Source organism: Lolium perenne, chromosome 4, assembly GCF_019359855.2.
Source record: "Lolium perenne isolate Kyuss_39 chromosome 4, Kyuss_2.0, whole genome shotgun sequence".
Taxonomy (NCBI): Eukaryota; Viridiplantae; Streptophyta; class Magnoliopsida; order Poales; family Poaceae; genus Lolium; species Lolium perenne.
In genome coordinates, this window is record NC_067247.2 from 323,869,515 (window position 1) to 323,941,603 (window position 72,089).

Here is a 72,089-nt window from a genome sequence, read left to right on the forward strand (position 1 = left end):
TCTTGGATAAAGAAGCTTCCTCCAGGTTCTATCGGCAGTTGGGATAGCTTTGAGGACGTGTTCGTCAAGAATTTTCGATCCACCTGCAAAAAACCTGCGTCGTTGGAAGAGTTGAGAGCATGTCGACAAAAGCAGGATGAATCAATGAGAAAATATATCCAAAGGTGGAATATCATTAAAAACTCGGCAGAGAATATATCTGACGAGAGGGTGATAGATGCGTTTGTCGCTGGAATCCGACGAGGAGATTTTGTCGAGGACTTGGGGAGAACCAACCCAAAAACAGTATCAACACTAATGGAGATAGCAAACAGATGGGCAGATGGAGAAGATGATGTCCACAACAAACGGCATAGGTCACCAGAGGATGACCGTGGTCGAAATTATCAAAACAGACGTCGATTTTCTCGGCAATTCTCGAATTACGATGCTCCTGGCCAAATCTCGGCTGGATTTCGAGCAAGTGCTGGAGGAAGCAATAGAGATGACTATCAAAGGAGTAACGAACAGCGAGGCGACAATAGAGATGACTCCCGAAACAACAGGCCAAACAATGGGCCAAGGTTCCAGAGACCTTCCGTGTCTCCCGAGGATATGATGAACGGGCCGTGTCAGATGCATTTTTATCTCGACAACAACGGAAAGAGACAGTCAGGACACCTGCAAAAGGATTGCCGAAATTTTCAGGCAATGCTAAGGTGGGCAGGGCACGCCAATGCCCAGGCGACAAATAGAAACCCTCAAGGGCCTAGGAGTGAGATCCACTTGTCACCTCCTCCCGCAATTACGGACGAAAATCGACATCAGCTTAGAATAGCGGCAGCACCAGCGCCACCACCTTACGTTGATCCCAATTCCAACGGAGCGGTCTCGATGATTCAGAAAGGCAGGCCATCCAATAGAGCTCAGAAAGTAATCTCGCGACAGGTGTTCATGGCAGAGAAGATGCCTCCACCAACGATTGAGTACCTCAATTGGTCGGGGCAAGACATTGGCTTCACAATAGCAGATCATCTGCGGCAAGTTCCTCGACCAGGGCAGTCAGCACTTATCTTACCAGCAGTAATTGCAGGATTCGACGTATCTCGAGTATTCATAGATGGAGGCAGCAGTCTAAACCTTATGTATGCAGATACACTAAGGAAGATGAACATATCTCTAGCAAATCTGAAACCAACTGATACACGGTTCCATGGCATTACGCCAGAGAAACCGAGTTATCCATTGGGGAAGATCAATCTCGATGTTCAGTTTGGGACCCGAGAAAACTACAGGATAGAGAGGCTGGAGTTTGAAGTTGTAGATTTCCCATCGCAGTATCACGCCTTGTTGGGACGGCCAGCATATGCTAGGTTTATGGCGGTACCACATTATACATATTTGTTATGGAGAATGCCTGGACCTAAGGGACCAATCACAGTCAAAGGAAGCTTCGCGTTAGCCGATAAATGTGACAAGGATTTTCATCGACTGTCAGAAACCTTCGGGATGCAAGCAGAGTACATGGCGTCAAGGCTCACGACTGATTACGATGTGTTGCCAGATGTAGGAAGGCCTAACAAGGAATCAACTTTCAATACTGCGAAAAATGCTAAGGAGGTGCAGATTCACCCAACAGATCCAAAGAAGACGACTTCCATCGCAACAGACATGGACCTCGCATAGGAAAGCGCGCTCGTCGAGTTCCTCTGTGAGCACTGGAAAATCTTCGCATGGTGTTCAGCTGACATGCCAGGAGTACCCAGGGAACTTGCCGAGCACCACCTAAACTTGGATCCACTAGCGAGACCAATCAAACAACCTTTGCGGCGTTTTTCGGAGCCAAACCGCAAATCTATGCTGTCAGAAATTGATCGACTGAGAGAAGCTGGTTTCATCAAGGAGCTACATACAGAGGCCACGTGGGTAGCAAACTCAGTATTGGTGCCGAAGAAAAACACTAAAGTCCTTCGCATGTGTGTCGACTTTACGTGTCTCAATAAACATTGTCCAAAGGATCACTTTCCCCTCCCGAGGATCGATCAAATTATCGACTCCACGGCAGGATGTGAACGTCTTTCCTTCCTGGATGCATATTCTGGTTATAACCAGATTAGATTGAAAGAAGAAGATGAGGTCAAAACAGCGTTCATCACACCTTACGGCGTGTTTTGCTATAGAACAATGCCCTTTGGTCTGAAAAACGCGGGAGCAACATATCAGAGGATGATGCAGAAGTGCTTAGCAACATAGATTGGAAAAAAATGTACAAGTGTACATCGATGATGTCATCATAACGTCAAAAGGGGGGCAACGCTAATCGAGGACTTGAAGAAAACTTTCGACAACCTCGACAAATTCTGCCTCAAGCTGAATCCGACGAAGTGTTCTTTCGGCGTCCCTACAGGAGAACTTCTCGGGTTCCTAGTCTCAGCAAGAGGGATTGAAGCTAATCCTGAAAAAATCCAAGCTATCGTAACAATGAGGAAGCCAACAAAGTTGAAAGAAATACAGCAGTTAACTGGGCGAGTCGCAACTTTAAGAAGATTTGTCGCCAGGCTGGGAGAAAAGGCGTTGCCATTCTACGCTTTAATCAAACAAGGAGAGAAGTTACAGTGGAACGAAGAGGCAGATAGAGCCTTCGAAGATCTTAAACGCACAATTTCGACACCACCAATTTTGGTCGCGCCAAAAGAGAAGGAACCTCTCCTGTTATACATTGCAGCCACACCTAAGGTGGTCAGCACGGCGTTAGTTGTCGAAAGAGAGGAAGAAGGAAAACTCCATGGAGTGCAGAGGCCGGTATATTTCATCAGTGAAGTTTTATCGCCTTCAAAACAGCGGTACCCGCAGTACCAGAAGCTAGCATATGGAGTGTTCACAACCGCAAGGAAATTGCGGCACTATTTTTTGGCACACCCGATAATAGTGGTCAATGAAGCGCCTCTATCAAATATACTAAACAATCCAGAAGCCACAGGTCATGTCTCCCTTTGGGGAATAGAACTTTCTCCTCGGGACATCACGTATGGAAAAAGAAAAGCAATAAAGTCGCAAATTTTGCCAGATTTCATCGCAGAGTGGATGGAGCTGCAAAATACAGGACCCCCAGATTTATCGAGAACTTGGACTATGAACTTTGACGGGTCCAAGAGAGTAGAAAGAGCTGGTGCAGGCGTGATACTTGTGTCACCTGAAGGCGACAAACTGAAGTATGTCCTACGGATGACGTTCCCAAACGCATCTAACAATGAAGCAGAATATGAAGCTCTTATACACGGGATGAAGATGGCGAAAGCTTGTGGTGCAACTCGATTAAAAATATTTGGCGACTCACAATTGGTGGCTCAGCAAGTCATGAACCAATGTGATGCAGTCAATGATAGCATGGTAGCATACAAGGAAGTGTACAATGAGCTCGAGAAGTTATTTGATGGATGCGAAGTAAATCACATCAGTAGGCTGAGTAATGATGAAGCCGATGTTCTTGCAAATATCGGGTCGCAGTGCCTCGCAATTCCACCAGGTGTGTTTTGGGAAGAGATAACCGAGAGATCCACAAAGCCAAAGAAGGCACAGAAGAAGCAGAAGGAAGAGAAAACATCGACGACTCCTAAGGAAGCACCAGAAGAAGAAGACGACCAGGAGCTAGTGATGATGGTGCAGGTCCCATGGATGCAAACATATATATCATACATCTTAAGGAAAGAAATACCCGACGACCCAGTTGAAGCAAGGCGAGTTATTCGATGATTCAAAGCCTTTACAATGGTCAAAGGGGAGTTGTACAAACGCAGTATTTCGGGTGTGTTACAAAGGTGCGTCACACCTGAAGAAGGAAGGATAATCTTGAAGGATGTACACGAGGGAATATGTGGTCACCACGCGATCAGTCGAGCTATTGCGGCCAAGGTTTTTCGGGCTGGATTTTACTGGTTGACAGCAATCGAGGACGCGAAGGAGATAGTACGAACTTGTGACGCGTGCCAGAGATTTGCCGCAAAACATCACTCTCCGGTAGCGGAACAGATGCCAATACCGTTGTCTTGGCCCTTTGCTCAATGGGGTCTCGATATGGTGGGAAAGTTACATAAGGCCTCGCCAGGAGGATACGAGTATATGCTCGTCGCTGTCGACAAATTCACTAAGTGGATAGAAGCAAAGCCGATAAATTCACCAGATGCCGCGTCAGCAATAAAGTTCGTGAAAAGCATTGTTTTTCGGTTTGGAGTACCTCATAGCATCGTCACGGACAATGGAAGTAACTTCACATCCAAGGAATTCAAGGCATATTGCGCAGAAGTAGGCATCAAATTGCACTTCGCGTCAGTTGGGCACCCGCAAACCAATGGTCAAGTCGAGAAAGCCAATGGTATCATCTGCAACGACATCAAGAAGCGTTTATTGGGACCACTGGAAAAAGCTCGACATACATGGCCAGAAGAATTGCCAAGTGTATTGTGGAGTATTCGAACAACGCCAAATACAGCGACACAGGAAACTCCGTTTTTTCTGGTCCATGGAGCTGAGGCAGTACTACCAATAGAAATAGAGCATGACTCTCCAAGAGTCGCGGAGTATGACGAAGAAACTTCCAGAAGAGCATTAGAGGACGATGTCGATGCACTTGACGAAGCTCGAGATGAAGTACTATCAAGGGTCACCAAGTACCAGCAAGACTTGAAGAACTACCACAGTCGATGATTGCGGCCAAGGTCTTTTCAGGTCAGAGATTTAGTTCTACGGCTCAATCAAAATAGTACTGAAAAACTCGAATCACCATGGCTTGGTCCTAACATCGTCACAGAAGTAATCGAAGGAGGAGCGTACAGGATCAAGGACAAGAAGATGGGGGTTCCCGAGAAAAAACCCTGGAACGTGGCGAACTCAGGCGGTTTTACGCTTAGAGTCGAAATATAGTCCTCCTTTGTAAAAATACAATGTACTGAAACGCCCGCGAGTTTTCAGACGCACTCTTTTCCTTTTCAGGGCACCGAGTGGGGCTGGAAAGGTTTTTAATGAGGCGGGCTCGTGGTGCTACAATATAGTAAAAGATATTGGTGATATACATCTTTTTTCGTCGACAGGCTCGGGGGCTCATAGCCCACAACAGCAAAATATATATACTCTCGCAAAATAGTAAATTCATCGAGACGCAAAAAATAGTTCGAGCTCCGGCCAAAGGCTCGAGGGCTTCGCAATATAGATTACACTTCACAATATAGACAACTTCATTATCATGAAAAATTCGACAATACAAACATGATTTCTCGCAATATAGTACAACTCAGTTAATGCCTAATATACTATCTATGGATAGACCTTTGTTATTTGCAGCAGTTGTCGTATGTTCAGCATAGCTCCCTTTGACAAAGAATTCAGAGTCCATCCGAAGAAGTTCATCCATCATTTCTTCGGCTACAGGAGTTACAATATCATTGATTTTGTCGATATTCCTTTTTTGTTTCGACTGCTTGGCCAGGCACTTGGAGACAATCTTTGTCAGATCTAATTTTCGGTAGCAGATCTGTATCATAATCATGGCGAATCTTGCTCCAGCAGACAATTGAGCTTGCACAAAGTTATGGATACGAGGGGCATCCCGAAAATTTTCAATCAGATCAAGAAGAGTGTCGGGTGTCTCGTTCCGAGGAAACATTGTCTTGTAAACAAGGGACAGGGTTCTGGTGCAGAAGTCAAGGAATTCACGAACCAGACAGGCGCGGTCTTGAAACCTGACAATATGTCGGGTACGTTCTGGAGTGGCCCAGAACAAAGAACCATGGTCAGGGGAGAGGTTAACCAGGAGATTTGTCCTTGCATCTACCCTTTGGTCTTCAGCAGCAGCAGCGTCGAGAAAGGAACCTATTTGGCGACAGTACAAGAATTTCAAAAAAAGGAAACAGTGGGAAAACAGAAGTTTTGGTTTGCAAAAGCATACCTGACATGTCTAAACTGGCTTCATTCATTAACTCGAGCATAAAATTTTCTCGAGTGGTCGCTTTTGCAGCTTCAGAAACGGCGGCTTCCTTGGCAGTTATGGCTTCTTGAGCTTGCTGTAGTGCAACTTTCTCTTTCTCGAATGCCTTTCGAGATTGCTCCATCATCACAAGTGTTTGCTTCTTCGCATACTGAAGGTGCTGACGAAGTTCTTCCAAGTCTTGCGCTGAACCCTTACTCGAGGAGTCTTCACCAAACTCATTATTAATAGGCGATTTCTTCGAGCGGGAGGAAGTAGGAAAAACATCGGAAGGATGAGGAGTTGGAGTATAGTTGTCAAATATCAACTGAAACAAAAGGTTCGACATCAATCATCAAGCAAAATAGAATTTCATTGATTTTCAGAATATTTACAAGATATTACAACGGAGGTCGCCCTAACAAACTAGTGGGGTAAGTGTCGCCAAGGCTACTTCGGCGATAGCATCAAAAGGAAAAAGAAAAAGAAAGACGGGGTGGTCTACTTGACCTCCGGCTTGGATGTGCTTGGAGCAGGAGTTGGCTTGACACCAAGGTAGGCGAGGATCGGTTTTGAGGGGGGCTTGGCAGCTCTAATTAGAGATTGCCACTTCTTCGTCTCCATCTGACCTATGTCGCCAACTTTAGTCTAGTCGATGTTTTGCTGGCTATCGGCAATTAGAGCGATGGTGCCTTCAACACCAATCTTCAGGCCTTCTTGGCGAAGTTTGAGCCCAAGATCTTCTGGCACATTGAAGCTTTTGGCGAGAGCAGTAAAAGTGTTGGGCTCCTCTTTCTTCGGGAAGAAATAGGGGAAGAGTTTCGACATACCTGCTTCAGTGTCAGCAAGGCCTTCGCGTGCTTCATCCCCATGGATTTCAAGAAGAGAAAGCGCGTCGAGAAGCTCATCGCCTTCAGGACCATCCACTTCGTATTCCTGATGAGTTCTCCCTGAAAAAAAAGCAAAGGATAGCTCGTCAATAAGAACGCTTGAAAAACGTGAAGTAACCTGAAGAAATGCACAAAGATTCGAGCACTTACTAACAAACCGTCGACTCTGCGACTGCAAGCGACTGAGGATCTTTTCTTCTCGAGCAGCTTGCTCAATCACTTTGTCGCTTAAAGCAGTTTCTGCGTCATGAAGTCTCTTCCGAAGATCTTCGACAGCAGCAGCATCTGCCTTAGCCTTCTTAGCATCTGCTTCAGCCTTCTTACGAGCCTTTTCACTTTGCTCCAGTTTTTGAGCAAGTGCATCAGCACGCTTTTTGGCTTCCGCAAGATTCTCTGCCAAAATAGTCAAAACTAGTCAAAATCACGACAAGAAAGGAGCGAGAAGTCATTTGCCAGAAGAAGCAGCAAAATAGTACCTTCAACTTTGTTAGCATGATCACGGTACCCGACGAACTGGGTACCGAAGCGGATGAATTCCTTAATCAAAGGCTACAAAGAAAGATGGGGAAAGAAAGTGTCAATATGGTAAAAAGCTCGACAGCAGCAAGCAACAAAGAACCAAACAACAAAGAGTCGATATCATCGGAAAGTACTTTGCACAAAAAAGGAGGAGGGACTTACATCATCCAGAAGAGGAGTCATGGAGCCACCCAGTTGTAAGGCAGGCTCCGTGATTGATTCAACCCTTGCCCTTTTTGGCGAAGGGGCACGGGGGCTTGCAGGAGGAGTTGGCTCCTCGGTGTTTTGCTGAGTAGGCGAAGATTCATCTTCATCAGCCTGCACTTCGGAAACAACCAAAGTACGCGACGTGCTCGTTCGAGCAGTCGCGACAATAGGTTGCGCTTCTTCCTCGTCACCACTGCAGTAAATTAGCGACAATGTAGGAAGCAAGATAGACAAAAACATCGAGAGCAAAACAACGAGAAGCAATAGAGAGCTTACGAGCTGATGAGGGCATCATCATATGGATTGAAAGCCGCCTTCCTATCTGAAGGACCAGCTTCTTCGGCTTTGGAGGTGCCGGAATCTTCAACTTCATCCCTTTTCCTCTTGTTCCTTGGAGAAACAGCAGAAGGAAGGGAGTGTGTCGAGGCAGTGGCCTCAGACTCAGCTTCTTTTTCAGAGGAAGCCGTGGATTTGTGAGAACCCGCGACTTCACTCTCAGGGCGTGAGGTACCTTGGTTGTCATCATCGACAATGGTACGATCTTAAACTTATCCACCCTCAGGAAGAGGAGGAAGAGAAGCAAGAACAGGGTGGTTCTGAAACAAAGAAAGAGTGTCGATAAAAAAGGAAGTTATGCCAAAAGCTAGCAAAATAGTAGTCGACAAATAATAAAACTCGACAAGACAGTATAGCTACCAAAAGGAAAAATTACCTCGGGAAGGGGGTTGGCGCCACTATATGGCATAATGTGGCAAGAAGATGGAATAGTATCCTTCTTGCTGAGCGATGAGATTCTTCGGATATGCTTCTCAAAATCCTTCAAAGGAAGGTCTTTTGAGAGCATATCGACGTCTTCTTCACCAGCATACCTCCAGAGGGGATTTTTGCGAGCCTGGAGAGGCTGCACTCTAATCCTAAGGAAATACGCGGTGATCTCAATACCCGACAGTTCCTTGCCGCGGGTATTTTGTAGCTCGTGGATGCGAGTCATTAGCGCTTCTGTCGCCAACTTCTCAGCCTCGGTAGCTTCAGCATCCCAGGAACGGCGGCGAAGGATTTTGGCTCCTCTGTCAAAAGGGGCGATGTTGTCCTCCACTGAATCGGAGCTTTCTTCATGAACGTATAGCCATCTCTTCCGCCAACCTTGGACGGAGTCGGGGAATTTGACGTCGAAGTATTCGACATCAGAACGAACACAGATAACAATGCTGCCAATGTTGTAGGCGGCGTTGTGGGAGCCATTACGGCGGAGGCAGAAGATACGCTTCCACAGAGCCCAATTAGGTTGGACTCCGAGGAAGCACTCACACAGTGTGACAAAAATCGACACGTGGAGGATAGAGTTGGGCGTCAGCTGGTGTAGCTGAAGCCCATAGACAAAAAGAAGACCCCGAAGAAATTCGTGGATGGGGGGAGAAAGACCTCGGATGATATGGTCAACAAAACTGACCCGATACTCGATTGGAGGTGTTGGATAGCTCTCCTCCTTGGGGAAGCGGAGCGCCTTCTCCTTCTTGGTGAACCCCAGCTTCTTCAGCAGGTTCATGTCATGGTTCGAGATCTTGGATCTCTCCCACTCTAGATCTTCGGCGGCCATCTTGGACTCCGGAGTGCTATGCCTGGTCAGACGCGCGCGAGGTGGCATCAATGAGCGCGAAGGAGAAAAGTGTGAGCGTGGTTGAGCGCTTGAAGCAATAGGAGCAATTGAGGATTTAGCAGAGGAGAGGCAGAGGTGCGGCGCAAGCGAAAGTGCTCAAGGAGGAAGACGATGACTTTATATAGAGGTGCGGTGAATCGACGCGCCGTTGGATGAAGAGATTGCGGGGAAGATGGTGTACACGTGGACAAGGGGTAAAAAGTAATTTCATTCAGACGAGAAAGAACAGGAGCTACAGTACGTGCGCCAGAAAAAGCGGAGGACGTGTGTCCCCCACTTGCGCGACGTGTCAGCTTGATGGGCAATTTGGGCCCGCAAGGCAGCGAGAGAGTAGTTCTCGCGTTTTCACGATATAGCGGTCGTGGCTATCGTCAGCAGTGATGTCACTTTGACAAGAGAAAAATTCGTCTAAGCAGCTTCTTAAGAATGGCGACAGCTGAAGATTGTGGATTCTTTTGAGAGCCTTTGATCAAATACAAGTTTTTGATCAAATGCTCGGGGGCTACTTTGGAAAAAATGAAAAATTCGAAGAATGACAAAATAGAAATGGCGAGAGCCTATGATCAAATACAAGTATTTGCTCATAGCCTCGGGGGCTACTCCCATCGGGAACGCTGTTCGCGCACCCGAAAGATTTGAAAACTTCGAGAGAGAAGAAAAATATAGCAACATAAGGCGTGGAGCCTACACCCAAATACAAGTCCTGGCTGTAGCCTCGGGGGCTACTCCCATCGGGAATGCTGTTCGCGTGCCCGATGAAATTATAAAAAAAAGAGAAAGAGAAAATAGAAGGAAGAAGGAAAAGTGAGCATATTTCGAGTTATATAAATAACTCTACATATACTCCCATCAGGAAAGCAATATAAGTCATCCGTTGACTCGATAAAATGGGCTATTCCAACAACCGAAAAAGCACTCGACAATATATTCTCAGAACGCCAAAGTTGCGAACAATTTCTGAATGCCGCAAAACTTTGCGAAGGTAAGACCCCAGATCCATTCTGTGTGGCGTGGCGCCGTCTCTGACGTCGGTTTGCTACTTTTTTCCGTATCAACAGATACAAAGAAAAATCCTAACGGACGTGTTAGGTACCCGATAAATATGACTGGGACTCGACAGAATGGTAAGACCTTAAGCGGCACCTGTCGAAGTTTACACCAGTATCCCGAGATCATGTCCAGGGACGTGATCTTGAAGTAGGTTTTTGCGGATTGCCACTAGAGCAGTTAACTAGTACCTGATCTGTCAGATGAACTAGCCCCAACTACCATTATCCCTGTACAATATATAAATTCGTATGCAAAGATATGTGGTAAAGTTCAGAGTTATCGAATAAATATAAAGGTGGACTGCGATTCAAGTAAAATCTCGGGGGCTACTGACATAGGCATCCCCAATGGGCCTGCCGGAGATGGTACCCGGGGTTTACTGAAGGCCCACGACCCGAAGGATAAGAAGAATCGGAAGCCCAAGTTGCTAGTTAAGGAAAGCTAGAGTTGTATTTGGAGAGAACACTTGTAATATTGCCGGATGAGTTGGAAACCCTCCTGGACTCTGTAACTTGTGTATCACGAATCCCTCGGCTCCACCTCCTATATAAGGGGGAGCCGAGGGACAAAGAAAGCATCGATTTATTGTCTCACAAACCCTAGTTTTCATATCGTCGAGTACTTTTCGGCTGAAACCTTCGAGATCTACTTGCCCTTTATTTCTAGCTAAAACCCTAGTCTACAACCCGTAGGCATTGACAAGTTAATCCCTTGTCACCGCCTGTCATACCGAAGATCCGGCAAGACGAACGACCCTAGGGCGACGTACGCCGACGGTCGTGGCGTACACCGACGGCCAAATGTCGGGGCCGTCGGCGTATGGCCCGGCACAGCCAGCCAGCCGTCTGACCCTCGGCGTATCGTTGCCGTCGGCGTAGCGAAGTCTACGCCGAGGGCAGCCCTCGGCATATATTTGGCCCTAGGCGTAGACAGGACTACGCCGACGGCCACCCTCGGCGTAGACTATTTTTCTAATTTGTCTAATTTTGTAAAAATCATAACTAATTCATATGATGTCAGAAAAATGCGTATAAGGTATCAAAATGTTCAGAAAAACATCCTCTATTCGTTTATGTCAAAATCATGCATATTTGAACCATGTACAGTACCATATTAACATAGTAACAATTTAAACACTTTCTTATATGTCCTCGGGTTCCCGTTTTGGCCAGATGACAATTTAAACGAAGTCAAAAAATCCCGCGGAGCCGCATGGCGTCATTTTATGTGTCCTACTAACCACTCCAAAAGACGGAATTAGGATACGGCAGTTATTTTGGAAAACCCATCACAAACAGGGCTATCAAGTCCGGAGTTCTATGGCTTTTAGGGGAAATGAGTAGAAAACGGCCCGTGACACCGCATAGTTTGTCGGAACGATGCCATATCTGGCACGTGCATGCTCCCTGGGATGGGAAGCAAGGCCCTGGAAGCGGATTTCCAATCCGACCCATGGGCGATGGTTTTTTCATTTTCGGGGTACAAAAACGGTTTTTTTTGTGAAGCAACTACATGGGACGTATTTTTGTATTGCGCGAGACCTCCGCGTAGTAGTAGGACACCGCCTCCGCACCACATATCATATGCCATATGTGCGCGCTAGCTATCTGGGAATCCCTACGGCTTCCTGCGGTGTCCCGCTGAATCCGTTGGAAACTGACCGGATTTGAACTAGGGTTACACTTTCCGTCGCTCAATAAATTCCGCGAATTTTTTTATGTCTACGACACATCAATTTATGTGCTATTTTTTTCCATTTAGCATGATGGTGAACGGGTGCACCAGCGCGCCCGGTACGGCCATACCGCATCTTCGTGGGGCCATTTTGGCCGGATGGCAATTTAAACTAAGTTAGAAAATCCCTTGGAGCCACATGGCGTCATTTCATGTGTCCTAGTAACCACTCCAAAAATTAGAATTAGGATACATCAATTATTTTGGAAAACCCATCACAAACAGAGCTATCACGTCCGGAATTCTATGACTTTTAGGGCAAATAAGTAGGAAACAGCCTGTGACACCGCATAGTTTGTTGGATCGATGCCATATTTGGCACGTGTGTGGTACCTAGGATGGAAAGCAAGGCCCCGGGAGCGGATTTCCAATCTGACCCATGTGAGATAGTTTTTTCATTTTCGGGGTACCAAAACGGTTTTTTTTGAAGCAGCTACATGGGGCGCATTTTAGTATTGCGCGAGACCTCCGCGTAGTGGTAGGACACCTCCTTCGCACCACATATCACATGCCATATGTGCGCGCTAGCTATCTGGGAATCCATGCGGCTTCCTGCGGTGTCCCGCCGAATCCGCTGGAAACTGACCGGATTTGAACTAAGGGTACACTTTTCGTCGCTCAATAAATTCCGCGAAATTTTTTTTATGTCTATGATACATCATTTTATGTGCTAAATGTTTTCCGTTTAGCGTGATGGTGAACAGGTGCACCAGCGCGCCTGGTACAGCCATACCGCATCTCCGTGGGGGCCGTTTTGGCCAAATAACAATTTAAACGAAGTCAGAAAATCCGTTGGAGCCGCATGGCATCATTTTATGTGTCATGGTAACCACTCCAAAAGTCGGAATTAGAATACGGCAATTATTTTCGAAATCCCTTCACAAACAGGGCTATCACCTCCGAAGTTCTATGGATTTTAGGTCAAATGAGTAGGAAACGGCCTGTGACACCGCATAGTTTGTCGGAACGATGCCATATTTGGCACGTGTGTGGTCCCTGGGAAGTAAGACATGGCCCCGGGAGCGGATTTCCAATCCGACCCATGGGTGATGGTTTTTTCATTTTCAGGGTGCCAAAACGAGTTTTTTTGTGAAGCAGCTACATGGGGCGTCTTTTAGTATTGCGCGAGACCTCCGCGTAGTGGTAGGACACCGCCTCCGCACCACATATCACATGCCATATGTGCGCGCTAGCTATCTGGAAATCACTGCGGCTTCCTGCGGTGTCCCGCTGAATCCGCTGGATACTGACCGGATTTGAAATAGGGGTACACTTTCCGTCGCTCAGTAAATTCCGCGAAAAATGTTTTTAGGTCTATAGCACATCACTTTATGTGCTAATTTTTTTCCGTTTAGCGTGTTGGCGAACAGTACAACAACGCGCTCGGTACGGCCATTTCTATCTCCCGAGGGGGCCGTTTTGGCCAAATGGCAAACTGGACGTCATATTTGGATTCCTCTAATTTTTAGGTTCAAATGATGATATGAATGTTATATTTAGATTCCTCTCATTTTTCTGATCGATTTAGACATATTATTTGTGGAATTTCGATTTTTCAATTTAAAGATATTAATTATTCCATATTAAATAGAAAAAACCAAAAATAAAATCATTTTATTGTTATTTGAATTCAATATTATTAATCATTGTTACTTATATATTCATTATTGTTTACTTAAGTAATTGTTTGGAATTCAAAAATAATGAGTTGTGACATCACGGTCCAAGGGTTAATAGGGTTGATGGGCTATTATTATCAGCAAGGTGTCAATTCTTTAAGGGAAGCTCATCCGAATGGAACCAAGAAGTTAATCGTGCTGAAGTTGAAGTATTGTGAGGATGGGTGACCGACTAGGAAATTTAACCACGATTGTAATTTGAACTAAGATTAAGTGTACTTAGAGTTAAAAGTGTATGGGTGAAAGATAAACAAGAAAAGAAAAGAAAAAATGGTGTAAAAAAATTAAAATTTTAAATTTTTTATAAATCTATGCCGACGGCAAAGCCCTCGGCATTTTATTGTAGCACGCTACGCCGAGGGCCGATCTACGCCGACGATAATATTGTCTATGCCGAGGAACCTAAACGCCGACGCCATACGCCGAGGGCTGCCGTCGGCGTAGCCTACAACGAGGGCCAGACATGGCTACGCCGAGGGCAGCTAGCCGTCGGACGTATGCGTCCATTCCTGTAGTGTGTACAAAAGCATGAAATGGGTAGCTCGTTACAGGCTGCACACGTGAGCATCTCAAGTTCTCAACACTTGTCCGGAGGTTTTCCATTGACCCGAAAGACCGTGGCGAGAGCCCTCCATGGTATTTTTGAGAATAACAAAAAGAAAAATACTAAAAATGTATTGGTTTCGCCCGGACTTGAACCGGGGATCTTCAGCGTGTTAAACTGACGTGCTAACCCCTACACCACGAAACCTGTTTATTCGTAATCAGTAAAAAAACAAATTTAGCAAAATTAAAGAAAGAAATAACGAACAATAAAAAAATACGAAAATACCAGGGAAAAAATATTGGCATCGTCCGGACTTGAACCGGAGATCTTCAGAGTGTAAAACTGACGTGCTAACCCCTACACCACGACACCTGTATATTTTATTAGCATCGTAATAGTAATAATATTATCATGACCAAACAGTTTAGTCGGCTAATTATGACGTTAGCCTGGACCTTTCTTCCCTATCTTGCCGCGAGGCACGCACACGCGACGGCGAGAGCAAGACTAGTCTAGAGAACGCGCTGCTAGCGCGGTGGTAGCGAAAGGCAGTGGCCTAGCTACCCGTCCTGGGTTCGATCCCTGCTGGGACGAATTTTGGGATGTCTCACCAGGAACACTGTTCCACTGAGCACTGTTCCTTTAATAAATCTTCGGCGCCTCCCACACGTGTTCGTGCCACAACTGTCAGAACTCAAAACACGTGTGCTCTGTGTGTGTAGTTGTAGGTCTAGCTTGTGTGCTAGGGGTGTGCGTGCGTGTGGTGTGTGTGTGGTGTGAGTTTAGCACATGAGTTCAGATACTACAACTGTACCACCGATCGAGAGGCATCAAAAAAAAAAAAAAAAAAAAGAAAGAGCAAGACTAGTCTATTCGTAGGCTAATTTCCGAGCTACCACGACCTGGTTATGTCGAAAGACTTGGTTCTTTTTCGATAAAGGAAATATATTAATATCGAGAGATACCAATTACACCCAGTCTCTGCAACAACGCACCACCTTAATGGCACTACGGATGCACACAACAACAACAAAATGGAAAAAAAAACTAAGAAACAAAAGCCGCTACAGTGTCTCGGGCCTAACAACAGCAATACATCCACCACCATGACAACACCTGAATTGCAGACTCTCCAAAAAATGACGCCTCCAAGAAGGGAACAGTGCTCCAACACCGTCGTCGCCCGATCAAAGATCTTAGGTTTTCACCCTGAAGATAGTCCCCACTCTCAAAACAATGCCTCCACCAAGGTCACTGCCAGGCACAACCAGTTAAGGTCAGACCTTGGGTTTTCACCCTGAAAGGTAGGACTTTGCGCTTCACATGTGTTGTCGCCCCCACTTTCATACCGCTGATGTGAAGCCCAGACACCAAGCAAGCCCCTCAACAGCGCGGAGACTTGAACCTCCCTTAGCTAGTCCTCCCCTCCGGCCTTCATGAAATTCTCTTCTTCCGACTTTCATCATGGATCCATAGTCACTTGATGTCAACACGGAAAAAGAGCTTCATGCCGCTCCCTCCAGAACCAAACGGTCGGAATAAAAGTATGGGTGCGCGCGACCGAATACCACCCGATCCAGCGAACTCCATACATAAGATGCACTGTTCCATTCGCCGGCGGAGCCTTCCGAAACTCATCACTCTGGCTCGAAGAAGAAGATCAACCTCTAGAAGGTCTTCGTCTTGGCGCGTGAGGAACCCTAGGACCACCGCCATTACACAGGCCGAGCCCCCACGCAAACGGCCATCCTCGCCGCCTGTCACACCGAAGATCCGGCAAGACGAACGACCCTGGGGTGCAGGAACCAGCAGGCTACACAGCCGCGATCAGCCCTGGTCTTACCGCCACCGGCTGCACTGAGGCCACCGCCGGCAGCAACCACCGAGGACCGCCGCCGCCGTAGCGCCTTCTCCGCAACCCTCCGCCGATCGATCCACCGCCCTACTCCCCTCCGCGCCGCCATAGGAAGACGGGCCTAGGTGGGGGACCTAGACCCGCAGCGAAGCCACCGCCATCAGCGAGTAGCGCCGCCGCCGCCAGGCTGGGGACGCCGCCCCAACCTTTGCCAACGCCGAGATCCGCCGATGCCGCCCCAGCCGCACCGAAGAGCCGCCGCCGCTTCTCCACCCCAGCACCTTCGGCGCCAGGGGCCGCCGCCACCACGGCAGATGCCGGCGGTAGCGGTGGGAGGGAGCCTGCTCGAGGGGAGGGGGTGTGGTGGTTGGGCTTGGCCCCCCGGCGGCGCCCTGGGGAGCGCCACGGGAGGGAGGTTAGGGTTCCGTGATAAAAAAAAATACTTGGTTCTACTCGGGATGATTACTGAGTCCCTTATATTTTTTTAAGAAACACAATACATACGCATATACTCACAAATATGTACATGTACTCACCCCTATAAACGTACGCACACACACTCTACCTCTATGAATGTCGTCTTCCACTGAAAAATATTCCGTCTTAATGAGACACCAAAGTATCAAATCTAGGATTTAAACTCTGTGGGCTGGGGTCCCACTACCCTCATAACCACCCCTTCTCCTTTTTCGGAAATTTAGAGATCTTTATTTAAACAAACACATTAACTAAACAATCGGCTAAAATGCCACTGAACAGGAAGCTAGGAGTTCCGTTCATTCAACTGTCGGTCGCACTCAAAGTGTTTGCTCGCTTTGCACAAAGGTGCACCCGGTAGTTAGCTGACCGTATTACATGCTAAATATCAAAATGATTAAAAGAAAATGCTAGCTTTCCAATCTCTAGTAGTAAAGGAGCCACAGTAGAACGAGAATTGTGGCGAGTGTTCTAGAGGTTCACCACCTCCAGGCAACTTGTTTCCATTATCACATGTGTGAGCCCTCGGATTTTGGCGAAGAGGACGCCATCAGTTACTGCCATGCACTCTGCAATGAGAGGATCAGTAATCCCAGGTAGAGGCTTGAACCATGCTCTAACAAGACAATTCGCCGATCTGGCAACACCACCTGCACCACCATTACCATCAGCAAAATTAATGGCTCCATCTGTATTAATCTTCACGTGATTTAGATCAGGAGGATGCCATCCATAACCTAGCAACATAATATGCTGCCGGGGAATATAAAGAAGGAAGAGACTCTGCCTTGTAGCTTTCACTGAAAACACGGGATCAATGTGTACCTCATCATGTTTCCATTTATTCCATGAGTGCCATATGGACCACATCGAAGTGATGATCTTGGCACGTTCATGGTCAGTGAAACGCTGGTCACAAAAGATGTCCTTTGCCCAAGTATTAGGATGCAACGGAGGAAGGCTAATATCAAGCCATGTGAGAGCTTCATCCCAAAAACTTCTAGCATGGGAACACTTGATCAGAGCATGCATCGGGTCCATAGCTAGACAAAAAATTGCATCTACTCATCTCCTTTATATGTCGCCGCTTCAAAGTGCATTCATCTGACATGATTCCACGAATCACCTGCCACCGGAAGACACGAATTTTTGGCACAACTTTTAGTTTCCATAGAGCGAACCACATATGTTGTTCGTTTGATGAAGTTTCTGCAACCTCCCCTTCATCTAGAGCTGCACGCTCTTTTTGATTCAGTAGAGCATGCTACGCCGATAAACAGAGTAGACTCCCAATCTTTCATGATTCCAAGCATAAAAATCATCGCCACCACCATTCTGCAAGGGGATATTCAGTATAGCTTCTACATCAGGCTGTGCAAACACATTGCGGATCAGATCCCTCCGCCACATCTAGGTTCCAGGATCGATCAGCTCACTCACTTTCTCAAGTTCCGTTCTAGCAGGTTTGAATATAGGTGTCATAGAGGTAGTTTCCGGGATCCATTTATCACTCCAGATAGAAATATAAGACCCCCCCCCCCCCCCCCCACTCGCGTAATTAACCCAGCCTGTAAGGCCTCATGGCCTGCGACAATAGCCCTCCATGTCGCGGATGCTGATTTTGGTATAGTAGCTTGCAAAAAATCACAGTCTGAAAAATACGCCCTTTCAATACCCTAGCATAAAGGGAATCTGAATTAGTCATAAACCTCCATCCGTGCTTCCCTAGAAGTGCTAGATTGAACAAGTGCCGATCGCGGAAACCCATTCCGCCTTTAATCTTTGGAGATGCCAAGCAGTTCCAGGAGACCCAGTGCATCGACCTCCTGTCTAATGAGATGCTCCACCAATATTTCGACATCGCTGACATCAGGCTTTTGCAAACCTTTTTTGTCAATAGGAACACAAACATACTATATGTGGGAATGGACGGAATAACTGATTTCAATAATACTTCCCGTGCAACACATGCCACATGCCAGATTATTTTCTAACCAACCCATCTTGGTTCTTGATATCTCACCAATATGATCAAAGGTGCCGCTCGTAACTCTCCCTATAGCAGTCAGAAGACCCAAGTAGCATTCACTAAAAGCCTCAACAGAAATACCGAGTAAATTTTTGATGCACTGGCTGAGGTCTGACGGGGAATTTGGATTGAAGAAAATTGCACTTTTATCCCTATTGACACGCTGTCCAGAATAGTCACCATATATCCTTACGATTTCATTTAGTCTAGCCGCCCTATGAATATTTCCACTGATAGAAATGAGACTATCATCAGCGAACAAAAGATGGTTAACCCAGGGGCTTTATAGCTGACTCTAATACCTATGCCACATAGTTACCGCCAAAAAAATCAATAAAGAGGTGAAACCTTCCGCGCACAAAAAAGACATATGGGGAAATTGGATCTCCCTAACGGAGACCTCTAGACGGAGTAAAAAAAAGGAAGAAACTCCCCCATTAACTCTCACTGCAAACCTCACCGAACAAACACATTTCATGATTAGTCTGACAAAGTTAATGCTAAAGCCGTTTTACCAAGATTGCTTCCAAACAATGCCACTCAACACGGTTGTAGGCTTTCATCATGTCCAATTTAACAACGCAAGAAAAATTCTTTCCCTTTTTTCTCCTCTTCATGGAATGCACACTCTTGTATGCAACCAAAACATTGTCTGTTATAAACCGCACAGGGACAAATGCACTCTCTTCTTCACTGATAATCTCATCTAAGCAGCCTCTTATACGATTTGTAATAGCCTTTGCAACAATTTTATACAGAACATGGCATAAAGAGATAGGCCGATATTGCGAGATCATTTGCGGATTACGTACATTTGAAATCAAGGTAATAGATGTGTCACTCGGACCAACCGGCAACTCACCACCATTCAAAAAGTCTAGAATAGTCGGAACGACTGAATGTTGCAGCAAATTCCAATGCCCTTGAAAAAAAACCCAGCCGTGAATCCATCAACTCCAGGAGCCTTTGAGGGCGCCATCTGGAACCACTCGCACCTCATCAGAATCAAAGGGTTTATCAAGCAAACCATTCATCACCGGTTTTACATGTTCTGGAACAAAAGTAAGAAGCTCGTCCTTATCATTAAAATCTTGAGAAGTATATAGATCTTGATAAAACGCATGCACCTCTGATTTATCTTCCATCTCATTGCCACAAGTTGACCCCCTTCTCTTCTCTACATTGCACAATGCTGTGCACAGTTGGATACATGTTACAATTCATATAGTACGTATAGATAAAAGAAACTACTTCTAACATCTCTCTTAATCACAACTTGATCAAGTTGAGTTTATGCTTAAAATGTTCAAATCTATGAAATAAGTTGTTTTGTGAATTTATCGGCAATTTGATTCTTTAAAGGGACAAATCAAATCTCCAACTGTTTATTGAGAATTGTTTCTCTAACAAAGTAAAAAAAAAAATATCTAAATGTACTTGTGTTGTGCATGGAACACCAGATTTACTAATAGATAAGTTGCTCCAAGGTTGTCACACCACAAACATGGTGACTTTACTGACTCCAAGCTCCTCATGTAATAATTGTATCCATACTACCTCTGATGTAGCATTTGCTACGAACTTATACTCTGCTTCTATGCTTGATCTCGAGATTGTGACTTGTTTAGCACTCCATGAGATAAAATTTGGACTAAAGAAAACACCATAAACCCTCTAGTTGATTGGCGATCTCTGCACAATTGCACCAACAAGAGTGGAGTTTGATCTCATAAATGTCAGTCCAATGCTTCACATATCTCATCACAAGTTTTGTTCCTATCCAATACTAACATATTTTGTTAATTGCATAGGCAATATCATGTCTTGTGAGAGTAAGATGATGCAAGGCACCTACCATACTTATGTATTCAGTGTTATCTTCTAGAACCAACATATCTCTTTCACACGTTGTGATCTTTATTGGGGGAAGATAGAGGTGTAGGTTAACCGTTGCAGTTTTCCATGCCAACTCAAGCAAGTACATATTGAGAATATTTTGCTTGACTAAGGACTAGTCCATCATTGACTTTATGATTTCAATTCCCATAAAGTAGTGAAGATCACCAAGATCTTTAAGAGCACACTCCTTCCTCAAATCCTTCCATAGTGCATTTGCTCTAGCTCTTGTTGAGCTAGCAACTATAATGGCATCCACACAAATGAGCATGAGGATGTTAACATTGGACTTGTGATAGATAAGCAAGGATGTATCTGACTTGGGGGCAACAAAACCAAGATGTATAAACTGAGAGCTTAAGCGAGCATACAATTCACAAAGTGATTATTTCAGTCCACAAAAGCGCATTGTCAAGTTGTAAACATAATTTGGTATTATTTTATCTTATGTTTAAATCATGGGGTTTGTTTCAAGTAGACCTCGTCTTTCAGAAAACCATGTAAAAACACGCTTTTACATCTAGCCGCAGCAGACTCCATCCCCTGGAAAAAACAATTGCCAAGACAAGACGAATTGTGGCAATTTTAACAACATGATTGAATGTGTCCTCATAGTCTACCCATACCTTTTTTGAAACCTCTGGCAACTAATCTAACCTTGTATCTGCCAACGGACCCATCATAGCATTTTGCTCGATTCTATGAATCCATCAACAATCGTTAACATTTGTACCCTGCATGTGTGGTACCAGTTCCAAGTTTTATTTTTCATGAGAGGGTCATACTATTCATTCATAGCTCCTATCCATCTTGTAGCTACTAGGGTTTTTTGGAAGCCAACAGGCTCATCTTGTGAGGCTGAGAGATGCCAACATATTGATCCATCACAGAATTTCTTACGCTACTTAATGCATTTGATGGCTCTTGTAATGTAGGACACGACGAGGATGCCACATGCTGGCTTGCACGATGTCGATGCCGTTGTCTTGTCGACAAGTAAACCATGAAAGGTACCTCACGGCATGGAAATAGAGAGAGAGAGGGGTGGGCAAAAGGCAGGGAGCTACCTTGATGGTGAGACATGAGTTACCTAGCTTCAGACCTTACAACGGCTGCGAGACTCCACCTGCTATAATTCACTATAATGGCAACAAGTGCGCAATTATAATGAGAGGATTGGTTTTGCCTCAAGGGCTCTCGGGATCCGGCTTACAAAGGCGCTATGCTCTAGGGTTTGGGTTTACAAGGAGTTGTTTAGGTTGGACTCTACTAGCACTATACTAACTAGGTACAACTTTTCGTAGACATAAGGATCCGGCTAACCTATATCGGTACGGATCCGTCCAACTACGTCGGTGCGAATCCGTCTAGAGCTTCTGATCCTGGACTCTCCATCTTGGTCAATCAGCTGGGCCGCCCGGTCAAGAAATAGTCCCAATCACCATCTGTGAGCCACCCACGCTTGCCAGTATTGGACTATGTTGTTGGTATACCCATGAAGCATATCCACAATAGCTGAGATGCACAGGATCCCCGCCCTGTTGCTTGTAGTTGTTGCTATCGCACGGTCCTCGAAAACCTCTCACAGCGATGCAGCACATCATGAGGCCTCCAGGGTTGGCGATTCTACGACCTGAGAAGTATCATCGAAAGAAACTGGAGCAAAGAATCCAGGTGAGCGGGGCGGGCACTGCAAGGACAACGACCGTGAGCCGCACGGATCAGCTCCGGCAACAGGGATGGCCGGCGAGTGATCTTGTGGTCCCATCGGTGTGGCAGGCGTGCCAAGTAACCGATTCGAGGTGGATCATGCCAAAGATCCCGGAAGTTACCACGTCGGAAAATCCATCCCGTGCTACGAACTTCTATCATATTCTTCTTCTGTAATTTCATGTGAGTGGTTCGGGCTGATTTCAACATCATTTTGTCTCAAATTTTCACATCTATGCTCCATGTGACGCACTGGTTCCTGTAAGACATCAGAGACATGTATGGGAGCAGGGCCAGTATAGCATGAGTATTAGCCATGTGAGAGTCTTAAATAAATTCATTGCCATGTTCAGAGTTTCAAAGAGATGGATCAAGCAAAAGTATTTTTCTGTCTAAGCAAGGCACCAACATCTGGGCGCAGGTTTTGGAAGGGAAAAATCGCCTTATCAAAAACAATGTTACGAGAAATATACACCCATTCAGTAGAAACTTTAAGAAACTTAACACCCCTATGATGAAGACTGCAGCCCCAAAAGATACATTGCTTGGAGCGAAAAAAGTGAGTTTGCGTTTGTTAGAGGGAGAAAGATCATGAGCGAAAAAGTGAGTTTGGGTTTGTTGAAGTGTATAAGTAGATTGCCTAGCCCTTTCCATCAGTTCGGACTTTTGGTTCAAGTGGCTAATGCATGAAGCTTAACATGGTATCAGATCCCCAGGTCTCGAGTTCAAATCCTGGCTTTCACAATTTATTCTAAAAATTATCTCTTCTCCCCCCTCTTCTTGCAGCCTCCTGCCGCGCCTGAGAGGGGGTGTTCAAGTGTATAAGTAGATTGCCTAGCCATTTCCATCAGTTTGAACTTTTGGTTCAAGTGGCTAGTGCATGAAGCTTAACAAGGATCACCTAATCTCTAGATACTATGAGGGAAATGAATTGGCAAGAGGCGCATCCAAAAACTCGAAGTGAGGTCTAGTCATGCCGAGTACCTAGGAGGCGATGTACAGGAGTGTCGTGACTAATGGCTTTGCTTGGAAGCATGTTGACCACATATGTGGCAGTGAGAAAAGCATTATCCCATAATTTTATAGGCATATGAGCATTGGCTAGTAGGACAAGGCCTAATTCAACAATAGGCCTATAAAACATATCAAGTCCTAAGGCTAGGCCACTTGCTCGGCCATTATGGTTCATCTTATCCTTAAAAAAATATGGTTTAAAAACACAAAGCACACGCTATAATCTACAAAATATATTAAAAAAATGTAGTCCATGAAACGGGCCTGCTCACCACAGACATTACACAAAACCAAATCCTTCTATTTGACCTGTAGCTAGCTAAATTTGGCATGGAAATCATTTGTCTGAGACTGCCGGCCGGCCGTCCGGTTACAATTGTTTGAGGTGATGCATCGCCGTCCACGGCCAGAATCCTCGGTTCAGAAGCTCCCTTTCCGTTCTGTTGGAGATCGAGTTTCCGGCCAAGTGCTCCGGTTGGTGATCTCATCCCGGTTTAAGGATGTTGAAGGCTTGAAGCCAGCCAGCGTGTGTCATCACAGCACAGGAAGCTCCTGCGCACAAACGGCAAAGTGCAGTTTGGTTGGTGTTATAGCTGTGAAGCAAAGCCAACGACTGATAGGGGAGACATGTAAACTGTGAGCTAATGTTGCTCTTATCCATTTTTAAAATTTCTTGGTTTCTGTTTTGTTCTGTATGGTCTTGGATACATGTAGTCATGCATGGATCAGGCTGGAAACATTGGTGCCGACATATTAAACAACTGCAGCTAGATACCAGCAAGTTGCACGCTTGGACACTGACTACACACCAGATGTAAAAAAAAGTGTTTATTTTGATAAAGGTACGGAGAGACAATAAAGATGATTGAGGTCGCTTGATGCCTGATATGATGATGAATAAACTCGACGACATGTCCGCTTTCATTTTCTTTTTAGCTTGAGAATATTGGTCCTTCATTCAATGGCTCGTGTTAAAGGTTGTATAGAAAATAGCAACACTCTGACCCTAACAAATACCTACTCCTGGAACCCGTATATATATGGTCCGGTCTTTCATTTTTCAATTCAGCCTTTGAGTATCTTCAATATGAGATTATCCTATCAAATCTGGTGGAGAGTTCATGGGTCCTGTGTATCTTGATGTACTGAATAAAATACACCAATATATTACTTCAGCACATCATCAGTATCTTAAGATGCAATTCCGATGTTTTTTTTTTTCGAAATGGGGAGCAAAACCCCGGCCTCTGCATCGAAATGATGCACACAGCCATTTATTTTATTATTCATAGGTTCAAAGGTTTAGTTTTACAACTCATGGATCACATAAGATGTACATCAACCAGCGTAATAAAAAGAATGTCTACTCATGCATCATGTAATCTTTTAAAAAGCCGCCAACCACCCTGGTTGTAGATAGCCCGAGCAACCATCTCCAGACGGATGCATCCAGAATCCATAGGCGCCCGCTGCGCCTCCGGAAGAAGATAAGACCACTCTCGGGTCCAGTGGGTAGCCATACGGATAACCTGTAAAAAGTGAGCAGTTCCAATCTTGTTAAAGACCATATCATTTCTACAGTTCCAAAGGGCCCAAACTAAAGCACACACACCTAGACGAATTCGAGCTTTAGTGTGCTTCTCAACTCCATTTAGCCAGTTTCCGAACATATTCGTAACATTAGCAGGTGGAGGAATATCAAAGGTAAAATGTACTACTATCCAAACTAGGCTAGCGAAGGGACAAGCGAAAAATAAATGGTTAATAGACTCCTCCGAGTCACAAAAGGCACACTTTTTACAACCATTCCAATTACGCTTTGCAAGGTTATCTTTTGTGAGTATTACTTTATGATGTAGAAACCACATAAAGATCTTTATCTTTAATGGTACTTTTAATTTCCAGATATATTCCGATGTTCATGTGAGCTTTTTTAACTGACTTCATGTGATATACTCCCTCCGTTCCATGAAAAATGTTAAAGGTTTATATAAATTTCGATGCATGTAGACACTATATAGTATGCAGATACATTTAAATTTTAATAAATTTGAGACAAGTTTCATGAGACGGAGGAAGTATTTAAAATCACAAGGAAAAAAAGAGAGCAGAAGTCAAGATTTCAATGTCATCGTAACCATCAGGTAAAAAAAGTATATAAAGTGCCACATGGAAGCGAGGAGATATTATCATTTCAATGGTAAGCTCAACGTGAGATCCAGCATCACTGCCTTGGTCATCCAAGCTAACCTGTCATACCTCAACATATTTTGGACTTCTTAATTCAAAATTTGTCAGATACGAAACAAGCTACACTATCTTGTACATAAGTAGTAGATCACGTTTGTACTTCACTATCGGGAAAATTTGGACACAACCACTTGTGTACTACACATACACGACAACTTGTGTACTACACATCATTCATGCCCAATAAGCCTCGAATACTGAAATCTTTCTTGCCCATCTCTTATATTTCATCCAGTTTGATCACATGCACGAGAATTGTCATAAAAATCTTCAAGATCTCTTTTTCAGAAAACCGGCCTGGTTATACGTGAGAGATAGAGAGGCGACTAGGGCCTTTTTTTGCCTCCCGTCGGTGCAGCCCAGATCTGTCTCGGCTCATGTGGTCTTAGGGCCATAGAGGCGCGGTGGATCCTGGTGCTTAACGGAGGGAGGGTTCCGCTTTTTATTATTTTCTAAGTTTGTGTTAGGGTTAGTGTAGATGGAATAAAGTTATCCTCGTCTAGCCTTCGTTCCAGTGGTGCGTCTAGCTTCACCGGAGGATGTGTGCAGGTTTGTCTCTGGCGAATCTCGCTTGATATTCAAGTGCTTGTAGTTTTCACTAGGTGATTCAAAGAGTTTTTGTAACTTTTATTACTACTATTTTAAAGATTATGAATAGATTGGTGTTTTTTAGCAAAATAAAGATCTCCTTTTCAGCATATAAAGTGGTAAACTGGACTGGAAGGTGCTTAGAAAGTACATGACAGCTGTCATGAAAACCTTTTTTTTTTTTTGAACAAAGAAGGGTCCCGAAGGACCCCGATAGCTGCATCTCATATTAAAATAGGTGGGTACATATTACATCCAGGCCCCTGAAGGAAAAAGAAAATTACAGCAACAGCCAGGACAATTTCACAAAGGACCTCTAAAGTACCAGCGAAAACGCAATCGGCTCCTCGGTCCTCTCCACCCGCGACGAGCGTCCTTCGTCGGCGACCTAGACACCATCGGGGACGCACCACTTGACGGCGGAAGGACGAAGACTCCGACGGGAAACTCTGGGAAGGGCCTCCGAAGTGGAGGTTGAGCTGAGCGCCATCTAGGCATCTCGAAGGGTCGCCATTCCGGCCGAAGAACGCAGAAGCAACCATGGCTTCTGCGTGATACGCGCGTTGATGCAGCAGGATCCAGATCCACCACCTTGTAGAAGCAAAGAAGACCTCGCTGCTTCGCCTCCTCCCCTCGCCACCACGGCCAGCCGGAAGAAATTCCACAGCACAGTACCTGCCAACCACAAGGAAGCTGCGCTTATTGAAGAAGCCGCTGCCATCAGCCATCTCGTTCGTCTTCCTCCTCGGAAGCTCGCCCGAAATCACCGGCAGACACCATCCCGCGCTGCGCCATAGCGCAGACTAGTGGCGTAGCCACATTGGAAGCTGTGTGGTCAATTGACCACACAGGTTTTTGCTAAATCTTTTGTATCTTGATATAAATTATGTAAAAAATATTAAAAATACATGTGTTTGACATCACATATTTAAAATGACAACACTGACTTCAAGTTCTGGCTCCGCCACTGGCGCAGAGATAGTCAGGCTCCAGAAGGCAATCTTATTGACGGAGATGCCATGCTCCAGCGCCCTCACTTGCCACAGCCCCGGCATCCAGAGCAGAGCAAACAAGAACATCAGAAGCAGGGCGTGCCAGATCTGATTGCAAAAACCCAGCAACCTACTCCCAGTCGCCAAAGAGGACAAACGACTACAAAAACTGAACCTAAAAGCTAATCTACAGATGCCGGCACCTCGCCGCAGCCATCTCCACACAGCAGCGCTGCCGGGGACGGCCTTGGTTTGGCCCGGAACGGAGGAGGCGACTCTCAAAACGAGAGGTTACTGTAGATGGGCGAGAGCTGAAAGGGGGTGTTATCGATCACTAAAACCTTATTGAGTTAGCAAAACAGTTACTAGAATGCTTAGACACTTCAGGTCGTTCTTACATTTGTAGGTTGCACCCTCCATCCTATAATATAAGACGCCTTGATTTGTGTTGGTCAATAATATTATATTATGATTCAAATTCATGCTAAAGGGAGACTAACTTCTGACGAGTGGAGCTAGGCCCGCTGTCGGAGGCTTGGGCCGAAGCGTTGCCGCCGCCTATATATACCTCTTGTAAACCACCAGTTGGGGTTTATCGGATTATAAGATACCCCACGGCGTTTGTAAACACTTCTCGATATAGTGAAATTTCGCTGCTGGCGCCCGTGGTTTTTCCCCTCCGTGTTGGAGGGATTTTCTGCGTTAAAATCTTGTGTCGAGTTTTCCTTTTCGATCTTCCTTAGAGCATCTCCACCGGCGCGTCCCAAATAGTCACCGGCAGGGTCGCCGGCACTGCTGTATGGGGAGCGCCAGCAGTGCATCCTCTATTAGGTGAGGTTGTTCCCACACCGGCGCCTCCCAAACGGCGTCCCCAAAACTTTTATTTTATTTTTACAATATTTTGAAACAACATATATATTAATCACATTTTATTCATACTATATTAAATAATTCATACAATCACACAAATAGTACTTAAATTATTCATGCAATCAAACAAATAGTACTTAAATTATTCATACAATCAATCAAATAGTACTTAAATTATTCATACAATCAATCAATCAAACAAATGGAAATTAAATTATTCATACAACCAAACAACCAAACAAATAGAAATAAAATCATGCATTGTTGGCGGCAACTCTCCTCGCCCACAAATGCGAGCAAGCTCGGCCTTAAATTGTGCATGGACATCTGCATCTCAAATTTCATTGTGCATATGAAAAAAAGCGGTAAATTCTTGGGGTACATACTCTACCCCAGCAAGTGGCCCTTGATAATCAAATGGTTGATAATCCTACACAGGTTTGTCGCACTCGCTCTCAATGATCATGTTGTGCATGATCACACAGACGTTCATCACCTTCCACATCTGAGACTCAGACCAAGTGAGAGTAGGGCACGACAATGGCAAAACGCTGCCGAAGCACCCCAAAAGTACGCTCAACATCCTTGCGTGCTGTTTCCTGGCATGTTGCAAAATAAGCTTCCATCTCGTTTGCTGGAGAGGGAATTGTCTTCACAAATGTAGCATACGTCGGGTAGATACCATCAGCTAGATAGTACCCCTTGTTGTATGTGTGGCCGTTTATCTCAAAGTTCACGGCAGGAGCTTGTCCCTCAGCTAGCCTGGCAAACACCGGAGAACGCTGCAACACGTTGATATCATTGTTTGTTCCTGCCATGCCAAAAAAATGCATGCCAAATCCAAAGTTCATGGTCTGCCGCCGCCTCAAGAACGACACTGCACTCACCATTATGCCCCTTATAGATCCACTGCCAAGCAAAAGGGAAATTCTTCCAGCCCCAAGCCCCAATGCATACAGTCAAATGCTTCCGAGCATCCTATTCCTAGGAAACCCTCTTTGTAGGATCCGAGCTGTATCATCTGCTCTTGGTACTCTCAAATAGTCTTTAGCAAACACGGCTATGGAGGCTCGGCAAAATTTGTAGAGAGTCTCTGTACATGTCGACTTTATCATCCGTAGGTAGTCATTGGATGTATCTGGAGGAGCTCCGTATGCAAGACATCGCATTGCAGCGTTGCATTTCTGAATTGAGGTGAAGCCCCACAAACCTATGCAATCTTGCTTGGCCATGAAGTAGTTGTCGTACTCCCTGACTCCGTATGCGAATGAGTCGTGTCGTCGTTGAAGTAGTCGGCGTCAAGCAGCATTGTGCCGGCTTGACGATGCCGGTTGATGTTCCTCCTCTTGCCTGACTTTGAGCCGCCGCGTCGAGGCACGACGAAGAAAGGCTGGCGAACACGCAGCATGCTTGTCAGAATCAGCTGCTGCTGTTGCCGCCAGACAGCCTCAGCGTTCTGCTCCTACGTGAACAGCTGCACCATCATCTCGTCGTCGTTGTTCATCGCGGCAATCGGAAGAACACTTTGCAGGCGGGGCGGTTGTGATGCGGTCGCAATGAGCTCTGTTCCGGCCGAAACAGCGGCCGCCGGTCGAGGAGGTGGAGGTCGTGTCGATGGACGGCGGTTCCTTGACAGGCAGCAGTGTCTATTGCAAGCAGGGGCGCGACGACGACGGTGGTGATTTAGAGGGGTGGGAGTCGACTCGGGCGTGGGTAGGAGGTGGGGAAATCGGTGCGTCTGGCTGCCAGGCGGAGCCCACGCTCGTTTTCTGTCGTGTCGCGAGGCGTCGGCGCGCCCGATTCTATTAGACTCGAAAACTAGCAATCGCTGTTTGAGGCGCACCGATGCGAGCCCAAAAACCACGCCGGCCCCCTATCGGGGCCGCTATGGGGGTGCTAGAGGAGATGCTCTTATTTGCTTGTCGCGTTTATAACAAATAATTTGCAGCTTTGACTCTCATGTGTACTTATTTTTTAAAAGAAATGCAAGGATGCCATTTATATGTTTTCAATCCATATAATTTGGTATAATATTAGTGGTTAAAGTTGTGCATCAAAAGACATGCAAAATAAAGCACGCAGAGTGAGCAACTGTTAACATACCGGCAGTTAGGAAAAGAGAAATAAGGAAAAACGAACAGTAAATAAAATACGGAAAAAACGTAGAACAAAAATATTTGGCATCGTCCGGACTTGAACCGGAGATCTTCAGCGTGTTAAACTGACGTGCTAACCAACTACACCACGACACCTGTTTTTATGTAATAGTACCGTAATGTTTTTATTCGTAAGCTTTTAGTTTGTCAAAAAGAAAAACGAACAGTAAAAAAATATTGGCATCGTCCGGATTTGAACCGGAGATCTTCAGAGAGTGAAACTGACGTGCTAACCAACTACACCACGACACCTTTATATTTATCAATGGCACCGTAATAATTTTATAAGTAAATAATTTAGTCGCCTGATTATGACGTCACTTATTCCCTATCTAATCATGCCATGGAAAACAACAATCCGCAAATCTTCCTTACTTAATGATATTTTTCCTTACTTAATGGTGGACGTAAAACAAGACTTTTCTAGTCAATTCGTAGGGCAATTTCGAGCTAGCACGAGCTTGATTCTGTCTATCAGTAGGTCTATAGAAATGTCAGGTACAGAGGTTAGGCCATTAGCTCGATCATGATGGTTCATCTTATCCTTAAAAACTCATGGATTGTACAGTCTGCAAACACAAAACCAAATCATGGCCTATAAAATTTGAACAAGGAATATCTTTAATACGGAGTATGACAGTATCCCATCAACTCTCATTCCCTCTACAAAAAGCTCATGGCATGTGAATGATATTTTTCCTTACTTAATGGTGTGCGTAAAACAAGACTAGTCAATTCGTAGGGTAACTTCCGAGCTAGCACGAGCTGATTTTGTCTATCAGTAGGCCTATAAAAATTGTCAAGTACAAAGGTTAGGCCACTAGCTTAATCATGATAGTTCATCTTATCCTTAATAAAATATGGATTATTCCGTCTACAAAAACAAAACAAAATCATGGCCTACAAAATTTGAACAAGGAATATCTTTAATATGAGAATATCCCATCAAATCTCATGGAGAGTTGATGAGCCCTCTCTATATGCATATGCTGAATAAAATCTATGAATATGCTACTTCAGCATATAATCAGTATCTCATGATGCAACTCCGTTATTTTCACATGTAATTTACAATTGTACAAAAAAAAATCGCGAGATTTCAATGTTATCGTAACCCTCAGGTAAAATAAAATGGCAGGTGCCACTGCCGCATGGACATGAGGGGATAACTCAGGAGAGATCCAGCATCAATACTTTGGCCACTTTGTACAGAATTAATTAGTGATGAATTAGCAAGCATCACTCCTCAGCATGTTTTGGAAATCAAAATTGAAAAATGGTCAGATGCAAACAAGCAGATGTACTTGGTTGCAGGTCGTTAGTACTTACATTGGTAAAATTTGGACACTACCAGTTGTGTTGTACACATCACCGATGCACAAGCCTCAGATACTGAAATCTCTCTTGTTCTTCTCTTTGATTTCATCTGGTTTGATCACATGAATGAGAATTTTCATAACAATCTTCGAAATCTCTTCTTAAGCATATGAAGTGGTAAACTCGACTAGAAAGTGCAGATATTGTTAGAAAGTACATCAGAGTTGTCAGAACAACCTTATTGATTTAGCGGACCAGTGCACTAGAATGCTTAGACACACCAGCCATCATAATTCTTACATATGTAGGCAGTAGGCCTGGTCCATATACAGACATGCTGTTCATGCATTACCATGTGACCTCAAGGAACACCAGGTATAAATTGAAGAAAGTAGAAACAACTCAATGCTCACCATTCCACTTGAGAAAAGATCACCAAACCAAAAGCAACTATTTTGGACCATACATAAATAAAGTGAATTATGCTTCTAATGGCTTACCCCAAGGAAGGACTGGAAACTCCCATTTCTGCTTAGGAACTGAGATAACATACACAACACCGAGAAATTGGTACGCCACCGGTAGGTGGCTGCAGCACGGGCAACCCGGCACTACTAGGAAAAAGCTTATAGGCCCCAAGCTACCGCCGGCGCACCTATTATTGGTGCGCCGGTGCTGCTCAAATATACCGTTTGCGCACCAAAAAATTGGAACGTCGGGGGTAAGGGTCACGCAGGTACTGGCCAAGGCAAAAATCTGGTGCCCACTTACCGCCGGCGCACCACTATAGTGAGAATGCCGGTGGTATATTGTAACCGCCAGCGCGCCACTGCAACACAACCCCCCGATCGTCTTTTTAGTTTTGAAAAAAATAAAAGGAAATGATAGAAATTTAAAATTTAAAATCCTTTGAGATGTCCATATGTTATGTCATCTAGTTTGAAGAAAAATTAACAAACATGAATTTCGACATTTTTTGTAAAATGGCGTCATGCTTCAGTAAATGGCTCTTGCATACAACCTCCGATGAAAAAGTTTTTATATGAAAATGTATCTATAGAAAAAGTTACATCGATTTCAACCGCATACGGCCGTTTACGATATTTTAGATTCGTAAAATTCAAAATAAAAGTTGGATTTTTAGATTTTGCTGTGATTTTGTTTTTAAAAAGGGGGCACTTACCGCCGGTGCACATCCATATTGGTGCGCAGGCAGTAACCTTAGCTTTATTTTGAAAACCAGCCGGCGCACCCCTTCTCCTCCTCTTCCACTTCTCCCCTCCTGCTCTTCTCCTTCTCTGGTGACCACCTCCTCTTCCTCCGCCCGGCAAGCTAATCCGGCCCCACGGCCACGGCAACGACCATGGGCACACGGCGACGAGCACGACCATGGCCACAACCTAGATCTAGATCTCTACGGTGTTTTTTGAATTCTGAAAATATTACCACCAACGCATCATAGTGGTGCGCCGGTGATATATGATGTTGTTACCGCAGGCGGACCAGCTTACCTGGCAGGCGGTGGTGCGCCGGAGGTAACATTTTTTGGTGCGCCGGCAATAGCGTTTTTCCTAGAAGTGTGGGGACTGTGGGCCATTCTTAGTGGTGGCGTACAACTCTCTCGATACACCATCAGTAAGAATCTACTAGTGGCACAACAGAATTGTGGTATAACACAGGTAAATAGTGATAGTGTACCACTTATTTGGTGCGCCACTAGTACCATTCTACCTATAGGATTTTCCCTATTAGTGAACACCTTCAAGGAATGCGACAATGACGATGCTGCTTCCCGGACTGGTCCTAAGGTTTCCCCCAGTACGCGGAGGGGTGAGGGGAAGGTGTACACCCGACGCCCTTCAGGAAGGAATGACGGCGCCCGCTGGCATCACCGCGTCGGTGCCAGCCAAGCCCGACCCCAAAAAACCACGCCATGCACACTCCGTCGTGCTCCACCAAACTCGCCGCCAACCAACGCGCGCCACCACGATCTTGCAACGCCATCTCACCGCTGGCAACGATGCTAGACCGGCGGGAACGAGAAGAAATAGCCGGGGGCGAGGAGCGGCGGAACATCGGTCATGCAGGAGGGAACAACATCCACCGCCATTGGCGGTGAACTTCCGAGTTAGCACGAGCTGATTCTGTCTATCAGTAGGCTTATAAAAATGTATACAAAGGATAGGACACTAGCTCAATTATGATGGTTCATCCTATCCTTAAAAAAGGATTATCCAGTCTGCAAACACAACCATATCATGGCCTATAAAAGTTGCGCAAGGAATATCTTTAATATGAGAATATCCCATCAAATCTCATGGAGAGTTGATGAGCCCTCTCTATCTTCATATACTGAATAAAGTCTAAGAATATGATACTTCAGCATATGATCAGTATCTCATGAAGTCATGAATGCAACTCCGTTATTTTTACATGTAATTTACAATTGTACACAAAAGAAACTGATCACAATATTTCAATGTTATCGTAACCCTCAGGTAAAATAAAATGACAATTGCCACTGCCACATGGAAATGAGGGGATATCATTGCATTGGCAAGCTCAGGACAGATCCAGCATCAGTGCATCAATCATCTCAGCTCAATTGTCATGTAATAATGTGGCACCACTACTTTCGCCACATTTTACATAATTAATTAGCAAGCATCACTACTCGGCATATTTTGGAAATCGCAATTCAGAAATGATCAGATACAAACAAGCTGCACTATGTTCTACAGAAGTACTTGGTTGTACGTCGTTAGTACTTACATTGGTAAAATTTGGACACTGCCACTTGTGTTGTACACATCACCAATGCATAAGCCTCACATACTGAAATCTCTCTTGTTCTTCTCTTTGATTTCATCCGGTTTGATCACATGCATGAGAATTGCCATAACAATCTTCAAGATCTCTTCTTCAGCATAGGAAGTAGTGAACTGGACTGGAAAATGCAGATATTGTTAGAAAGTACATGAGAGTTGCCAGAACAACCTTATTGATTTAGTAAACCAATGCACTAGAATGCTTAGACACGTCAGGCATCTCAATTTTTACATATCTAGGAGGTAGGCCTAGTCCATATATACATTAGCCTATGACCTCAGGGAACCCCAAGTGTAAACTGAAGAAAATAGAAACAACCAAAGGAACTATTAATGTACTAGTTCTTTGTTGAAATAACGAAAGAAAGTAGGTCTTTTTTGGACCATATATGCCTAGTGAAAGAACAAGCAACCAAAGAAACTATCAGTGCTCACAATTCCACTTGAGATAAAAATCACCAAAACAAAAGCAACTATTAATGTAGTTCTTTTTTGGACCATACATAAACAACGTGAAGTATGCTTCTAATGGCTTACCCCAGGGAATTATTGGAAACTCCCATTTCTGCTTAGGAACTGAGATAACGTATGCAGTAACCTTAAGAGAACAGAGACAGACAGCATCAGGTATAACTTTGTCACAGCTCAATCTAGTATCTCTTCTATGTCAATGGAAATACTGCATTCAGGGAACATACAAGAGTCGAAGCAGCAAGTGGACAGGCAAAGTTAAAAAGCCATGAGGTATCTTCAGCCTCATACAGAATATCCAAGATTTCCATGCACACATCCATATTTACAAGATCACCTAACTTGATATTTCCCTGACAGTGAAGAAGAAAATAAGCAGCAGATAATTTGAAACTGCCTTGTTACGTTTCACATAGACCAAGAAGTCCAGAATGATAATATCATATGAACAGCATATATTCATGCTCTAATACTTTGAAAAATCAGAAGAATGATGGTAGTACTAAGCACTAACAGTTCACAACTGTATAGGATCGACACAACAGATGGTGTTGCCATTCGGTGTGTGTGCACTAAGAAGTAAATACTTACAGAGAGCTAAGTGAACTGCTCTTGGGGCGTAAGGAATTGAATGCAACAGATTCTAATTCTAGTGACCAACTATTAGTCTACATGTCTGTTGTGCAGTTTCTCATATAATCCATTGGCCAGTATAAATGGATGTGGACCTTATGGAACATCAGGTTTATGAAACAATTAATGTTTATTACTAACTAGTAATTCAGTAGGTATATATGTTGGTTCTAAAGGCTGTCACTTTCAATTTATAACACTGCTCATAATAAAAGAACTATTAACAATTGGAGCATTGGTCAGCGGATAGCAAATGATTTAAACGATTCAAAGAACCTGAACTGAATGAGGAGCTCTTCCAAGTGTATGAAAGCAATGTTTGTGCATCCAATGTTGTAATCCAATACCTACAGACCCCATAACAAACCAGCAGAGTATATAGCACCGGGAGAAAATATGGCGACATATAGAAAACATTTCAGTTATACCGCTGAAGCTGTACCTCCATGAACACCAGCTCCTGAGGAATTACAACAAACACCTTTAGTGACCATGAGAACGGAAGAGTAAAATAAGACGATGGGTCGTGAAACTCACGGCGTCAGCAAAATCGCGGCATGTGAAATGCTGGTCGGCGATGATGCGGTCGCTGAGCGCCTTGAGGCTCTTCACTGCCAGCGGTCTCATCTCATGGATCTGAACAGACAATAGCATAAAAAGGAAGGTAGTAAGTAATGATGCTTCCCATGGCACACACACAGAGTTTGCTATGAAAAAAATGCAGACAGTATCGTATCACCTTACTGGCGATCCACACGGCGACGAGGGCGAAGAGCTGCAGATTGCTGTCCCTGAGGGGCTCGACCAGCCAGGACCTGACGGCTCGGCCGCTTCGTGCGCCGCAGAACCCCATCTTCCTGCCGCGCGCGAGCATGTCGAAAAGAATAAAATAGCGGCCGGCGCCCCAGCTATGAAAACCGAAATTGAGTCTCGGAGATCGACGGGCGATCACCTCGGGAGCGCGGGGAGGAAGCGCGCGTCGAAGAACTCGAGCGCGGAGTACTTGACGATGGGCCGGAGGTCGAGCCGCTGCAGGGAAATAATTCCAGGTGAGATTTAGTTTGGTTGGGGTTTCGATCGGAAAGGGAGGAAAGGTGGATGGTTTACCTTGGAGGCGTGGAGGAGGAACTGGAGGAGGTGGATCCGGCGGGAGGAACCGGGCCACCCGCTTGCCGCCGCCACCTCCATCGCGTCCCCCTCATCGACGGTTCCCATGGTGGCGCGCCGGCGCCGGAGAAAGGCACCACGACGGCGCCGGAGAGGAAAGCCGTTGCAGCAGAGTCACGACGACGGCGAGCAGGTGAAGTACAGAAGAAGGTGGCCCATTTACTAATAATAACTAGATAAGCGGCCCAACTAAAAAGATCGTTTGCATCAAAATTATCATTTTTTTCTCATGGCAAATGATACTCCCTTCAGTTAAAAAAAAATTGCCCAATTATTTTTGAACCGGAGAAAGTATTGAAATTACCCTAACCAGCAAGGGGACATTTCCAAACTAAATACTTGACCAAATATGGAAGAAAACCGATCATTATGGTGAAATCTGGAGTTTCCTTAAATCTATCCCTGCAGTACTGTTTTCAAAGATGGCCCTGCGGATCCCAAAAAGAGCGTCAAATGAAAAGTGCTAATTGAAAAAGTTGTGGAGAATTTCCATATCTTTAATTTAACATAAAATCTCCCCAATCGGAGTTTGTATGCTCCTATGGTCACGGTACAGAGACGGTTTTGCAAACCCGAAAATTGGTGACGTTATTGACACAAACTCTTGCCATATTTGATGGATTCGGCCAAGCCACCATTTTATGGACTCATAAAGTACAGAGGAGAGTCCTAGGAAAGTTCTAGAGGTGCCCAAGAACCCTTGGATCAAAGGGACGTCAATTCCATGGCCAAGATTGCATCTCCACCTCTATATATTGAGGGAAAACCCTTATTTTGGAGGCCCCCATCCATTGTGACGAAAATCCTCCTCCTTCGCAGCTGCCAAGGAGGGGGCAAAACCTCCTCCATACCAGCACCACGTCCAATGAAGAAGAAGGGGCAAGGGGTCACTGCTCCCAAGGATCTCGATGTTGACATTGAGTTGGAAGAGGATGATGAGCGCACTGCGGATGTGCGCCAGCGCGATTTCGGAGAGGAAAAGTGGCACCGTCTGGTTGCCGAAGCCGACCCGATGTCGAGGGAGATGTGGCCGATGATGACCATGACGATGTTCGGCGCCAGCGCATAGCCCGACGCTGATTAGGAAGACGATGGAGGCGGCATGCACTGTGCGCTTTTGGCCAAATCGCGTGCACACCAGGGACGCCCCGAAACTGGTGGCGAGCGCGGCCAGGTAGAGAGACGACGTGACGAGCCGTAGTCGCTGGTCGTCGAACTTGTAATAGTTGTTCTCCTAGGCACAATGCTTCCGTGCGTACACCATCGGGGAGAACCTCACCAGGAAATCATCTGTGGCTGTCACACCACATGTGCAACGTAATATCATCCCGATGGAATCACTTGGATGCACTAGATCCGCAACAATAAATCACATCAAATTGGAGAAGAGACACAAGTATACTAGAGATGCCAATGTCCTATCCAAACATGAGCCCACGGGTAGCAGCGATTATTCCAATAATCCATACATACCATGTAATCTTTGCCTTGAATCCTCGGTTGCCTCAGGAGCTGGCCTTACCGTCTACTGCAAAATCTCCGGCCATGTTGATCTCGAGTGAGCAGAAGACAGTCAGATCGTGGAGACAATGAAAGCAACACGCATTGAGTGCACGAATATATAGACAACTAGGGTGTGCGTTGGATGGATAAATATTATATTGGATAACGACTAACTTGGTTAAGGCTCCCTGAACTATGGTTGAGCTAATAAACACATCGCGGTCCATCATTTATTCACGTCTAAAGTAGTTAGTTTGTTTGCTAAGTGAGGCATGGGCATGCATGCCGCCCGGTCTCATCCGGGAGCAACGTGTAAGACTAGAAACTCGTGTCCTGATGATATTTTAGTACAGATGATTCCTCATATAAATTAATCAACAAACGTCGCGATCAACATCCAAATTGAAGCAACAAGCCGAACCACGCGTCAGGGCTAGCGCAATGAAGGACCATTGACGTAGGCACCGCCGCTAGAGAGGCCAAGCGGAATGCCATGGTCGCTGAGGGGAGCGCCTTCTGCAACTGTGCTCTCCACCGTCTTGGGACTCACAGGAGGTGGGGGGAGACCGCACGGTCGGGCATCGGGCGGTGCTGTTGAGGTCCAATTCTACCAAGGCCCGAGACTCACATGACATGGAGGAAGCCAGCTGATTGTGATAACCATGCGGCGTTGCTCCTCGCGGCGTCGGCAAGAGAGTTTCTGGCGCGGCTCCTAACGCACTAGCGACCGAGCCAGTGAGAGGGCTCCCGGCGTGAGCCGACATGTCACGCTCGCCTCGGCTACGCTTGCGACGAGCCTCCACGGCAGGAAAAAAGATAGGCTGACGCTGACTCCCAGTCCCGCCTCTATGGCTGAGCGGCCTCCTCTACTTGTGATTGTTGGAGATATGCCCAAGAGGCAATAATAAAATGGTTATTATTATCTTTGTGTTTATGATAATGTTTACATACCATGCTATAATTGTATTAACCGAAACATTGATACATGTGTGTTATGTGAACAACAAGGAGTCCCTAGTAAGCCTCTTGTATAACTAGCTTGTTGATTAATATATGATCATAGCTTCATGATCATGAACATTGGATGTTATTAATAACAAGGTTATGTCATTATGTGAATGATGTAATGGACACACCCAATTAAGCGTAGCATAAGATCACGTCATTAAGTTATTTGCTATAAGCTTTCGATACATAGTTACCTAATCCTTTCGACCATGAGATCATGTAAATCACTTATACCGGAAGGGTACTTTGATTACATCAAACGACACTGCGTAAATGGGTGGTTATAAAGGTGGGATTAAGTATTCGGAAAGTATGAGTTGAGGCATATGGATCAACAGTGGGATTTGTCCATCCCGATGATGGATAGATATACTCTAGGCCCTCTCGGTGGAATGTCGTCTAATTAGCTTGCAAGCATATGAATGGTTCATAAGAGATCACATACCACGGTACAAGTAAAGAGTACTTGTCAGGAGACGAGGTTGAACAAGGTATAGAGATACCGATGATCAAACCTCGGACAAGTAAAATATCGCGTGACAAAGGGAATCGGTATCGTATGTAAATGGTTCAGTCGATCACTAAAGTTATCGTTGAATATGTGGGAGCCATTATGGATCTCCAGATCCCGCTATTGATTATTGGTCAGAGAGAAGTCTCAACCATGTCTACATAGTTCGCGAACCGTAGGGTGACACACTTAAGGTTTGATGTAGTTTAAGTAGATATGGAAATATGGAATGGAGTTCTAAGTTTTGTTCGGAGTCTCGGATGGGATCCAGGACATCACGAGGAGGTCCGGAATGGTCCGGAGAATAAGATTCATATATAGGAAGTCATTTTCTAGGTTTGAAAATGATCCGGTATTTTTTCCGGAAGGTTCTAGAAGGTTCTAGAAGAGTCCGGAATAAATCAGCATGGAAGGTGCACCCACCTTGGCCGGCCAGCCTAAGGGAGGACTCCTCCCCATGGTGGCCGGCCACCCCACCAAAGGAAAAGGGGGAGTCCCACTCCCCCTAGGTTTGGTCATATGGAAGGTTTTATGTTGGGGTCTTATTCGGAGACTTTTGACCTAATCCTTGGGGCTTCCACCTATATAAAGAGGGGAGGGGAGGGGCTGGCCGGCCACACCTTGCCACCCTTGGCCGCAGCCCCTAGTTGGCCGGCGCCCAAGCTCCCTCTCCCCAAACCCTAGCTACCTCTCCTCCACATAGAACTCCCGCATACGCTTAGTCGAAGCCCTGCCGGAGTTCTCCATCACCACCGCCACCACGCCGTCATGCTGCCGGGATTCCGAGGAGGATCTACTACTTCCGCTGCCTGCTGGAACGGGGAGAAGGACGTCGTCATCAACACCGAACGTGTAACCGAGTACGGAGGTGCTGCCCGATTGTGGCACCGTCAAGATCTTCTACGCGCTTTTGAAAGCGGCAAGTGATCGTCTACCGCAGCAACGAGAGCCTCCTCTTGTAGGCTTTGGAAATCTTCAAGGGTTAGTCTCGTTCATCCCCTCGTTGCTCCCATCTTCTAGATTGCATCTTGGTTTGGATTGCGTTCTCGCGGTAGGAAAATTTTTGTTTTCTATGCTACGAATCCCATCAGTGGTATCAGAGCCGTGTCTATGCATAGATGGTTGCACGAGTAGAACACAATTGTTTTGTGGGCGCTGATGCTTTTTTGTCTTTAGTTCGAGTACTTTGCATCTTTGTGGCATGGTGGGATGAAGCGGCTCGGGCTAACTTTACATGACCGCATTCATGAGACTTGCTCCACGTTCGACATGCAACTTGTACTGCATAAGTGGCTTTGCGAGTGTCTGTCTCTCCCACCATAGTGAAGATTCAATTTACTCTTTCTATTGACAACACTAGTATCACCGTTGTGGTTCATGTTCTTAGGTAGATTGGATCTTACTCGAAAACCCTAAACCACGTAAAATATGCAAACCAAATTAGAGACGTCTAACTTGTTTTTGCAGGGTTTAGTGATGTGATATGGCCATGATGTGATGATGAATATGTATGAGATGATCATTATTGTATTGTGGCAACCGACAGGAGCCTTATGGTTGTCTTTAAATTTCATGTTGAGTAATATTTCAAAGTAGTTGTAATAGTTGCTACATGAGGTGAACAACCATGAAGACGGCGCCATGGACCTTGACGCTACGCCGACGATGATGGAGATCATGCCCGTTGATGATGGAGATCATGCCCGTGCTTTGGAGATGAAGATCGAAGGCGCAAAGACTAAAGGGCCATATCATATCACATATGAATTGCATGTGATGTTAATCCTTTATACATCTTATTTTGCTTAGAACGCGACGGTAGCATTATAAGATGATCCCTCACATTAATATCAAGATAATAAAGTGTTCTCCCCTCGTGTGCACCGTTGTAGAGTTCATCGTTTTGAAGCATCTCGTGATGATCGGATGTGATAAACTCAACATACAACGGGTGTAAGCCATGTTGCACACGCGGAATACTTGGGTTTGCTTGACGAGCCTAGCATGTACAGACATGGCCTCGGGACAACGGAAACCGAAAGGTTGAACACGAGTCATATGGATGATATGATCAACATGTTGATGTTCACTATTGAAGCTACATCATCTCACGTGATGATCGGTTTTGGTGTAGTGGATTTGGATCGTGTACCACTTAACAACTATGAGGGATGTTGTATTAAGTGGGAGTTCATTAGTAATTAGATTAAAACATGAACTAATTATCATAAACATAGTCTGAGTAATATTTTGAATTAATTTGTAGTATTGGCATCCGTTTTCTACCAAGCGCTAGTCTTGTTATTGAGATAGAAATAATGTTAAAATCTGACAATAAACTTTACGGACTGGTACCGTATTGTTAAAGAATCAAGAAATGATTAAGTCCTATTGCAAACTTTTAGTAAACCTCACATTATTGATTCAAAGAAGTATGGTTTCAATTAGTACCTAAAGTTATCTTGTCTCCGTGAAACTTGAAGTTCAAATCTGTTTGAAAAGTAAGGAGCTGAAAATTTAGTTTTCATAAATAATCAAGGTATGAGATATATGTGATATCTAAGACCTTATTGCAAGATGATAGAATATAATTTGGTGAGACTACATAAACTCATAAGTTTTATGGGAATGTACGAAGGTTGAAGACGCAAGGCGTCCCAATCCTCCAACCATTGGGGCACTAAGGATATTCGCATATCCATGAAGTGATCGTCCTTAGTATGCACCGTTGGTAATACTCGTCGTTTCGAAGCATCACGTGATGATCGGGTGTTATAGATTCTACGTGAGCATACAACGGGTGCAAGCAAGATTTGCACATGCGAATACTGAGATTAAAAATTTACGAGCCTAGCATGTACAGACATGGTCTCGGAAAAATCGTCATGATATGATGGATAAAATTATGAGTGAAATTGTTCATCATATTACAAAGTTACTAATAGTGAAATCTGAAACACTTGTCATATGATGATCAACTTCAAAGAAAGAACCTCAAGGTTATTGGTATTTGACCAACAAACCTAGAAGTTATTGAAGGTGAAGTATTTTCTGTAGGGATTCGTTGCATAGAAAACAAAAAATTTCCTACCGCGAGAACGCAATCCAAGCCAAGATGCAATTTAGAAGACGGAAGCAACGAGGAGATGAACGAGACTCACCCTTGAAGATTTCCAAAGCCTACAAGATGAGGTCCTGTTTCTGCGGTATTTGATCACTTGCCGCTTGCAAAAGCGCGTAGAAGATCTTGACGGTGCCACAATCGGGCAGCACATCCGTACTCGGTCACACGTTCGGTGTTGATGAAGACGACGTCCTTCTCCCCGTTCTAGCGGGCAGCGGAAGTAGTAGCTCCTCCTTGAATCCGGTAGCACGACGGCGTGGTGGCGGTGGCGATGGAGAACTCCGGTGGAGCTTCGCTAAGCGTTGCGGGAGAGGTGGAGGAGAGGGGGACAGCTAGTGTTTGGGAGAGAGGGAGGTGGCCGGCCACTATGAGGGGTGCGGCCACAATGGCTTTGGTGTGGCCGGCCCCTCCCCTTGCTCCTCATTATATAGGTGGAACCCCCAAGTGTTGGACTACAAGTCTTCGAATAAGACCCCAACCCAAAACCTTCCATGTGTAGGGAAACCTACCCAAGGTGGGACTCCCACCTCAAGTGGGATTCCCAACCTTCCATGAGGGGGGGTGGCCGGCCCCCTTGGTGGAGTCCACCTTGGACTCCCCCCCTCTAGGGTTGGCCGGCCATAGGTGGTGGAGTCCCACCGGGACTCCGCCTTCCAAAGTGAATTCTTCCGGACTTTTCTAGAACCTTCTAGAACCTTCCATAAATTCACCGGATCATTTTCAAACTTATAAAATGACTTCCTATATATGAATCTTATTCTCCGGACCATTCCGGAACTCCTCGTGATGTCCGGGATCCCATCCGAGACTTCGAACAATACTTCGAACTCCATTCCATATTCAAGTTCTACTATTACAACATCAAACCTTAAGTGTGTCACCCTACGATTCGCGAACTATGTGGACATGGTTGAGAACTCTCTCCGACCAATAACCAATAGCGGGATCTGGAGATCCATGCTGCGCATGGTTGACGTGTGTCTTTTCCGTTCAACACGCGTCCGTTGGGAACCCCAAGAGGAAGGTGTGATGCGTACAGCAGTAAGTTTTCCCTCAGTAAGAAACCAAGGTTTATCGAACCAGTAGGAGCCAAGAAGCACGTTGAAGGTTGATGGCGGCGAGATGTAGTGCGGCGCAACACCAGGGATTCCGGCGCCAACTGATACGTCTCCAACGTATCTATAATTTCCGATGTTCCATGCTTGTTTTATGACAATACCAACATGTTTTGTTCACACTTTATATCATTTTCATGCATTTTCCGGAACTAACCTATTAACAAGATGCCACAGTGCCAGTTCCTGTTTTCTGCTGTTTTTGGTTCCAGAAAGGCTGTTCGGGCAATATTCTCGGAATTGGACGAAATCAACGCCAAACCTCCTATTTTTCCCGGAGCGTCCGAACACCGAAGAAGAGTCGGAGAGGGGCCAGGGGCCACCACACCACATGGCGGCGCGGGCCAGGCCTAGGCCGCGCCGGCCTAGGGTGTGGCGCCCCCAGTGCCCCCTGCGCCGCCTCTTCGCCTATAAAAGCCCTTTCGACCTAAAAACGCAGTACCAATTGACGAAACTCCAGAAAGACTCCAGGGGCGCCGCCACCGTCGCGAAACTCCAATTCGGGGGACAGAACTCTCTGTTCCGGCACCCTGCCGGACGGGGAATTGCCCCCGGAGCCATCTCCACCGCCGTCTTCACCGCCATCTTCACCGCCATCGCTGCTTCCATGATGAGGAGGGAGTAATCCACCTCCGAGGCTGAGGGCTCCGCTGTAGCTATGTGGTTCATCTCTCTCCCATGTACCTCAATACAATAATCTCATGAGCTGCTTTACATGATTGAGATTCATATGAGTTTGTATCACAATTTATCTATGTGCTACTCTAGCAAAGTTATTAAAGTAGTTCTATTCCTCCTGCACGTGTGTAAAGGTGACAGTGTGTGCACCGTGTTAGTACTTGGTTTATGCTATGATCATGATCTCTTGTAGATTGCGAAGTTAACTATTGCTATGATAATATTGATGTGATCTATTCCTCCTACATATGCATGAAGGTGACAGTGTGCATGCTATGTTAGTACTTGGTTTAGTCTGTTGATCTATCTTACACTATAAGGTTACTAAAACATGAGCATTATTGTGGAGCTTGTTAACTCCGGCATTGAGGGTTCGTGTAATCCTACGCAATGTGTTCATCATCCAACAAAAGTGTAGAGTATGCATTTATCTATTCTGTTATGTGATCAATGTTGAGAGTGTCCACTAGTGAAAGTGTAATCCCTAGGCCTTGTTCCTAAATACTGCTGCGTTACTTACGCTTGTTTCTTGTTTCTTTGCGTTACTACTGCTGCAATACTACCACCATCAACTACACGCCGGCAAGCTATTTTCTGGCACCGTTGCTACTGCTCATATATATTCATACCACCTGTATTTCACTATCTCTTCGCCGAACTAGTGCACCTATTAGGTGTGTTGGGGACACAAGAGACTTCTTGCTTTGTGGTTGCAGGGTTGCATGAGAGGGATATCTTTGACCTCTTCCTCCCTGAGTTCGATAAACCTTGGGTGATCCACTTAAGGGAAAACTTGCTGCTGTTCTACAAACCTCTGCTCTTGGAGGCCCAACACTGTCTACAGGAAAGGAGGGGGAACATAGACATCAAGCACATTTCTGGCGCCGTTCTTGCCGGGAGGAAAGGTAAAAGGTACTCACACTCCGGACCTCGGCTACCAAGCTATTTTCCGCCATTGTAAGTACTCGAAGCTATTTCCTTTAGATCCTGCAATTGCAACTTTTTGTTTCTTGTTTACACTAGTTAGGCATAATGGAAAACAACAAAAAAATTGGTGAGCTTTTTAGTCTTTTTCCTGATTTAGAATTGTTTGATGCGAAAATTAAAAAACCTATGGAACCTTATTTGCATGATAGTAGTGATGTTATTAGCATGAATGCAATTACTGCTAATACTATGGAAAAGTCTAAGCTTGGGGAAGCTAGTTTATATAAAGATAATCTTTTTTGCTCCTCAGCTTTGGAAGAAATATTTTGCTCTGATAATGCTTTATCTCCCATATGCGATGATTCTAATGATGCTTCTAATATTTTAATTCCACCTGCTGAAAGTATTCCGTATAAAATACCTATGAAAATTATTGAACGTGTTATGGACAACCACTATAAAGGGGATGGAACTGTCCATCCTAGAGATCATTTACTGTTTTTGCACGAATTATGCGGGTTATTCAAGTGTGCAGGTATCTCTATGGATGAAGTGAGGAAGAAGCTATTCTCTGTTTATTTTGTCCGGTAAAGCGGCACATTGGTATAAATTGTTGGAGAATAGACATTCTCTTGGTTGGGAGGAAATTGCATCTCTCTTTTATTCTAAATTTTATCCTCCTCATGAAGTGCATATTGATAGGAATTATATTTATAACTTTTATCCTCGTGATGGAGAGAGTATTTCTCAAGCGTGGGGGAGATTGAAGTCACTAATGCTCAAATGTCCCATTCATGAGCTCCCCCGTAATGTTATTGTTAATAATTTTTATGCGAGGCTTTCAGGACAACACAAGGACTATCTGGACGCGTGTTCGGAGGGATCTTTCACAAGAAAGGAGGTTGAAGCTAGGTGGGATCTTCTTGATCGGATTGAGGACAACGCTGAAGGATGGGAGAACGACAAAGGTAAAGAGTCAGGTATAAATTATGATTATGAATGCATTGAAGCCTTTATGGATACCGATAAATTTCGAAATATGAGTGCTACTTATGGTCTTGACTCTCAAGTTGCTGCAAATCTTTATAAATCCTTTGCTTCTCATTTTGAATTGCCTAAGAAGAATTTTGATAAGTATCATGAACCTTTTAAAGAGGCTTGCATGAAGAATGAAATTGTTGTTAATTATTGCAATAAGCATGCTCAAACTCCTAAGAATGCTACTCCCTCTGTTTCATTCTATAGTGCCTATAGTTTTTTGGCACGGAAATTAGCGCAAGAGTATTTTTTACACAAGACCCCTAGCTGAACGATTTGAGATCAACGTAAAATTTGGGAAATCCATATCTTCCTAACTTACCATAACAGATTTGGGAGCTGAACGATTTGGGAGCTGAACGGGAGGGGATAATTGAAAAAAATCTAAGCTAAAACCTTATATTCTGAAACAAATGCCAAAAATCTATAGGCACTATAGAAAGGAACGGAGGGAGTATTTCTTATAAGCATGTTAATTTTTGTGGAATGCATAGACCCTGTGGAATTAATCAAGTCAAAGATGAATATTGCATCCATCATATTAATGAAAAAACTAGAAAGTGGCTTAGGGCTCTAGATGATCTTGGTAAAAAAGTTTGTGCCCTCTATCCTTTTATTTGTGAAGTTTGCCATGAAGTGGGTCATTTTAATTTTCAATGCTCCTCCAATGATAATTTGAACCCAATGAGTGCTGCAAATTTGTATTGCGATGGTGAAATTACTCCTAATCAGCATGATGAACTTACTTTATTTTTGCGGTGTGAAGAACTGTCGAGAAAAATCTCTTTGTTACATATGAGTGATCTTGATATTGATGATGTCCTGCATGGGTGTTTTTCTTATTGCATTGATAATAGCCATACAAATACTTACATACAAAATATTTTAGAAGATGACACCTTGCCAAAATATGATAGGACCGCTGTGTGTTTTCAACTAATTAATGAAAAGGAGGGATCCTCCCAAGTTTCTTCTATTGTTTCTGAAAGTAAATCAGGTTATGCGGACAAGCCACCCTTCAAGCCTCTTCCTCCTGAAGAAGGGAACGAGGAGAAGGAAGAGAAGAAGAAGAAGAAGAAGGGAACGAAGAAGAAGAAGAAGAAGAAGAAGAAGAAGAAGAAGAAGGAGAATAAAAAGAAAGAGGTAACGGCGTATCCCCGCGTGAATGAGATAACGCTAGGTAACCGTAAGTATGTTGCTCCTAATGATTATTGTGATAATGAATCTGAATACGATGATCTTCCTATGCCCTTTACATACATTAGCAATCATGATTTGAATGAACACACTACTTTTGATATTGCAAATCTCTGGGAAACTAATTCTGAAAATGATGATAATAATTGCCATAGTGTCAGTGCTATCCATGCTTCCTCCCATAATAATATAGAAAGCTGTAAGCTTGGGGAAGAGGTGTTTGAAAATCCTTTTGCTACTGATCATTATGTGTTTGATACATCTCCTTCTAATAACAATGATGGTATGGTCATAGATAAACCATTGTGAAAGATAACTATTCTATTTCTTATGATGACACTGTGCCTCCGATCTTTGATGATTATTATAAAGAATGCTATGATATAGGTTATAATTATCCTTATGAAACTTGTCATAGTCATGATTGGATTACCAAAAACAATTCTTTTAATATGCAACTTGTTTACCATGTTCAAATTCTTGATAATAATCTTGCTCCAATTACTATTAATGAGAATAACTCTTCTTATGCCAAAATTAATGATACTTCTATGCATATGAACCATGATAAGAATGTTTTAAGTGATGGGTATATTGTGGATTTCATCAATGATGCTACTGAAAGTTATTATGAGAGAGGAAAATATGGTTGCAAAAATTTTCATGTTACTAAAACACCTCTCTATGTGCTGAAATTTTTCAAGCTACACTTGTTTTATCTTCCTATGCTTGTTACTTTGCTCTTCATGAACTTGTTTATTTACAAGATTCCTATTCATAGGAAGCATGTTAGACTTAAATCTTTTTGAATTTGCCTCTTGAAGCTCTCTTTTGCTTCAAATACTATTTCCAGCGAATGGATTATTAAAACTCTTGAGCCCATCTTAATGGCTATAAAGAAAGAACTTCTTGGGAGATAACCCATGTGTTATTTTGCTACAGTACTTTGTTTTATATTTGTGTCTTGGAAGTTGTTTACTACTGTAGCAACCTCTCCTTATCTTAGTTTTGTGTTTTGTTGTGCCAAGTAAAGCCGTTGATAGAAAAGTAAGTACTAGATTTGGATTACTGCGCAGTTCCAGATTTCTTTGCTGTCACGAATCTGGGTCCACCTCCCTGTAGGTAGCTCAGAAAATTAAGCCAATTTACGTGCATGATCCTCAGATATGTACGCAACTTTCATTCAATTTGAGCATTTTCATTTGAGCAAGTCTGGTGCCATTTTAAAATTCGTCAATACGAACTGTTCTGTTTTGACAGATTCTGCCTTTTATTTCGCATTGCCTCTTTTGCTATGTTGGATGAATTTCTTTGATCCACTAATGTCCAGTAGCATTATGCAATGTCCAGAAGTGTTAAGAATGATTGTGTCACCTCTGAATATGTTAATTTTTATTGTGCACTAACCCTCTAATGAGTTGTTTCGAGTTTGGTGTGGAGGAAGTTTTCAAGGGTCAAGAAAGGAGGATGATATACTATGATCAAGAAGAGTGAAAGCTCTAAGCTTGGGGATGCCCGGTGGTTCATCCCTGCATATTTCAAGAAGACTCAAGCGTCTAAGCTTGGGGATGCCCAAGGCATCCCCTTCTTCATCGACAAATTATCGTGTTCCTTCTCTTGAAACTATATTTTTATTCGGTCACATCTTATGTGCTTTACTTGGAGCGTCTGTATGCTTTTGTTTTTGTTTGTGTTTGAATAAATGCTTGTGTGGGAGAGAGACACGCTCCGCTGGTTCGTATGAACACATGTGTTCTTAGCTCATAATATTCATGGCGAAGGTTGAAACTGCTTCGTTAAATTATTATATGGTTGGAATTGGAAAATGCTACATGTAGAAATTGGTGTGATGTCTTGAATAATGTGATACTTGGCAATTGTTGTGCTCTTGTTTAAGCTCTTGCATCATATACCTTGCACCCATTAGTGAGCAAATACATAGAGCTTGTTAAAATTTGGGTTTGCATGAGTGGTTTCTCTAGAGTCTAGATATTTTCTAGTAAGATGTTTGAACAACAAGGAAGACGATGTATAGTTTTATAATGCTTGTAATATGTCTTTTATGTGAGTTTTGCTGTACTAGTTCGTGCTTGTGTTTGCTTCAAACAACCTTGCTAGCCTAAACCTTGTATCGAGAGGGAATACTTCTCATGCATCCAAATCCTTGAGCCAAACAACACTATGCCATTTGTGTCCACCATACCTACCTACTACATGGTATTTTCCGCCATTCCAAAGTAAATTGCTTGAGTGCTACCTTTAAAATTCCATCATTCACCTTTGCAATATATAGCTCATGGGACAAATAGCTTAAAAACTATTGTGGTATTGAATATGTAATTATGCACTTTATCTCTTATTAAGTTGCTTGTTGTGCGATAACCATGTTCACTGGAACGCCATCAACTATTCATTGTTGAATTTCATGTGAGTTGCTATGCATGTCCGTCTTGTCTGAAGTAAGAGAGATCTACCACCCTATGGTTAAGCATGCATATTGTTAGAGAAGAACATTGGGCCGCTAACTAAAGCCATGATCCATGGTGGAAGTTTCAGTTTTGGACATATATCCTCAATCTCATATGAGAAAATTATTAATTGTTGTTACATGCTTATGCATAAAAGAGGAGTCCATTATCTGTTGTCTATGTTGTCCCGGTATGGATGTCTAAGTTGAGAATAATCAATAGCGAGAAATCCAATGCGAGCTTTCTCCTTAGACCTTTGTACAGGCGGCATAGAGGTACCCCTTTGTGACACTTGGTTAAAACATGTGCATTGTGATGATCCGGTAGTCCAAGCTAATTAGGACAAGGTGCGGGCACTATTAGTATACTATGCATGAGGCTTGCAACTTGTAAGATATAATTTACATGATACATATGCTTTATTACTACCGTTGACAAAATTGTTTCATGTTTTCAAAATAAAAGCTCTAGCACAAATATAGCAATCGATGCTTTCCTCTTTGAAGGACCATTCTTTTACTTTTATTGTTGAGTCAGTTCACCTATCTTTCTCCACCTCAAGAAGCAAACATTTGTGTGAACTGTGCATTGATTCTTATATACTTGCTTATTGCATTTGTTATATTGCTTTGCATTGACAACTATCCATGAGATATACATGTTACAAGTTGAAAGCAACCGCTGAAACTTAATCTTCCATTGTGTTGCTTCAATGTCTCTACTATGAATTTATTGCTTTATGAGTAACTCTTATGCAAGACTTATTGATGCTTGTCTCGAAAGTACTATTCATGAAAAGTCTTTGCTATATGATTCACTTGTTTACTCATTGCATTTACATTGTTTCGAATCGCTGCATTCATCTCATATGCTTTACAATGGTATGATTAAGATTATGTTGGTAGCATGTCACCTCAGAAATTATCTTTTATCGTTTACCTACTCGAGGGCAGTAGGAACTAAGCAGGGATGCTGATACGTCTCCAACGTATCTATAATTTCCGATGTTCCATGCTTGTTTTATGACAATACCAACATGTTTTGTTCACACTTTATATCATTTTCATGCATTTTCCGGAACTAACCTATTAACAAGATGCCACGGTGCAGTTCTGTTTTCTTTGTTTTGGTTCCAGAAAGGCTGTTCGGGCAATATTCTCGGAATTGGACGAAATCAACGCCAAACCTCCTATTTTTCCCGGAAGCGTCCAGAACACCGAAGAAGAGTCGGAGAGGGGCCAGGGGCCACCACACCACATGGCGGCGCGGGCCAGGCCTAGGCCGCGCCGGCCTAGGGTGTGGCGCCCCAGGTGCCCCCTGCGCCGCCTCTTCGCCTATAAAAGCCCTTTCGACCTAAAAACGCAGTACCAATTGACGAAACTCGAGAAAGACTCCGGGCGCCGCCACCGTCGCGAAACTCCAATTCGGGGACAGAACTCTCTGTTCCGGCACCTGCCGGACGGGGAATTGCCCCGGAGCCATCTCCACCGCCGTCTTCACCGCCATCTTCACCGCCATCGCTGCTTCCATGATGAGGAGGGAGTAATCCACCTCCGAGGCTGAGGGCTCCGCTGTAGCTATGTGGTTCATCTCTCTCCCATGTACCTCAATACAATAATCTCATGAGCTGCTTTACATGATTGAGATTCATATGAGTTTGTATCACAATTTATCTATGTGCTACTCTAGCAAAGTTATTAAAGTAGTTCTATTCCTCCTGCACGTGTGTAAAGGTGACAGTGTGTGCACCGTGTTAGTACTTGGTTTATGCTATGATCATGATCTCTTGTAGATTGCGAAGTTAACTATTGCTATGATAATATTGATGTGATCTATTCCTCCTACATATGCATGAAGGTGACAGTGTGCATGCTATGTTAGTACTTGGTTTAGTCTGTTGATCTATCTTACACTATAAGGTTACTAAAACATGAGCATTATTGTGGAGCTTGTTAACTCCGGCATTGAGGGTTCGTGTAATCCTACGCAATGTGTTCATCATCCAACAAAAGTGTAGAGTATGCATTTATCTATTCTGTTATGTGATCAATGTTGAGAGTGTCCACTAGTGAAAGTGTAATCCCTAGGCCTTGTTCCTAAATACTGCTGCGTTACTACTGCTTGTTTCTTGTTTCTTTGCGTTACTACTGCTGCAATACTACCACCATCAACTACACGCCAGCAAGCTATTTTCTGGCACCGTTGCTACTGCTCATATATATTCATACCACCTGTATTTCACTATCTCTTCGCCGAACAAGTGCACCTATTAGGTGTGTTGGGGACACAAGAGACTTCTTGCTTTGTGGTTGCAGGGTTGCATGAGAGGGATATCTTTGACCTCTTCCTCCCTGAGTTCGATAAACCTTGGGTGATCCACTTAAGGGAAAACTTGCTGCTGTTCTACAAACCTCTGCTCTTGGAGGCCCAACACTGTCTACAGGAAAGGAGGGGGAACGTAGACATCACCAACGTGGAACCTGCACAACACAACCAAAGTACTTTGCCCCAACGAAACAGCGAGGTTGTCAATCTCACCGGCTTGCTGTAACAAAGGATTAGATGTATAGTGTGGATGATGATTGTTTGCAGAAAACAGTAGAACAAGTATTGCAGTAGATTGTATTCGATGTAAAATAATGGACCGGGGTCCACAGTTCACTAGTGGTGTCTCTCCCATAAGATAAATAGCATGTTGGGTGAACAAATTACAGTTGGGCAATTGACAAATAGAGAGGGCATGACAATGCACATACATGATATGATGAGTATAGTGAGATTTAATTGGGCATTACGACAAAGTACATAGACCGCTATCCAGCATGCATCTATGCCTAAGAAGTCCACCTTCAGGTTATCATCCGAACCCCTTCCAGTATTAAGTTGCAAACAACAGACAATTGCATTAAGTATGGTGCGTAATGTAATCAATAACTACATCCTCGGACATAGCATCAATGTTTTATCCCTAGTGGCAACAGCACATCCACAACCTTAGAACTTTCTGTCACTGTCCCAGATTTAATGGAGGCATGAACCCACTATCGAGCATAAATACTCCCTTTTGGAGTTAAGAGTAAAAACTTGTCCAGAGCCTCTACTAATAACGGAGAGCATGCAAGATCATAAACAACACATAGATAATAGATTGATAATCAACATAACATAGTATTCTCTATCCATCGGATCCCAACAAACACAACATATAGCATTACAGATAGATGATCTTGATCATGTTAGGCAGCTCACAAGACCCGACAATGAACCATAATGAGGAGAAGACAACCATCTAGCTACTGCTATGGACCCATAGTCCAGGGGTGAACTACTCACTCATCACTCCGGAGGCGACCATGGCGGTGAAGAGTCCTCCGGGAGATGATTCCCCTCTCCGGCAGGGTGCCGGAGGCGATCTCCTGAATCCCCCGAGATGGGATTGGCGGCGGCGGCGTCTCACGGAAGGTTTTCCGTATCGTGGCTCTCGGTACTGGGGGTTTCGCGACGAAGACTATATGTAGGCGGAAGGGCAGGTCAGGAGGCGTCACGGGGGCCCCACACGCTAGGGCCGCGCGGGCCCCCCTTGGGCCGCGCCGCCCTAGTGTGGCGGCGCCCCGTGGCCCCACATCGTCTTCCCTTCGGTCTTCTGGAAGCTTCGTGGCAAAATAGGCCCCTGGGCGTTGATTTCGTCCAATTCCGAGAATATTTCCTTACTAGGATTTCTGAAACCAAAAACAGCAGAAAACAACAACTGGCTCTTCGGCATCTCGTTAATAGGTTAGTGCCGGAAAATGCATAAATATGACATAAAGTATGCATAAAACATGTAGATATCATCAATAATGTGGCATGGAACATAAGAAATTATCGATACGTCGGAGACGTATCAGCATCCTCAAGCTTAGTTTCTGCTCGTCCCGAGCAGGTAAACGTTAACAAAGATAATTTCTGGAGTGACATGCCATCGTAACCTTGATCATACTATTGAAGCATATGTAATGAATGCAGCGATCAAAACAATGTAAATGACATGAGTAAACAACTGAATCATAAAGCAAAGACTTTTCATGAATAGTACTTCAAGACAAGTATCAATAAGTCTTACATAAGAGTTAACTCATAAAGCAATAATCTATCTATTATATACTAAAAGCAAAACAAGGATATTTTTCGAGACACCAGGTTAATCCACATATGCTATAAAAATATAAACCGATGATATTAAATATAACGGTAGAGATTAAAATTTAATAAAAGTTACGTACAACAATATTGGTGTGCAAAAGGAGGCTGACACGTTTCGTACAACTTAAAAGGAAATATGAAGTTCCGTTGGTTCGGAACCAGCTTGGCCCAAACGTGGTGCCGTGAGGCTCTTTTACTTTCAACAATCGGTAGGGCCGATCCGAATAGATTCAGTGAAATACATGCACGCATGGATTGAAAATATGCTCTCCTTTTCTTTGCGTGACCAAGGTAGTGCAAATGGCCAACAACCTAATGGCATACACATGCACCTTTTTCTTTGCTTGGTGAAGGTAGTACGTGCAGATACGCGAACAAGAAAGTTCTATGTACAAATCCAAATATTTCTTACTATATTTGAAAAATAAAAAATGAGTGAATTTTCAGATTGAAAGTGGACTAGATAAGGCTTAAAATGACAAAATTTACAAAATTATTATTATTAAAACTTTAATAGTAAGATGTAAAATGTACAGCTGAGATTTTAAGGGAAAATAGTACTCCGTCCGTCCCACGAATGCTATCTGAAATATATTAAAATCTGAATGTATATGGACAATAAATAACATCGATCTAGATACATCTAAATTTTAATAAACCTTATAAAATCTTCATGGGACAAAGAAGTAGTTATGTAAAATGTTGACAAATTCGTGTACAGCAAAACATGTTTTAAATGGCTGCGTCCGTTTATAAATTGGCTGCGTTTTGCTTTTGATATGCAAGCTAGCTAAGTCTACCTTACTCGGCTGGAACGTGATAGCTGCAAAAAAGAAAATAAAAACATGCTGAAACGCAATGTAGGGCAGGAGCTGGTAGTATATGGATAGTTTAGGGAAAAAAAATGTAAACTGATCTGTAGGTACTATTCCGAGTTAGTTAAAGTCAGATTTTGTTAACTTTGATAAAATATGTTGCTTCAAACATCTAATTTTATAATGCCAAATATATTTATCTATTGTATATACTAAAAACAATATACATGATTTAATAGAGCCCACCTGATTGAAAAAAGTTATCTGTCAAATGACCGGCTCGACACAATTTAAGTTGAGATGGTCAAGTCTCGAATGTGGACTCACTAATTAAGGGATCCACGTCAACACACACACACACACACACACACACACACACACACACACACACACACACACACACATATATATATATAGATATATATATATATATATATATATATATATATATATATATATGCATAGAATAGGACTCTACATAATACTAGATGCATCCCTGGCTAGATCGTGGTAGTTGCTAAAGAAAAAATAATCCTTTCTCAAAAGTTAAAACTTCATAAGATTTGGAGGAGAACACCACCCATAACCTAGCAATAAGTCACGTGACATAGACATGAAAAGTGCATATGTCGGTTTCTTTAGTGTGTTACACTCGAACTTTTCCAAAGAAATTTCACATAGCAGGCAGGAACATGCGACTACAAACTCAAATTGATATACATGCGATGAGTATATGAAAAAAAGTCAAGATTGGAGTATATTAATCTAGAATTCCATACTTTTAAATATCCAAAACAATAACACGTACAACAACGTTATAAAGATGATGCCCTCGCATTTGCGAGGGCCTGCTTGCTAGTTCAAAGTAAAGGTATTGAAGCAACATAAAGGAAGATTAAGTTTCAGCGGTTGCTTTCAACTTGTAACATGTATATCTCATGGATAGTTGTCAATGTAAAGTAATATAACAAGTGCAATATGAGTTATGTAAATTATATCCTACAAGTTGCAAGCCTCATGCATAGTATACTAATAGTGCCCGCACCTTGTCCTAATTAGCTCGGATTACCGGGATTATCATTGCAATGCATATGTTTTAACCAAGTGTCACAAAGGGGTACCTCTATGCCGCATGTACAAAGGTCTAAGGAGAAAGCTCGCATCGGATTTCTCGCTATTGATTATTGTCAACTTAGACATCCATACCGGGATAACATAGACAACAGATAATGGACTCCTCTTTAATGCATAAGCATGTAGAAACAATTAATTTTCTCATATGAGATTGAGGATATTTGTCAAAAACTGAAACTTCCACCATGGATCATGGCTTTAGTTAGCGGCCCAATGTTCTTCTCTAACATTATGCATGCTCTAACCATTAAATGAGTGGTAAATCTCCCTTACTTCAGACAAGACGGACATGCATAGCAACTCACATGATATTCAACAAAGAGTAGTTGATGGCGTCCCTAGGAACATGGTTATCGCACAACAAGCAACTTAATAAGAGATAAAGTGCATAAGTACATATTCAATACCACAATAGTTTTTTAGGCTATTTGTCCCATGAGTTATATATTGTAAAGGTAGAGGATAGAAATTTAAAGGTAGCACTCAAGCAATTTACTTTGGAATGACGGAGAAATACCATGTAGTAGGTAGGTATGGTGGACACAAATGGCATAGTGGTTGGCTCAAGGATTTTGGATGCATGAGAAGTATTCCCTCTCGATACAAGGTTTAGGCTAGCAAGGTTATTTGAAACAAATACAAGGATGAAGCTGTGCAGGAAAACTCACATAAAAGACATATTGTAAACATTATAAGACTCTACACCGTCTTTCTTGTTGTTCAAACTCAATACTAGAAATTATCTAGACCTTAGAGAGACCAATTATGCAAACCAAATTTTAGCAAGCTCTATGTATTTCTTCATTAATAGGTACAAAGTATATGATGCAAGAGCTTAAACATGAGCACAACAATTGCAAAGTATCACATTATCCAAGACATTTTAGCAATTACTACATGTATCACTTTCCGTTTCCAACCATATAACAAATTAACGAAGAAGATTCAACCTTCGCCATGAATACTATGAGTAAAGCCTAAGGACATATTTGTCCATATGCTACAGCGGAGCGTGTCTCTCTCCCACACAATGAATGCTCGGATCCATTTTATTCAAACAAAAACAAAAACAAAAACAAAAACAAACAGACGCTCCAAGCAAAGTACATAAGATGTGATGGAATAAAAATATAGTTTCACTAGAGGAACCTGATAATGTTGTCGATGAAGAAGGGGATGCCTTGGGCATCCCCAAGCTTAGACGCTTGAGTCTTCTTGATATATGCAGGGGTGAACCACCGGGGCATCCCCAAGCTTAGAGCTTTCACTCTCCTTGATCATATTGTATCATCTCCCTCTCTTGATCCTTGAAAACTTCCTCCACACCAAACTCAAAACAGCTCATTAGAGGGTTAGTGCACAATTAAAATTTACATGTTCAGAGGTGACATAATCATTCTTAACACTTCTGGACATTGCAAAAAGCTACTGAAAGTTAATGGAATCGAAAAATCCATCAAGCATAGCAAAACAGGCAATGTGAAATAAAAGGCAGAATCTGTCAAAACAGAACAGTTCGTAAAGACGAATTTTATTGAGGCACCAGACTTGCTCAAATGAAAATGCTCAAATTTAATGAAAGTTGCATACATATCTGAGGATCACTCACGTAAATTGGCATAATTTTCTGAGTTACCTACAGAGAATTTGGCCCAGATTCGTGACAGCAAAGAAATCTGTTTCTGCGCAGTAATCCAAATCTAGTATGAACCTTACTATCAAAGACTTTACTTGGCACAAAAGTGCAACAAAACTAAGATAAGGAGAGGTTGCTACAGTAGTAACAACTTCCAAGACTCAAATATAAAATAAAGGTACTGTAGTAAAAACATGGGTTGTCTCCCATAAGCGCTTTTCTTTAACGCCTTTCAGCTAGACGCAGAAAGTGTATATCAAGTATTATCAAGAGACGAAGTGTCAATATCATAATTTGCTTAATAGAATCAAAAGGTAACTTCATTCTCTTTCTAGGGAAGTGTTCCATACCTTTCTTGAGAGGAAATTGATATTTAATATTACCTTCCTTCATATCAATGATAGCAAATGTCTTCCCAATATAATGGGACAAGATGCATTGCATTCAATATCCAAGACAACAAAATCAACGGGGACAAGGTTATTGTTAACGGTAATACGAACATTATCAACTCTCCCCAACGGTTTCTTTGTAGAGTTAACAGCAAGATTAACATCCAAATAACAATTTTTCAATGGTGGCAAGACAAGCATATTATAGATTTTCTTAGGCATAACGGAAATACTTGCACCAAGATCACATAAAGCATTACAATCAAAGTCATTGACCTTCATCTTAACGATGGGCTCCCAACCATCCTCTAGCTTCCTAGGAATAGAAGTTTCGCGTTCTAGTTTCTCTTCTCTAGCTTTTATGAGAGCATTTATAATATGTTTCATGAAAGCCAAATTTATAGCACTAGCATTAGGACTCTTAGCAAGTTTTTGTAAGAACTTTATAACTTCAGAGATATGGCAATCATCAAAATCCAAACCATTATGATCTAAAGCAATGGGATCATTGTCCCCAATGTTGGAAAAAATTTCAGCAGTTTTATCACGAGCGATTTAGCTTTTAGCGATTTCGAGCAGTTTTTCGCGCTTTGCATTAGAAGTGGAAGCATTGCCAACACCAATTCTTTTACCATTAATAGTAGGAGGTGCAGCAACATGTAGCATTAGCATTGCTAGTGGTGGTAATAGTCCAAACTTTAGCTATATTATCTTCTTTTTCATTTTCTTCTTTTTCCCACCTAGCACGCAATTCGGCCATCAATCTTATATTCTCATTAATTCTAACTTGGATAGCATTTGCTGTAGTAACAATCTTATTATTATGATTCTCATTAGGCATAACTTTCGATTTCAAAAGATCAACATCAGCAGCAAGACTATCGACTTTAGAAGCAAGTATATCAATTTTCCAAAGCTTTTCTTCAACAGATTTGTTAAAAGCAGTTTGTGTACTAATAAATTCTTTAAGCATGGCTTCAAGTCCAGGGGGTGTGTTCCTATTATTGTTGTAAGAATTCCCATAAGAATTACCATAGCCGTTGCCATTATTATAAGGATATGGCCTATAGTTGTTACTAGAATTGTTCCGATAAGCATTGTTGTTGAAATTATTATTTTTAATGAAGTTTACATCAACATGTTCTTCTTGAGCAACCAATGAAGCTAACGGAACATTATTAGGATCAACATTAGTCCTATCATTCACAAGCATAGACATAATAGCATCAATCTTATCACTCAAGGAAGAGGTTTCTTCGACAGAATTTACCTTCTTACCTTGTGGAGCTCTTTCCGTGTGCCATTCAGAGTAATTAATCATCATATTATCAAGAAGCTTTGTTGCTTCGCCAAGAGTGATGGACATAAAGGTACCTCCAGCAGCTGAATCCAATAGGTTCCGCGAAGAAAAATTCAGTCCTGCATAAAAGATTTGGATGATCATCCAAGTAGTCAGTCCATAGGTTGGGCAGTTTTTAACCAAAGATTTCATTCTTTCCCATGCTTGTGCAACATGCTCATTATCCAATTGTTTAAAATTCATTATGCTACTCTCAAAGATATAATTTTAGCAGGGGGATAATATCTACCAATAAAAGCATCCTTGCATTTAGTCCATGAATCAATACTATTCTTAGGCAGAGATAGCAACCAATCTTTAGCTCTTCCTCTTAATGAGAAAGGGAACAATTTTAATTTTATAATGTCACCATCTACATCCTTATATTTTTGCATTTCACACAATTCAGCAAAATTATTGAGATGGGCAGCAGCATCATCAGAACTAACACCAGAAAATTGCTCTCGCATAACAAGATTCAGTAAAGCAGGTTTAATTTCAAAGAATTCCGCTGTAGTAGCAGGTGGAGCAATAGGTGTGCATAAGAAATCATTATTATTTGTGGTTGTGAAGTCACACAACTTAGTATTTTCAGGAGTACCCATTTTAGCAACAGTAAATAAAGCAAACTAGATAAAGTAAATGCAAGTAACTAATTTTTTTGTGTTTTTAATATGGCAACAAGATAGCAAATAAAGTAAAACTAGCAACTAATTTTTTTGTATTTTTGATATAATGCAGCAAACAAAGTAGTAATTAAAATAAAGCAAGACAAAAACAAAGTAAAGAGATTGGATTGTGGAGACTCCCCTTGCAGCGTGTCTTGATCTCCCCGGCAGCGGCGCCAGAAAATCTGCTTGCTGCGCGTGGTTGACGTATGTCTTTTCCGTTCAACACGCGTCCGTTGGGAACCCCAAGAGGAAGGTGTGATGCATACAACAGTAAGTTTTCCCTCAGTAAGAAACCAAGGTTTATCGAACCAGTAGGAGCCAAGAAGCACGTTGAAGGTTGATGGCGGCGAGATGTAGTGCGGCGCAACACCAGGGATTCCGGCGCCAACATGGAACCTGCACAACACAACCAAAGTACTTTGCCCCAACGAAACAGCGAGGTTGTCAATCTCACCGGCTTGCTGTAACAAAGGATTAGATGTATAGTGTGGATGATGATTGTTTGCAGAAAACAGTAGAACAAGTATTGCAGTAGATTGTATTCGATGTAAAAGAATGGACCGGGGTCCATAGTTCACTAGTGGTGTCTCTCCCATAAGATAAATAGCATGTTGGGTGAACAAATTACAGTTGGGCAATTGACAAATAGAGAGGGCATGACAATGCACGTACATGATATGATGAGTATAGTGAGATTTAATTGGGCATTACGACAAAGTACATAGACCGCTATCCAGCATGCATCTATGCCTAAAAAGTCCACCTTCAGGTTATCATCCGAACCCCTTCCAGTATTAAGTTGCAAACAATAGACAATTGCATTAAATATGGTGCGTAATGTAATCAATAACTACATCCTCGGACATAGCATCAATGTTTTATCCCTAGTGGCAACAGCACATCCACAACCTTAGAACTTTCTGTCACTGTCCCAGATTTAATGGAGGCATGAACCCACTATCGAGCATAAATACTCTCTCTTGGAGTTAAGAGTAAAAACTTGGCCAGAGCCTCTACTAATAACGGAGAGCATGCAAGATCATAAACAAACCATAGATAATAGATTGATAATCAACATAACATAGTATTCTCTATCCATCGGATCCCAACAAACACAACATATAGCATTACAGATAGATGATCTTGATCATGTTAGGCAGCTCACAAGACCCGACAATGAAGCATAATGAGGAGAAGACAACCATCTAGCTACTGCTATGGACCCATAGTCCAGGGGTGAACTACTCACTCATCACTCCGGAGGCGACCATGGCGGTGAAGAGTCCTCCGGGAGATGATTCCCCTCTCCAGCAGGGTGCCGGAGGTGATCTCCTGAATCCCCCGAGATGGGATTGGCGGCGGCGTCTCTGGAAGGTTTTCCGTATCGTGGCTCTCGGTACTGGGGGTTTCGCGACGAAGACTATATGTAGGCGGAAGGGCAGGTCAGGAGGCGTCACGGGGGCCCCACACGCTAGGGCCGCGCGGGCCCCCCTTGGGCTGCGCCACCCTAGTGTGGCGGCGCCCCGTCGCTCCATTTCATCTTCCCTTCGGTCTTCTGGAAGCTTCGTGGCAAAATAGGCCCCTGGGCGTTGATTTCGTCCAATTCCGAGAATATTTCCTTACTAGGATTTCTGAAACCAAAAACAGCAGAAAACAACAACTGGCTCTTCGGCATCTCGTTAATAGGTTAGTGCCGGAAAATGCATAAATATGACATAAAGTATGCATAAAACATGTAGATATCATCAATAATGTGGCATGGAACATAAGAAATTATCGATACGTCGGAGACGTATCAATCCATAATGGCTCCCACATATTCAACGATGACTTAGTGATCGAATGAACCATTCACATACGATACCAATTCCCTTTGTCACGCGATATTTTACTTGTCCGAGGTTTGATCATTGGTATCTCTCTATACCTTGTTCAACCTCGTCTCCTGACAAGTACTCTTTACTCGTACCGTGGTATGTGGTCTCTTATGAACTTATTCATATGCTTGCAAGACATTAGACGACATTCCACCGAGAGGGCCCAGAGTATATCTATCCGTCATCGGGATGGACAAATCCCACTGTTGATCCATATGCCTCAACTCATACTTTCCGGATACTTAATCCCACCTTTATAACCACCCATTTACGCAGTGGCGTTTGATGAAATCAAAGTACCTTTCCGGTATAAGTGATTTACATGATCTCATGGTCGAAAGGACTAGGTAACTATGTATCGAAAGCTTATAGCAAATAACTTAATGACGTGATCTTATGCTACGCTTAATTGGGTGTGTCCATTACATCATTCATATAATGATATAACCTTGTTATTAATAACATCCAATGTTCATGATTATGAAACTAATCATCTATTAATCAACAAGCTAGTTAAGAGGCTTACTAGGGACTCATTGTTGTTTATATAACGCACATGTATCAATGTTTTGGTTAATACAATTATAGCATGGTATATAAACATTTATCATAAACATAAATATATATAATAACCACTTTTATTATTGCCTCTTGGGCATATCTCCAACAGTCTCCCACTTGCACTAGAGTCAATAATCTAGATTACATTGTAAGGTACCTAACACCCATGGCATTCTGGTGTTGGTCATGCTTTTCCCTAGGGAGAGCTTTAGTCAAGGGATCTGCTACATTCAGATCAGTGTGTACTTTGCAAATCTTTACTTCTCCATCTTCGATGTACTCGCGAATCGAGTGATAACGCAGCTTGATATGCTTCAGCCTCTTGTGTGACCTTCGTTCTTGTGCATTGGCGATGGCACCCATGTTGTCACAGTAGATGACTAGTGGGTCCAATGCACTAGGAACCACACCGAGCTCTACAATGAACCTCTTCATCCATACCGCTTCTGATGAAGCCTCTGAAGCCGCTATGTACTCCGATTCTGTTGAAGACTTCGCCACCGTGCACTGCTTCGAGCTTGCCCAGCTTACTGCAGCACCAATCAATATAAACACGTACCCAGACTGAGACTTAGAGTCATCAGGATCAGTGTTCCAACTTGCATCGGTGTAACTTGTTACAACGAGCTCTTGGTCACCTCCATAACAAGGAAACATATCCTTAGTTCTTTTTAAGTATTTCAGGATATTCTTGACCGCTGTCCAGTGTTCCATTCCTGGATCACTTTGATATCTGCTAGTTAAACTAACAGCATGTGCTATATCCGGTCTAGTACATAGCATGGTATACATAATAGAGCCTACTGCCGAGGCATAGGGGATCTGACTCATCCTTTCTCTTTCTTCTGCCGTAGCCGGACCTTGAGTCTTACTCAAGACCTTGCCTGGTAACATAGGTAAGAATCCTTTCTTACTTTCGTCCATTCTAAACTTCTTTAGAATCTTGTCCAGGTATGTACTCTGTGATAGCCCTATTAGGCGTCTTGATCTATCTCTATAAATCTTGATGCCTAATATATACGATGCTTCACCAAGGTCTTTCATTGAAAAACTGTTATTCAAATAACCTTTTACACTGCTTAATAGTTCTATATCATTCCCAATCAATACTATGTCATCTACATATAATATCAGTAACGCTAAAGAGCTCCCACTCACTTTCTTGTAAATACAGGCCTCTCCATGACACTGTATAAACCCGAAGTCTTTGATCACCTTATCAAAGCGTCGGTTCCAACTTCTCGATGCTTGCTTCAGTCCATAGATTGAACGCTGAAGTTTGCATACTTTGTCAGCATTTTTAGGATCGACAAAACCATTGGGTTGTACCATATACAACTCTTCCTTAATGTCTCCATTAAGGAACGCCGTTTTGACATCCATCTGCCAAATCTCATAATCGAAAAATGCAGCTATTGCTAACAAAATCCTCACAAACTTTAGCTTCGCTACCGGTGAGAAAGTCTCATCGTAGTCAACACCTTGAATTTGTCGGAAACCCTTTGCGACAAGTCGAGCTTTATAGACAGTAATATTACCATCAGCATCTGTTTTTCTCTTGAAGATCCATTTATTCTCGACAGCCTTGCGGCTATCAGGTAAGTCTACCAAAGTCTACACTTTGTTATCATACATGGATCCCATTTCGGATTTCATGGCTTCTTGCCATTTGTTGGAATCTGGGCTCATCATCGCTTCTTCATACGTCGCAGGGTCTTCATCATTGTTGTCCACAATCATGACATTTAGACACGGATCATACCAATCAGGAGTGGCATGTTCCCTTGTCGATCTGCGAGGTTCAGTAGTTATCTCGTTCGAAGTTTCATGATCATTATCATTTGCTTCCTCTGTTGCCGGTGTAGACGGCACATGAACAACTTCCGGTATTGCGCTACTCTGATCAACGAGTGAAGATTCAGTAATCTCGTCGAGTTCTACTTTTCTTCCAGTCACTTATTTAGTGAGAAATTCTTTCTCAAGAAAGGTTCCGTTTTTAGCAACAAAGATCTTGCCTTCGGATCTGTGATATAAAGTATACCCTATAGTTTCCTTAGGGTATCCTATGAAGACGCATTTCTCCGCTTTGGGTTCTAGCTTGTCCGGTTGTAACTTTTTTACATAGGCTTCGCAACCCCAAACTTTTAGGAACGACAGCTTAGGTTTCTTATTAAACCATAATTCATACGGTGTCGTTTCAACGGATTTAGATGGTGTCCTATTTAAAGTGAATGCAGTTGTCTCTAATGCATAACTCCAAAATGATAACGGCAAATCAGTAAGAGACATCATAGAACGAACCATATCTAAGAGAGTTCGATTACAACGTTCGGACACACCGTATCGTTGTGGTGTTCCCGGCGGTGTCAATTGTGAAAGTATTCCGCATTTCTTTAAATGCATGCCAAACTCATAACTCAGATATTCACCTCCGCGATCAGATCGTAGAAATTTAATCTTCTTGTTACGTTGATTTTCTACCTCACTTTGGAATTCCTTAAACTTCTCGAAAGTTTCGGATTTATGTTTCATGAAATAGATATACCCATATCTACTCAGATCATCTGTGAAGGTTAGAACATAACGATAACCACCGCGCGAGGCTACACTCATTGGTCCGCACACATCGGTATGTATGATTTCCAATAAGTCTGTAGCTCGCTCCATAATACCAGAGAATGGAGTCTTAGTCATTTTTCCCATTAGACATGCTTCGCATCTATCAAGTGACTCAAAGTCAAGTGATTCTAGTAATCCATCGGTATGGAGTTTCTTCATGCGTTTCACTCCAATATGACCAAGACGACAGTGCCACATATAAGTAGAATTATCATTCAATTTAATTCGCTTAGCATCAATGTTATTAATATGTGTATCACTACTATCGAGATCTAATAGAAATAAACCATTCTTTTCCGGTGCTCGACCATTGTGGTGACCCGGCATACCACTGCATGGTGTAGTATGCAAGTCTGATATAACACCAATGAAACACCGTTCCACTAGTATTATATCGCTCAGAGTGGTACAACAGAAACATATGCGGGTCCAAGGCATGTCTATAGAATTACAACAATGACTCTGTTACATAAGATCATCACAGCCTCCTACTTTACAATGAGGTAAAACTGCAAATAAACTCCAGAAGAACGACTCGTAGTCTAGTCTTATCACGAACTCTATTTGTAGAGTATTTAACTAACTCTAGAGGCTGTGAATAGATTCTAGCTAAATAGGAGCTAGGTTTAGGAAACTAGTTCCTTTCTATTTCTAAGCTAGGTTTGATCCTTGTTGGAGGTAGTGTTTGACTCTTCTGTCAGGTTCCTGTCCCTTGAAGTATTTGTTGATCCCTCGGTCTTCGAGTTGCACTGTAGATCCTCCTTCGATGCCTCCATATCTAAGCAGGGGATTTAAGAGTGGGATGAGTACGAGCGTACTCAACAAGTTCATTATAGGAAAGAGGTGTTTAATGCACTAGCTACGGCATTAGACCAGAAAGTCTAATACCAATGCAAGTTTTCTTAACCATTTCTTCAAAAGGTTGCTTTTATTCAGAAGAACTATGTCCGTCAGCCTTCACCGGTTTACTAGAACTTCATGGAGCTCCTTTCCGGCCGCGTTCGCAGTTCCATATCCCGGAACAGGGAGTGACATGTCACGGTTCTTTACACTCTGCAGAGGTGTGTTGCTTTACCCATAAGAGATCTTAACCTTGGTGCCAACCGGGTGATCTTCCCGTCCACACTTCCTATGGTGTGAGGCCCGGTATAAGGTCTAGCCAATCATGTTCCTCCGCTACCTCGAACACCCACCCGTTGTTGCATGCGCCGACCCTGGGTCCACGTCGGTCCCATTATTCCTGTAGATTTCAAGGTGGACCCCGACCACGACGACAGTGCTGGGCTCTACCATACACTCCTACGCCGGTGGCTGCAACCCATCATAGACCGCAATACCGTGGGGACTTAAGGCTTCCCCAGCCTACCGCTTGTTCTTCGAACGACAAGTGTCTACGGACTGTGCCGTGGGGACTTAAGGCTTCCCCAGCCTACCGCTTGCCGCCGACAGATACAAGTGTCTACGGTAAAGCGCATCCGTTGATGAACGAGAGGTGGAAACACTTTTGACTACTCCGTCCCACTCCGGATCTTATGGTTAACACGGGTATTACGGCACAAGAATCATTGGCGACATTTGTTGTTTAATCCTAGATGGATATAAGCCCGTGCAATGGAACCTCCACCATATCAACACAATCCATGGTTCCATTGCCCACCACATAGTCATATTCATAGTTATGAAAGTAGTGGTTTTGATTTTTATGCAATAGTGATAACCATAATACTTTGCAATTAATTTGATAAAGATACTCAAATGACATGAGCAAGTGATGAACTTGCCTTTCTTGGCTGCAAGATTATGCAGACAAGGTCTTCGATGCGTAATAACTCCAAATTCTGAAATAGCATCATCGTCCGGTAAGGACGATGTTTAAAAGATTGGCAACGATGCAATAATGCATAAGAATGTGATGCAATCGCTCTAAGCGTGTCCTAACCCCGATGATTTAGGATTAGTGAGTGGTAATGATTGGTTTAGGGTGTGTTGCACTTTTAGAGTGATTCACATACAAGGTTCTTATTCAGGTGTGATTACTTGGTATTATAAACAGGTAGATAATAAGGCATAGTCATCAATTGAGCACACAAAGAATGATAATTGGCGTAATGTTAACAAATAAAGAACAGTGGTTAGTTTTAACACTATATGGCCTTGTTAATGATTAGTTATCATATACTTCAAAAGAATAACTTTTGAAGAACATGTTCTTAATAAAGAACATGTATAATAAGTAGGTTGGTGGGTTTTATGGTTAACTATGGTTCCAATTGGCTCTGGAGTAGATATTAGATGGATCCAAACAAGGTTGGATTTATCAATATCAGGTGGAGTTATGCCTAGGCATCTTAAGTAATTAATTACACATGGGTGCTATCAAGATTGGTTTATCTTGCTAGTGATAGCTGGCTATTGTCTATAGGTCCTATTAGGCAGGATTGATGATGATTCCTTATTTTCTTCAAAAGAATAACTTTTGAAGAACATACTTCTTAAATAATAAGAAGTATATCACTTAGGGTTGAGGGGGTCTAGGTTTTACTATTGGGTCCACTCAAATAAGGCATAGTTGGCTCCTGGATATTATGGTTCATAAGTATCTAATACTTTAGTAGGGTATAGTGGAATATAGTTAGTTAATGCACATTATTTGACATCGTTGTTATTGGGGTCCATCACAATGGTGTGATGCTAAATAGTTATGAGTAAGGATGATAGTCTTGGGAACAGGAACTAGGGTTTAGACTTATGTGTTCCTATTGGATCACCTGGGTTTTATGTTATGTATACATGGGATGCTAAATTATTAATGATAGGGTTCCTATATATATATGTGAATATGATCAACCATTTAGTTGCTCATAATAAACCTATGAATGAAAAGTAAGTGGTATGATCACATCCAATAACCTAGGGTTTAGGTTAGTGGCAAATTAGGGTTCAATTGGATTAGTGGAGCTAGGGTTCCTAATGGTGTTAGGGTTTTAGTATCCCACATAAAATTATGGGTTTGTGTTTTTAATTCAATATGGAACTTAGGGTTTCCTATTTGTCAATTAGTTCTTGGATTAATAACTTCATTATGAATGAAGTTATTAATAACTTTGAAAATTAAAAATAATATTGAATTTGTCATTTTGTTAATTTTGAACAATTAATAATTTAGGGTAATTATTAATCAGGGTGTAAATTTCCACTAATAAAGATTTAACAAAATAACAAATAAAGAAAAACAGCTTTAATGTTTTCTTTATTTTGCTTACTGGTTTTTGTTTATTTTAGAAGGTTTTACTATTTATTGAATTTTAATTTAATTTAGAATTAAAGAAAAGGCTTAATTAACAAGTATTAAATAATTAAATTTTTATTAAAAATAAAAATTTCATATGATATTTTTATTGGATAGGGTTTACTTTTCTAAGAATTTTGATATCTTATTTAAAATTTTCTGAGTTATAACGAATTTTATACATTTATTTAAAGTTGCAGAGATAATTGGCTTTGAATTAAAACGAAAAGGAACATGCTAAATGTACCCGGGCTAGCCTACACAGGTCACTGACAGGTGGGCCTATGGTCCATGTCAGCTGCCACGCGGCGTGGACCAAGTCAAAATTCGGTTTCATGTGCACAGACTCACAGTGGCCGGCGGAATTCGACGATCGCCGTCGATCCCGGGCTCGCGCGGATGATATTCTTGCACCACTAGACTCAGTGCACCGAGAGGAACAATTTGGTGGTGGCGCCGCCATTTACTAGTCACCGGAACTCGGTCGGCGGTGAGGTGCGATGGCGGCGGTACGGGCTAGATGAGGCAGCGACCCTACGGCAATGAATCGAGCAAACTACGGATGCTGAGAGGTTCAGTGACTCACCAGGAGCACTATGAGCTTGGTGGCGAGGCGGGAGGAGGTCAGCATCGCCGGAATTGCGAGCTCCGGCCGCCGGAGATATGAGGTCCTTGACGGCGCTTCGGGAGGCTACGACTCGATTCCTCTTGCCTAGTGGGCAAGTCGAGCACGGTGATGACAATGGTGGCCACAGTGATGCTTGGGAAGGCTCCGGTCGTCGGCGGTAATGGTGGCCGACGGAGTCAGGTTTTCGGGTATGGGGAAATTGAAGCAGGGAGAAGAAAACGGAGCTAGAGTTTGTCGCTTAGGGTTTTTATATGACGCCAGGGCGTGCCTCGTCACGGTCTCGGTCGAGGAGAGGACGCCAGCGCGAGGGAAAGACGAGCACGCCGTCGTGCTGTCCTCCAGGCACGATGGAGAGGATGAGGATGACTTCGTTTTATTTTTTTCTGTCGAAGGGGTACGTGGGATGGTGTTGGGCTGTGCTGGCCTGGTGATGGTGGGCTGCTTCTGGACCTCTCTTGCTGGGCTGCTGCGGTAGGTAAGTCCAGGTAAGCCTTCTTCCTTTATTTCTTTTATTCATTTTCTGTTTTATTTCTTGTTTTGAATTCTGGTTTTAATTCAAATTTGAAATCTTGTCTGTTTTGCAGCTGTTTCACAATTTGATTTTCATGAGGTCTAATACAAGGATCATTGTATTATTGCATTGTTTTTGATTAAACATTAAATATATGTGAGCCTTGTTGCAATTTTTATTTAGACATGAATTTAGGTGTTCCTTTTAATTCCTTTTCTCATTTGTAATATAACACCATATTGGATAATTAGAGTTGATTTTTCTTAGTCCAAATGTTTTAGAAGTTATTATGAGGACTTGACTACATATTTAAGAGGTTGGTCAATTACATATGATTTTATGTGAGCACCAATGGATGAGGGTTTTTATAATTTCCATCATAACCCCACTTTAAGGTTAATATTATCATTACCTTTGAAAGTATCTAAGTAGGTATGATTTCCATTATGGTTGATCTTGGTTACAAAGGATAAATGGTTGATCACTACACATATGGTTTTAATCATAAAATGTAGCACAAGGTTTTCTTATATATGTTCATGAATTGAAGCATAAGATATTAATGAGGATGCAATTCTGGTTATAGAGATGAGATGACACCATATTGCATGCTAGGGTTGAATCTCCCCTATCCATGATAAGGTTAGTTGTTTAATTGTTTCTGTTCTCCTTTAATTACTAAGGACTTGAGAATTGGTTTTATCTTATATCAATAGATTTCTATTATATCCTTTATCTATTGTTCAAGTAACTAAAGTAGTTATGTTTCTTTTTATAGTTAACTTTGGTTATATGGATTAATGGTTTCTTCACCATATAGAGTATGGAGTGTTACTCTAAGGTTTTCTTAGGTCCTTTAATTGAGGAATAATTGGAATATAGATGTGACAGGGTTCTACTGATGATCACTGATGTCTACTTCCCCCTCCTTTTCCTGTAGACAGTGTTGGGCCTCCAAGAGCAGAGGTTTGTAGAACAGCAGCAAGTTTTCCCTTAAGTGGATCACCCAAGGTTTATCGAACTCAGGGAGGAAGAGGTCAAAGATATCCCTCTCATGCAACCCTGCAACCACAAAGCAAGAAGTCTCTTGTGTCCCCAACACACCTAATAGGTGCACTAGTTCGGCGAAGAGATAGTGAAATACAGGTGGTATGAATAAGTAGTAGCAGTAGCAACGGTGCCAGAAAATAGCTTGCTGGCGTGTAGTTGATGGTGGTAGTATTGCAGCAGTAGTAACACAGTAAAACAGTAAACAAGCAGTAGTAACGCAGTATTTAGGAACAAGGCCTAGGGATTACACTTTCACTAGTGGACACTCTCAACATTGATCACATAACAGAATAGATAAATGCATACTCTACACTTTTGTTGGATGATGAACGCATTGCGTAGGATTACACGAACCCTCAATGCCGGAGTTAACAAGCTCCACAATTTGTTCATATTTAAGTAACCTTATAGTGTAAGATAGATCAACAGACTAAACCAAGTACTAACATAGCATGCACACTGTCACCTTCATGCATATGTAGGAGGAATAGATCACATCAATATTATCATAGCAATAGTTAACTTCGCAATCTACAAGAGATCATGATCATAGCATAAACCAAGTACTAACACGGTGCACACACTGTCACCTTTACACACGTGTAGGAGGAATAGAACTACTTTAATAACTTTGCTAGAGTAGCACATGGATAAATTGTGATACAAACTCATATGAATCTCAATCATGTAAAGCAGCTCATGAGATTATTGTATTGAGGTACATGGGAGAGAGATGAACCACATAGCTACAGCGAAGCCCTCAGCCTCAGGGGTGGATTACTCCCTCCTCATCATGGAGGCAGCGATGGCGGTGAAGATGGCGGTGAAGACGGCGGTGGAGATGGCTCCGGGGGCAATTCCCCGTCCGGCAGGGTGCCGGAACAGAGAGTTCTGTCCCCCGAATTGGAGTTTCGCGACGGTGGCGGCACCCCTGGAGTCTTTCTGGAGTTTCGTCAATTGGTATCAGGGTTTTCGATCCAGGGGCTTTATATAGGCGAAGAGGCGGCGCAGGAGGGTCGAAGGGGTGACGACACCATAGGGCGGCGCGGCCAGGGCCTGGGCCGCGCCGGCCTATGGTCTGGGGGCCCAGTGCCCCCCCTCTGGTCCTTCCCGGGTGTTCTGGATGCTTCCGGTGAAAATAGGAACTTGGGCGTTGATTTCGTCCGATTCCGAGAATATTTCGTTACTAGGATTTCTGAAACCAAAAACAGCAGAAAACAGAGGCGGCACTTCGGCATCTTGTTAATAGGTTAGTTCCAGAAAATGCACGAATATGACATAAAGTGTGCATAAAACATGTAGATAACATCAATAATGTGGCATGGAACATAAGAAATTATCG

General features: G+C 43.1%; 1 protein-coding gene and 4 non-coding genes across 5 annotated transcripts; all 5 read right to left on the reverse strand.

Annotated features, from left to right (window-relative positions):
- Positions 1-14,352: 14,352 nt before the first annotated feature.
- TRNAV-AAC (transfer RNA valine (anticodon AAC)) lies at positions 14,353-14,425 on the reverse strand. The gene has a single exon. It is a non-coding gene; the product is annotated as a tRNA-Val (tRNA).
- Positions 14,426-14,520: 95 nt separating this feature from the next.
- On the reverse strand, positions 14,521-14,593 carry TRNAV-UAC (transfer RNA valine (anticodon UAC)). The gene has a single exon. It is a non-coding gene; the product is annotated as a tRNA-Val (tRNA).
- Positions 14,594-30,080: 15,487 nt separating this feature from the next.
- On the reverse strand, positions 30,081-30,154 carry TRNAV-AAC (transfer RNA valine (anticodon AAC)). The gene has a single exon. It is a non-coding gene; the product is annotated as a tRNA-Val (tRNA).
- An 82-nt stretch (positions 30,155-30,236) lies between these two features.
- Positions 30,237-30,310, reverse strand: TRNAV-CAC (transfer RNA valine (anticodon CAC)). Its single transcript has one exon. It is a non-coding gene; the product is annotated as a tRNA-Val (tRNA).
- A 3,587-nt stretch (positions 30,311-33,897) lies between these two features.
- LOC127296331 (cyclin-J18-like) lies at positions 33,898-36,630 on the reverse strand. The gene is given in 10 exon segments (XM_051326386.2): positions 33,898-34,322; positions 34,741-34,801; positions 34,902-35,020; positions 35,023-35,027; positions 35,584-35,654; positions 35,750-35,767; positions 35,845-35,943; positions 36,047-36,164; positions 36,260-36,336; positions 36,415-36,630. Coding segments are annotated over 10 exon segments (795 nt in total). The 5' UTR covers positions 36,523-36,630; the 3' UTR covers positions 33,898-34,203.
- Between the last annotated feature and the right edge of the window lie 35,459 nt (positions 36,631-72,089).